Below are 59,951 nucleotides of genomic sequence, written 5' to 3'. Positions count from 1 at the left end.
TTCAGTTAGTGCTAAATACGGCTGCTAGAATCCTGACTAGAACCAAAAAAATGTATCATATTACTCCAGTGCTAGCCTCCCTACATTAGCTTCCTGTTAAGGCAAGGGCTGATTTCAAGGTTTTACTGCTAAACTACAAAGCATTACATGGGCTTGCTCCTACCCATCTTTCTGATTTGGTCCTGCCGTACATACCTACACGTACGCTACGGTCACAAGACGCAGGCCTCCTAATTGTCCCTAGAATTCCTAAGCAAACAGCTGGAGGCAGGGCCTTCTCCTATAGAGCTCCATTTTTATGGAATGGTCTGCCTACCCATGTGAGAGACGCCGACTCGGTCTCAACCTTTAAGTCTTTACTGAAGACTCATCTCTTCAGTAGGTCCTATGATTGAGTGTAGTCTGGCCCAGGAGTGAAGGTGAACGGAAAGGCTCTGGAGCAACAAACCGCCCTTGCTGTCTCTGCCTGGCCGGTTCCCCTCTCTCCACTGGGATTCTCTGCCTCTAACCCTATTACAGGGGCTGAGTCACTCGCTTATTGGTGTTCTTCCATGCCGTCCCTAGGAGGGGTGCTTCATTTGAGTGGGTTGAGTCACTAACCTGGTCTTCCTGTCTGGGTTGGCGCCCCCCCCTTGGGTTGTGCCGTGGCGGAGATCTTTGTGGGCTATACTCGGCCTTGTCTCAGGATGGTAAGTTGGTGGTTGAAGATATCCCTCTAGTGGTGTGGAGGCTGTGCTTTGGCAAAGTGGGTGGGGTTATATCCTGCCTGTTTGGCCCTGTCCGGGGGCATCATCGGATGGGGCCACAGTGTCTCCTGACCCCTCCTGTCTCAGCCTCCAGTATTTATGCTGCAGTAGTTTTGTGTCGGGGGGCTAGGGTCAGTTTGTTGTATCTGGAGTATTTCTCCAGTCTTATCCGGTGTCCTGTGTGAATTTAAGTATGCTCTCTCTAATTCTCTCTCGGAGGACCTGAGCCCTAGGACCATGCCTCAGGACTACCTGGCATGATGACTCCTTGCTGTCCCCAGACCACCTGGCAACGCTGCTGCTCCAGTTTCAACTGTTCTGCCTGCGGCTATGGAACAATGACCTGTTCACCAGACGTGCTACCTGTCCCAGACCTACTGGTTTCAACTCTCTAGAGACAGCAGGAGCGGTAGAGATACTCTCAATGATCGGCTATGAAAAGCCAACTGACATTTACTCTTGAGGTGCTGACTTGTTGCACCCTCGACAACTACTGTGATTATTATTATTTGACCATGCTGGTCATTTATGAACATTTGAACATCTTGCCCATGTTCTGTTATAATCTCCACCCGGCACAGCCAGAAGAGGACTGGCCACCCCTCGTAGCCTGGTTCCTCTCTAGGTTTCTTCCTAGGTTTTGGCCTTTCTAGGGAGTTTTTCATAGCCACCGTGCTTCTACACCTGCATTGCTTGCTGTTTGGGGGTTTAGACTGGGTTTCTGTACAGCACTTTGAGATATCAGCTGATGTAAGAAGGGCTCTATAAATACAGTTGGTTTGATTTGAAGGCACAGCTGATGGAATTAGGTCTACGGACCAGTCGTGGTGGTACGGCGGGGCGCCATATCGACGAATTGACCGGGCCAGATGGCGAAAGAGGTATTGTAGTTGTGGGAATTTTGTTTGCTAGCCGGGAGATGCGCCTGGCTCAGTGCTAGCTTCAGGGCTGGGTCACTCAGTTGAAGATAGCTAGCTAGCTGTGATGGTCAATAGTCAGCAGGAATCTGGCGTTGTAGTGGAGAAAAAAAGTCAGAGGCTGGCAGGTATTATCCAGGCTAAAAAAAACTAGCAGTGGCTAACAATGACTAAATGGCTAGTAACTTAGCTAATTAGCTGGCCACCTTCTGATGAAAGTTTTGGCTATAGGGTCTAAAAGAATAGTGGATCCGTGTCACATTGAGTGAGGCGGGTTACCGGAAGGTATATTTAATTTAAAAATGGAAAAAGATTGAAAAATAAATTGGAATATATACAAAAAATATGAAAAATACAAAAAGTAAACGAGAAGACAACAAACCACGTCTGCACTGCTACGCCATCTTGGATTATTAACTGGTAAAACAACCTGACTAATCGCCTCGCTCAGAAAACAACTACCATGAGACACCCACTTTCTCATCAGGACATCCTCTTGGAGAAAATAGCCATGGGTGACATCTCCCAACTGTTCCACAGGCACAATTTGGTCACGCAACTCTTCTAATGTGGGGTCAGTCCGTTGCGCAATGATTAGATCGGAGCGGGATACAGATAATGGGATAACAGGGAAAGTAGTGACAGACGACTTTGTGGTATTCTCGTTAGCCGCCGCAGTGACCAGGTCGCCATGGCTCATAGAACGCGTCACTGCACACGCAGAGAACACCTCAGGGGAACTCTGCGCACTCATCAGGAATCCCTACAAATGACGGCTTAGTGGAAACCACTAGAGATGGAAACACGACAGGCCATACACGCTCACCAGCCAAGTTATTCCCAAGGATAACATCGATACCCTCAATAGGCAACGAAGGACGCACCCCCACAACAACCTCACCTTTCACCAGTCCACAATCCAACATCAATTTATGCAATGGAACTGACAGTGTTCAAACCTGTTCCCCTAATTAGAACACTATTCCCCAAATCAGTCTCAGCAGAGAAGGGTAACAGACTCCAACACAAACGATTCAGAGGCACCTGTGTCTCAGGATCTTCACTGGCACTAGGTTCTTACTTCCTAACAGACACAAAACCCTCCGTAATGAAAGGTAAATAGTCTGGGTCAATATGGACTTTCACATGCCCCTGGGCATGAGAAAATGTGTCTGGAGTGAACTGATGTGGAACAGGCACAGCTAACACCGTAGGCTTAGATTCAACGTAAGCACACGTACTGAATTTACCCCTAGCCCTGAGAACCGGACATTCGTTTTTCCAATGACCTGAACCTTGACAGTAGTGACACTTTTGACCAAAGTCAGCTTTACCACGGGAGTCAGGCTCAACCCTAGTTGAATAAAACTCTTCCCGTGAACCAAAGTAACTCGGTGAACGAGGCCCAAATCTCCCCGAACGCCCCCACTCACTCCGAATACGGGGCTCTGCAAAGACACTTGTGAGTCAAAACATACTCGTCCGCCAAAACCGCAGCTTCAGCGACAGTCTTTACTTCTCGTTCGTTAATGTACATGGCTATACGATCTGGGATTGTGTCCTTAAATTGCCCTAACATAATCAGATGACACAGCCATTGGAAAGTCATAACTGCAGAGGCGAAACACCAGCGATTAAACTGTGAAGATAATTCTCGTGCAAACTCAACATGAGTCTGCTTATCATCCCTTTTTAAAGTTCTAAATCGTTGGCGGTAAGCCTCAGGAACCAATTCGTAAATCTGTAACAGCCGTTTTAACCTTATCATAACTGACACTGTCGGCTACACTAAGAGCTGAATATGCTTCCTGCGCTTTACCAGTCAGCGCACACTGCAACATTAAAGTGCGGTCAGAATCAGGCCAACTCCTAGCGTCAGCAACACGCTCAAACAACGAAAATAATGTCTCAGGGTCCTTTTCCTTAAACTGAGGCAACAACCGTAAGTTCCCAACAATATCAAATGTGTCCGGGGCACGACCCCTAGGTAAATCTGGGTCACCTTCCCAGAGCAAACTCTCCCCTGAGAGCTTTCTTTCCCTAACCAACTCTAGCTGCTCTTGTTGCAGCTTGATTTTAGCACGCTCCAAATCCTGTTTAAATGCCAATTCCTTTTCATACTTTACACGATCATGCTCTAGCTGTAACATAAGTCGTTCTTTCGGCTTTTCAAAAAGAAGACTACTAGGACTAACCGATGGAGCGGCCATTGTAACGTTACGGGGAGACGGCGAGTCCTCAGCAGAGGCTGCCCCAGTGGTAACTTAAAGAATACCACTTTCCATCAGATTGGCCTTCAATATCAACCTAATATAATTTGACGTTTATCACGAATTTCAACCTTGTAGTGATCAGCGACATTCAACAGCTGTTTTTTAGTACATAATTCTAACAGTTCCTCCGATGGAAAGCGAATGAACTTGTCTAAGATGCCATATTCACAAGAAAATACAAAAACAAAATCTCGCTCTTCCCCTCTGCTGAGCACACCAGACCACAACCAGAGAAATGACAACCACACTGGGCACCACAGAAGAGAAATTAGATATATGGAGCTTCCCCAAAATCTACAGTAACTCAACCCTAGTCTTCATGCGGATTTGCAGTGGGTAATCACGCACTGTAGCCCGCTGGCAAGGAAATAAACCACCCAGCACGCTGGCAGATTCCCCCAAGCCACAGATGTGCCCCGGAGACAACTGCTCAGTCCACAGACACCACACAAAAATAACAAAATAACCATGCCCAACGTATTCCTATGTGAAACACGTCGCTAAGCCTAACAGAGTAAAAAAGACTATAGCTCCAGGTAGCTAGTGTCACTACCCTACCCAAATCTCCCACTGAGGAACACAGCCAATTGTACTCACCTCCTCAGACCGATGTCCCAACAGCAAGTAGAGCAAGAGTCTCCAGACTGGGCAGGGGCCTGGAAACTAACCAACGTACTTTCTCCAACGCAGCACACAACGAACTATCCACCGCAGTGGCAAGTTTACCAACCAAAACAAACAAAGGCAACCAGTACTGGGCACCAAACATTACAACTCAAACAAGTTATAACAAAAGATGCAAACAAAGCACCTACAGAGTTTAACGTTAACTCCATGTTTTCTCCCAAACACAACACACATACTAGTAAGCCAAATGACACTAGTATTAGTCCTTCAAAATGAAACAAAGTGCTAGTGTAACCGATGTGAGATGGCTAGTTAGTTAGCGGTGGTGCGCGCTAATAGCGTTTCAATCAGTGACGTCACTCGCTCTGAGACTTGAAGTAGGGTTTCCCCTTGCGTTGCAAGGGCCGTGGCTTTTGTGGCGCGATGGGTAACGATGCTTCGTGGGGTGTCAGTTGTTGTGTGCAAGGGTCCCTGGTTCGAGCCCAGGTTGGGGCGAAGAAAGGGACGGAACCTACACTGTTACACTATACGCCAAAATGTCTAGGAACCAACCTTATGATCCTGGACTAGCCCCCACTTAATACGAACTGGCTCAAAGCCCGTAACAAAAAGGGAGACGACGTGGAGATAAGGAATAACAAAATACATTTATTAACTAAAGTAAAGTAAACTAAATACAATTAGCAATGGTGTGTGTGTGTGTGTGTGTGTGTGTAGTCAGTAATCAGTAGTGTAACTGAGTGGTTGCGTGCATACATGTGATAATGAGGGGTGTTGAAAGGTGCCAACGCAAACAAACAAAAACAGCCACAAAAATGCCACAACCAAAATCTATCAGTCTGCATTGAGAGTATCCTCAATGAACGGGGAAGAGGTGCATTTATCCTGGGACACACCCGAGCCCAGGCGTGTCCCATTTCGCTGGCGACCCTCCCGGCTCCGCCCACCGACATCCTATTAAGGAAAACAAGAGCAAAGAGAAAACATTTGGCAGACAGAGTGGGAGGGTCATCACATTTCCTTGTTTAAAAATGTATGTATACTCACATGTATACAATGACTATCCTGCCGATCCTTGACTTCGGCGATGTAATTTACAAAATAGCCTCCAACACTCCTCAGCAAACTGGATGTAGTCTATCACAGTGCCATCCGTTTTGTCACAAAAGCCCCATATACTACCCACCACTGCGACCTGCATGCTCTCGTTGGCTGGCCCTCGTTACTTATTCGTCGCCAAACTCACTGGCTCCAGGTCATCTATAAGTCTTTGCTAGGTAAAGCCCCGTCTTATCTCAGCTCACTGGTCACCATAGCAACACCCACCCCATAGCACGCGCTCCAGCAGGTATATTTCACTGGTCATCCCCAAAGCCAACACTTCCTTTGGCCGACTTTCCTTCCAGTTCTCTGCTGCCAATGACTGGAACGAATTGCAAAAATCACTGAAGCTGGAGACTTATATCTCCCTCTAACTTTAAGCATCTGCTGTCAGAGAAGCTTACTGTACCTGTACAGATCACTGTACCTGTACACAGTGTCACGTCCTGACCAGCAGAGGGTGTAGTTGTGTAGTATTTTGGTCAGGAAGTGGCAGAAGATGTCTGTATGTTTGTTCTGGGTTGTATGTTTCTATGTTGGTCTGTGTGGCTCCCGATCAGGGACAGCTGGTTATTGTTGTTTCTGATTGGGAGTCATATATTAGGTGTGTGTTTTTCACTTGGGTTTGTGGGTTGTTGTGCTATCACTGCTATTATTTTGTATGTATAGCCTGTCGTGAGTCGTTCTTGTTTATTGTTTTCTGTGTTTGCGTTATTCTTGATCATTAAAGATGAGTATCCACATCCCGCTTGCATTTTGGTCTCATGTTGACGACAAACGTTACAGAACAACCCACCAAAACAAGACCAAGCAGCGGAAGAAGGAGAAGAGGAACGCTGAGTATATGGACTATGCTGAGAAAATGGATTTTGACATGGACAATCGCGAGAAGTGGACTTGGGAACAGATTCTGGCCAGAGAGGGCCCGTGGAAGAAGGCTGGGGAGGACCGAGAACGCTACCGGGGTACACGACTGGCGAGGAAGCCGGAGAGGCACCCCCAAGAATGTTTTTTTGGGGGGCACACGGGTAGTTTGGCTAGGCCAAGGAAGAGCCATAAGCCAGCTACCCGTGAGTATATGGAGGAGCGTATGGAGTGGAGGGCGCCGTGTTTTGCTGAGGTGCGCACTATCTCGCCCATACGCACGCACAGTCTGCTGCGCGCTATTCCAGCCCCTCGCAGATGCTGTGCTAGAGTGGGCATCCAGCCTGGTAGGAGGATGCCTGCGCAGCGCGTCTGGTCGCCGGTACGCCTCCTAGGACCAGGCTACCCTACTCCCGCTCTACGTACGGCAACCATCAGGCCCCTGCACAGCCCAGTTCGCCCTGTACCAGCATCCCGCTCGTACAGGGCTGCTAGTTCCATCCAGCCAGGACGGGTTGTGCAGGCGGTGCGGTCAAGGCCACCTGTGCGCCTCCATGGCCCAGTCTTTCCGGTTCCCGCCTTGAGTGCTAACCCGGAAGTGAGTACCTCCAGTCTGGCACGACCAGTACCAGCAACCAGGACCAAGCTTCCCATTAGTCAGCCTAGTCCTATTCAGCCTGTTCCCACTCCTCGCACTAGTCCTGGGGTGCGTGTATCCAGCCTGGTACCTCCTCTACCAGCCCCATGCATCCAGTGTGCAGTCCAGAGTATCCGGCACCAGTGTCTAGTCCAGAGTATCCGGCACCAGTGTCTAGTCCGGAACCGAGGGAGTCTGCCTGCGACCCGGAACCGAGGGAGTCTGCCTGCGACCCGGAACCGAGGGAGTCTGCCTGCGACCCGGAACCGAGGGAGTCTGCCTGCGACCCGGAACCGAGGGAGTCTGTTTACGATCCAGAATTGAATATAATTAACTATGAACTAAATGAGTCTGCCTACAGCATTGACTGGAAGTAGTATGCCTACGACCTGGAACTGAAAGTCTGCCCACGATCCAAAACGGAGTGAGTCTGTCTACGACCTGGAACCCAATGAGTCTGCCTACAGTCTGGAGGGCAGTAGGCCGGAACCGTTATTCTTGATCATTAAAGATGAGTATCCACATCCCGCTTGCATTTTGGTCTCATGTTGACGACAAACGTTACACACAGCCAATCTGTAAATAGCACACCCAACTACCTCATCCCCATATTGTTATTTATGTTTTTGCTCTTTTGCACCCCAGTATATCTAGTTGCACATCATCATCTGCACATCTATCACTCCAGTGTAAATGCTACATTGTAATTATTTCGCCTCTATGGCCTATTTATTGCCTTACCTCCCTAATCTTCTACATTTGTACACACTGTACATAGATATTTCTATTGTATTATTGACTGTACGTGTGTTTGTAACTCTTGTTGTTTTTGTCGCACTGCTTTGCTTTATCTTGGCCAGGTCGCAGTTGTAAATGAGAACTTGTTCTCAACTGCCCTACCTGGTTAAATAAAGGTGAAATAAATACAAATAAATAAATGTATGAACATAATACTTATAAAAAACATATTTGAACACAATAACCATCACTGTAAACTATAGTTCTAAAGGATTATTGAGCCATGTATCCAACATGAGTTTTAATCATATCACAAAGGCCCTTCATTTCACCCTCAGTATGCAGTGCAAACTCTTAAATCATTCCAGATTGAGTGAGAATAACTTCAACCATGCTCACGATGAGATCCACAATAACTTGATGAAAAACCGACAACAGAATATACATTAATTGATGTCAGTTAATTGATGAGACTAAAGCCATCTGGAAACTGATGAACATGGCTTTGTGTTATCCGATAATAAATGCTGTGAACATAGAACTCCATAGAAAATCCACGTTGTTCCTAAATATGTATGGGAATAGGTCAAGTGGAAAGAAGTTAAATCAAACAAAATGTATTGTCCCTTTAGTAACAACATACTGTACTGATACAAATTATTTAGCAGATATTCATGTTTTATTTCCCTTTTTTTCACAGAAGTAGTGTGCCATTATGATGGAAATCCTACCTGTGTCTTCTAAAAAAATAAAATATATTATGTTCCTTACATCCACGTAGCATGTCTGTGAAGGACCACTATGAGTGGTTTTTACAGACACAGCCTTGGCTCATCACTGTGTCCTTCCTTCTGGTTGTTGTAGAGTGGCCAGTGCTGTGTATTCATGGATGCCAAAGGAAAACCAGGCTTCCCCAAATATCTGACCAATAAAAAAATAGCAATTATAAAATATTTTATCTTTCGTCTCTCTGTGTTTTCATACATTTCCGTCAATTCACAAGTGTCTGAATCTCACCGGAAAAAGCATCCAAGCGAGGGAAACAGCGCCCCTGTCTCAGTATGTGTAGCCCATGTATCTGATGCTGTCTGCACCAAAAGAGTATAACGTGTTGCCGCCATAGCATTTGATTGATTGATGCCAGCAACATTTGGCCTCCCTTGATAAAAGAATAAATAATAATTAGCCAATCAGCTTGAGCTGAGCTCAACTGTGGGTTGTCCTGGTGCAGCAATTGTGTAATGTATGACAAAGCCATAGAGCGTTTTTGCCAACATGAAAGTGATAAGAGAATTATCTAATAAAGGTAAATGAACCAATAAACCATGATGTATTATTAGTCATACAGCATTGTTAATGAATAATCAATGTAATGATCAATGTAGTGATCGATTGGTCTGATTAGTTCCAGAAAGTCCAGGAACCACTGGAGAGGGAAAGAAATGTGTGTTTGCAATTAGTATAGAGAGCAGGGGACAGATGGTAAAGGGAGTAAAACTTCAAAGGGTTCCTAACCTTGAGGGAAAGGAACAGGCTGAGCTAGGTAGTGATAAAGTGTGGGAATGGGGGATGCAGGTCACCAACAGTTTGTGTGTAAATGCATGTGCGTAAGTAAGCAAGAACTATATAATGACTGTTTTGTTATCCTGACCTCAGAACGTTCTCATGAATAAAGCTACAGAAACCTTTTGCAGAAAGCTGAGTCCTTGCCTAATTATTTAACCCATTGTCTTACAAACCTTGGGCATTAGTCAAGGCGAATTGATTATTATCATCAAGATATAAAATTCCTTTAACAATTGGTCCTTCAAGCCGGATCTCAAAAACTGCCGCTGTCGTTCCAAAGAGACACCGAAACCGTGCACGGGCGGATGAAAAATCCGTAAATCAAAGACCTGGCCCTTTCTGTGGGTTCTTTAGAGGTGGTGACGAGATTTAGCGAACATTGAAAAACTCAGCTGCAAATAACAAGGTTAGTAAGCTTTATTCATACTTTTGGGGAATAGCACCTGTATGATTACATTAAATAAGGAGTGAGTGATACACCTGTGTGTCTGCATTACATGATGAAATGAGTGAAGCACTTATAGGTCAGCATTACATGATGAAATGAGGAATACACCTGTATGTCTGCATTGCATGATGGAATAAGGGACACAATTGGGTGTTGGCATTAAATGAGGAAAAATTGATGTGAGTGAAAGGCAAAAGCGATTGTTGTGAGTGAAAGGCAAAAGCGATTGATGTGAGTGAAAGGCAAAAGCGATTGATGTGAGTGAAAGGCAAAAGCGATTGATGAGAGTGAAAGGCAAAAGCGATTGATGCGAGAGTGAAAGGCGGGAGCAAGTAGAGGATTTTAATGTACTCTGGGTGTTAGACGCTGAAATTGGTGAATGTTATAGCTGGTGACCTGGCTTCAGAAGTTCGTGTGGAGAAAACGGTTTTAAAGGGAATCAAGTATTCTGCTCGAATGGAAGGCAGGAATTAGTTGTAAATTCAAAACGACGAATTCGAAAACGAAACAGGGTCCGAAACGACCCTGGGCAACTGTGGCCACTGCATAAAACTAAACTAAGGCTTATGGTGAGACCTGATAAATATAGTTATTTAGGTCTGATATCTATGGGAGAAGTGAGACCTAATATGGCGGAGTGAGAAACAGATATTATTGTCAAGAGTTACATGAAGCAACAGATAAATAGGCTGTTAACTAGGGCTTTACGACCCCTGGAAAATAGTTTATAGTTGCATACGTATGCGACCTAATGTCCGATCAATATCCCCTCTATAGATAAAGTTTCGAGAGAGATAGAGTAACTATGCTGGGATGAGTGATTGCGTGTGAGGAGAATTCTGTCAACAATCGCGAGAAAAAGACAGGCAGTAAAACCTAAAAATAAAACGGGTTGCAGTGTTTGTCTATGAGTGAGATAAAGACAGGATGTTAGGATAGATACGTATGATCATTCTAGCAGAATAACTCTATTGTGAGAAGGAAAATTAACCTGTTAGGGCTAGGGGGCAGTATTTACACGGCCGGATAAAAAATGTACCCACTTTAATCTGGTTACTACTCCTACCCAGTAACTAGAATATGCATATACTTATTAGATATGGATAGAAAACACCCTAAAGTTTCTAAAACTGTTTGAATGGTGTCTGTGAGTATAACAGAACTCATATGGCAGGCAAAAACCTGAGAGATTCCTTTACAGGAAGTGGCCTGTCTGACCATTTATTGGCTTAATTTGACATCTCTTTCCAAAACAAAGGATCTCTGCGGTAACGTGACACTTCCCACGGCTCCCATAGGCTCTCAGAGCCCGGGAAAAAGCTGAATGTCGTCATTCCAGCCCCAGGCTGAAACACATTATCGCCTTTGTCAAGTGGCCGATCAGGGGACAGTGGGCTTAGGCGTGTGCACTGGTCGCCCCCGTCTTTCTTTTTTTCCCTCTATTTACCGAAACGCAGATTCCCGGTCGGAATATTATCGCTTTTTACGAGATAAATTGCATAAAAATTGATTTTAAACAGCGGTTGACATGCTTCGAAGTACGGTAATGGAATATTTAGAATTTTTTGTCACGAAATGCGCCATGCTCGTAACCCTGATTTACCATTTCGGATAGTTTCTTGAACGCACGAACAAAACGCCGCTGTTTGGATATAACGATGGATTATTTGGGACCAAACCAACATTTGTTATTGAAGTAGAAGTCCTGGGAGTGCATTCTGACGAAGAACATCAAAGGTAATCAAACTTTTGTAATAGTAAATCTGATTTTGGTGAAGGCTAAACTTGCTGGGTGTCTAAATAGCTAGCCCGTGATGGCTGGGCTATGTACTTAGAATATTGCAAAATGTGCTTTCACCGAAAAGCTATTTTAAAATCGGACATATCGAGTGCATAGAGGAGTTCTGTATCTATAATTCTTAAAATAATTGTTATGCTTTTTGTGAACGTTTATCGTGAGTAATTTAGTAAATTGTTAGTGAATTCGCCGGAAGTTTGCGGGGGGTATGCTAGTTCTGAACGTCACATGCTAATGTAAAAAGCTGGTTTTTGATATAAATATGAACTTGATTGAACAAAACATGCATGTATTGTATAACATAATGTCCTAGGTGTATCATCTGATGAAGATCATCCAAGGTTAGTGCTGCATTTAGCTGTCTTCTGGGTTTTTGTGACATTATATGCTAGCTTGAAAAATGGGTGTCTGATTATTTCTGGCTGGGTACTTTGCTGACATAATCTAATGTTTTGCTTTCGTTGTAAAGCCTTTTTGAAATCGGACAGTGTGGTTAGATTAACGAGAGTCTTGTCTTTAAATAGCTGTAAAATAGTCATATGTTTGAGAAATTGAAGTAATAGCATTTCTAAGGTATTTGAAAATCGCGCCACAGGATTCCACTGGCTGTTACGTAGGTGGGACGATTTGGTGCCACCTAGCCCAGAGAGGTTAATGGGTGTTGATACGCATAGAAAACATATTGCTCAAATCAATAGTCGAAATGGAAAAAAAAGCTGCTTTGTTCTTTTAAGCGTGGGTCATATAGCATACGAATAATTATTATCTATGGAAGAAGTGAGACCTAATATGGCGGAGTGAGAAACAGATATTATTGTCAACAATTACATTAAGCAACAGATAAATAGGCTGTTAACTAGGGCTTTACGACCCCTGGAAAATAGTTTATAGTTGCATACGTATGCGACCTAATGTCTGATCGACAGTCCCCTCTATAGATAAAGTTTCGAGAGAGATAGAGTAACTATGCTGGGATGAGTGATTGCGTGTGAGGAGAATTCTGTCAACAATCGCGAGAAAAAGACAGGCAGTAAAACCTAAAAATAAAACGGGTTGCAGTGTTTGTCTATCAGCGAGATAAAGACAGGTTGTTAGGATAGATACGTATGATCATTCTAGCAGAATAACTCTATATTGTGAGAAGGAAAATTAATGGGTGTTGATACATATAGAAAACATATTGCTCAAATCAACAACAAAAAAAAAACCTGGTTTGTTCTTTTAAGCGTGGGATAGAAGCAATTACGGATAATTATTCCTCAAATTCTAGGTTAATAATAATTATTCTTCAATTCTAACTTAACGACGGTAAATAGCATACACATAAAGATTAACAGCGAGTAGACAGTGATTGTATTTGATCCAGAGTTTTATAAATTAAAGCACATAGAATAAAAGAGTTTAAGGTTCTTACGAATAATCCTTTTAAAATTCTAGATAGGGAGAAGAAGCAGAATAAATACGAGTGTACTTTAACAACATGGGTAGTAAATCCTCTAAGGAGATCCCGGTGTTAACGGGAGATGAACGTTTTATGCTGGGAAAAGATAAGAGGAACATTTTATTTTGGCCCGAAATGGAGGATGGATGTTTAAATGTTAAAAGATTGGAATTAAGGATAAAACAAATACATAGGGTCTGTGGGGATAAGACAGAGAAGCAGCGCACAGAAGGCCTTGACACCGCTCGTGTTTGGCTGGCAGAAGCTAGGAAGAGAGCGGAGGGGGCCAGGGATAAGGGCATTACTAACAATGATTTGGGTAGCCAGGAGCAGACAGAGGACTCCCACGGCTCCCACAGAGACACCATCTAAACCCAAATTATACCCCTCCCTGGCTGACCAGGGATGGCGGGAGAACCCAGATAACGAGGTGGTGGTAGTGAGACGGAGGCAACCACATCAAGTGCCGCCCGTACCGTTACCCCCTCCCCCATATGCTGGTCCTCAGGGAGCCAAGGGAGGTAGAGAGGAAGAGACACAGAAAGGAGAACAGGATTTAGCAAACTCATTGATAAAAGTGGATAGAGACAGTCACTGTAGACAGAAGGGGAAAAACAGGGAGACGCGCTGACAAAGACGGAGAGAAGCGGTGTTTTAATTGCGATAGAACAGGACATTTCGCCAGAGACTGTAAAACACCCTGTGAACATTGTGACCGAGTAGGACACAACTACCGAAATTGTAAACATGAACAATAGCATTGGTGGTTCAGTGGTAGAATTCTTGCCTGCCATGCGGGGGACCTGGGTTTGGTTCCCAGCCCATGGGACTAAAGTTTAATTTAATTATTGTTATGTTATGACTGGAACCATACGGTTGTTAGTGTTTGTTTAAGATAGAAACCAAACGTTTTGATTGCTTGTTTAGTTTAAATGGAAAGACAGAGTCGATAAAGTACGTTGTTTGTGGTCTAAATGGCCTGCTTAAAGGATTTATAGAGAATGGGAGTTGTATTTGAATGACAGAATCAAGGAAAAGGCAGTTACTTAAATCTAATGAATTATAAGGAGCGGAAATTAATAATTGCGACAGAATTGTGGCGATATACATGATATTTTTTTAAACCCTTGGACATTTCATAAGACTATAAGCCAATACCTAGAGAGATTAAAGGACGTGTCCAACGCAAATAGTGGGTTAATAGAACCCCCGGTAGTGGATGGATTTGATGCCCCGTATTATCAGCAATTAAAAATTGCTTTCCTCAGTGGAATGCTTCCCGAGATAAGTTGTGCCATCAAACAGAACCTCGTAGGGTGGGGCCTAGCAGATCTGAGGGAAGTAAGAGAGGCCAGAGAGGGGGTCGAGACAAATACAGAGAGAAGAAGGTCAGGCGCCCACAGCCAGACTCAGAGGAGGGAGGAAGGAAAGGCGTGTTCAATCACATAAACCATTGAGGAAGTTTAAAACTAATGATTGGGGGGAGTACAATGGAATCATAAGTATTATTAGGTTTTGTTTATAGTCAACTTTTGGGTTTTTGAATCAGTGTAGTAGGATGAAACGCTGACCAAGTGGTTATTTTATGGAAAAAGAAGTGCTTAGCTCTCTTTGGGAAAAAAATCCTAGGGACATGATATCTTAAAGGGGTATACACACATGGCATTTTGGAAGTTTTGTTTTCTGAGTTTTAATTAAACACGTGAAATTCTTTTAATAGGGAATGTTCTGGTAACCTGGGATACAAAATGTGAATAAAGTTCTTAGCCTTTATTTGTCTAATGTAGTAAGAAACACGGTTCTGAAAGGGTGGTATGACTTTTGACCCCTCTAGTGGCTTCCCTGTGTGGTCTGATCAGCCACATTGAAAAGCCATTTGGATGGTGAATTTAAGGTCATTGTTGATATTGATTTTAAGGGAATTTGTAGAACTGATAATTATGATGGAGTTAAAGTTCTTAGACACAATTGATAATTTGAACCAATGAGAGGACTAAAAGGGCAAAGCCTTAGACTAAGGGTAGGCTTCCTTAAGTCTATTTTCCTAGAACAATAAGGGTAAAATAATTTTTCTTGGTGGAGTAAATCAGATTAGTCATTTTGATCTGATTATGTTTGAAAATATTTTGACTAGTAGCAGGGGTATTTTTTACATGATCTAGATAAGTTGATTTTCCCTTAGGAAGTCAGCTGGTGTTGAATTCAGTGTAAGAGATTTAACACAACAAGGCTGTGGAATTGATATAATAGTATTACTATATTTTGTTGTGAATAAGTTTAATAATGGTAGACTTATGTCAACAGGACAGGGATATATGACATCTGTAGGTGATCCTGGATTATTGAGGGTATCGAGATAATTAAGTAGATATGCAATATCTAGACAGGTTGATTTTTCTAAAACTCAGGAGTGCAACCAAGGAGACAATGAGACATTTAGTCAATATTTGGAAACAACCCATATTATGAGAAAAAGCTGGAGACAGATAAATAGAAGGGCAGACCTGCACTGCTGAAACCTTGAGGGTTGGGGAGTAGCAGGAAGAAAGGAGGGGGGCCAGCAGGAGTAGATAGGAAGAGAATTTGGTTCACTTAGCTTTAGGATATTAATTCATGGAGAGACTAGCGGCTCCGTTGGCAGGCATGTATTTTAGTTTTGATTTTAAGTTTATGTTTCGTAAATTCGCTAGGAGGAGATATGATCATTTTGTTGAAAGTAATTGTTACCCTAACTAAAAGGGCAATGAAAGCTTAGTTGGTTTCAGGTGTTAGACACTGAACCATTGCCCAGACACTATTCTGCACAGTAGGCCGAAATAGTAACATTGACTAGAACCGGTGAAATAAGAAAGGAGAGAAAAGTTACTATTTACACAGACAAGCACATACACATTTAAAACCATACAAAACAGCACAGATACATCTTAAAGAAGATAAAACACTTGACAGAGAATTGTTACAGAATAGCCGAGGATGAAGGCCCCAGGGAGAATTGGACATGTGGGAAATGAAAGGGGGCATCCTACAAGAGAAGGTCTGACATAAGGATAATTTACTTATCCTACCAAAGACATTGTATGGATACGCAGCAATATTGATACATAGGCTAAGCAATGTATCAAGGGGAGGGAAGTATAGTAGAGTAGTTAGGAAAGAGTGATGGCCTAGAGGATAATTACTTAACAATTTTTTTTGTAGAATATCCATTCCAACATTTGGAATTGGACTTATTGAACTATTCCGAAAGGAGGGGAAGAAGGGGTGTTTAACAATAATAGATAAGTATAGCAAATGGGTAGAAGCGTTCCCAACTTACTTGGTGGACATGATTATGGTAGCTAAAATATTAAGTCAAGATATTATCCCTAGAGTTGGTTTACTAGGAGACATCTTTTTAAATGATGGATGACATTTAAGCTAATCAGGTAAAGCCTATAGAATGCCAGAGTTAGGGAGACTAGAGATACCAGAACAAGTAGACATAGAAGTTGAAGAAATACTAACAGAACTAGTGAGAAGACTGTTTGTTAACCAAACCCGTATGTCCAAGATTTTGTGTCCAACAGGTGAATTACAGGAGAAGGTGATTCACTCAATCCAACCAGGAGACTGGGTGTGGATCCAGTCCCTGAGGAGAAAAGACTGGAAGCAGCCCCGTTGGGAAGGCCCATACCAGGTTCTGTTAACCACTGCCTTTGCCATTAGAAAAGCTGAGAGAGTCACTTGGGTCCACGTTATCCACTGCAAGGAGGTATGTACACATATGAGCACTGCTGATCACACACAGAGTTAGGAGAAGAACCGAGTACCAACAGGGTCCGGGGGTTACCTCTTTAACGAAGATTCCCTATCCCGACCGTTCATCACTGTGTGTGCTCCTAGAGGTGTGAGTATGGGGTGGTACCTAGCAGATCGACTAAGGGCAGGAGAGGGTTGGTGGTTTTGGGAAGAGTAGAGACTCTGAGCTGCATCATAGTCTAATCTTTCTGATACATTCAGATCCACCACCTTCTGGTACTAATCATAAGATACCGTTGTCATTGAGAAGAAGTAAAAGATGAACTATATAATACACTGATGAGTGACATGCAGAATAAGGAATCAAAGAAGATCAAGATGTAGAATTTAAGGTAAACATTAAACAATTTCCTGGGGAAGCAGACAACTGTACAGGAATTGGGTTGCCAGATTGAAGTACTCAGCCAACCCACCTCGGTTCACCTTAACTCCTGATGAGTACCAGTGTTATAGATACAAGAATGGCACCGAGAACTTAGATAATTTTAATGGCTGAAAGGTAATCATTAATGTGACTGACTTAGGTTTGAAAGCACAGGAGAAAATGTTTAACCTCATAGCACCTATAACTGATGTAGGGTGGGCTAGTACCAGGACGCATACGGCAGAAATTACCACAAAGGGTGGTTAGGAACTTGCCCCCTGGGGTTATTGGTCCAACCAGTTCGAGTTAGTCATCAGAGGCCAGTTATAGGTGGCTAAAGTAGGCACAGGAGGAGTTTTGACCAGGATGGGAGTAGCTTTGTCTAGATGGATGCTATTGGCATCCTCAGGGAAGTTCCAGATGAATACAAAGCTATGAATCAAATATGTGAAGGCTTTAACACTACATTATTTTGGTGGTTGACAATAAATAGAAATGTGGATTGGATTAATGACATCTTTTATAATCAACAGAGATTCATGAATGAAACCGGGGATGCAGTAAAGAGGTTCTCTGACCAATTATCCGCCACCTCCCTCATGACCTGGTAAAATAGACTGACTCTCAATATATTATTGGCAGAAGAGGGCGGTGTAGGTAGAATGATTAGGTTAATTGCTGTACGTACATTCCTGATAACACAGCTCATGACTGGGAAATGGAAAAGTGTTGTAAGAACTGTATTATGGGCTGCTTTCACCTGTATGAGTGTGGATGTTGTCTCGTCCCATGTGTAAGAGGTTTAATCACCAGGACTCTCGAGAGATCGATGACGCAGCAGTTGGTGAGATATGGACCGATTCCGAGCTCCGATCGGATGGCGAATGCAGGCCTCCAGGCCAGGAAGATGGCTCCGTTTCTTTTGATCATGAGATGCCAATGTTTGATGAAACAATTTTCAACGTTTAGATGACTGTTCCTTTAATGAAAATGATGATGAAAATCCTGAATCGAAGTGTCATAATTGGAAATAGGCACGGGACAGTCATTGATGAGTATAGAATATACATGTATTGGCCTTGTTAAATTCTTGTATCACAATTGTGTTTACTTATAGCGTGTGATTATGTGTGATTACATATAATGTGTGATTATTTGTGTTTCCATATAGCGTGTGATTATTTGTGTTTCCATATAGCGTGTGATTATTTGTGTTTCCATATAGTGTGTGATTATTTGTGTTTCCATATTGCGTGTGATTATTTGTGTTTCCATATAGCGTGTGATTATTTGTGTTTCCATATAGCGTGTGATTATTTGTGTTTCCATATAGCATGTGATTAGTAGGGTTCTCATATAGCATTTGATCATCATGGTGAATTATTTAATCATTTAAGAGTGGAATTGATAAGAGAATTATCTAATAAAGGTAAATGAATCAATAAAGCATGATCTATTAGTCATACAGCATTGTTAATGAATAATCAATGTAATGATCAATGTAGTGATCGATTGGTCTGATTAGTTCCAGAAAGTCCAGGAACCACTGGAGAGGGAAAGAAATGTGTGTTTGCAATTAGTATAGAGAGCAGGGGACAGATGGTAAAGGGAGTAAAACTTCAAAGGGTTCCTAACCTTGAGGGAAAGGAACAGGCTGAGCTAGGTAGTGATAAAGTGTGGGAATGGGGGATGCAGGTCACCAACAGTTTGTGTGTAAATGCATGTGCGTAAGTAAGCAAGAACTATATAATGACTGTTTTGTTATCCTGACCTCAGAACGTTCTCATGAATAAAGCTACAGAAACCTTTTGCAGAAAGCTGAGTCCTTGCCTAATTATTTAACCCATTGTCTTACAAACCTTGGGCATTAGTCAAGGCGAATTGATTATTATTATCAAGAAATAAAATTCCTTTAACAGAAAGAGAGGAGGATGGTATTGGCATTCAACTAGTCAACATTTTTTGTTTTACTTTGCCGTGCGCACACTCACAGAGACAGAAATCAGTACCATGGACAGCCACATGATATTTTGCAATATTGATTGGACTAAATTGTTTTTGGTATCTCTAAGTTTGTTTTGGGCCTCCCGAGTGGCGCAGTGGTCTAAGGCGTCACTACAGACACGGGTTCAATCCCAGGCTGTGTTGCAGCTGGGCCGCGACCAGGAGACCCATGAGGCGGTGCACAAATGGCCAGTATCGTCCAGGTTAGGGGAGGGTTTGGCCGGCCGGGATGTCCTTTTTCCATTGCGTTCTAGTGACTCCTTGTGGCAGGCTGGACACATGCACGCTGACTTCGGTTGCCAACTGTACGGTGTTTCCTCCGACACATTGGTGTGGCTGGCTTCCGGGTTAAGCGAGCAGTGTGTCAAGAAGCAGCGCGGCTTTCAGGAAAGTACCTGTGTAATTGCGCACCCAGCTCACTCAGGTGCTTCGCTATATCACATTTGACATTGTCCGTAAGCTTGAGTTCATTTGCACACAAATAAATCATACAATGATTGAAAGACCTGTGTGTTGTCCTTGTTAATGCAGACAGAGAAGAGCTCCAACTTATTAATCATAGCCTCAATTTTGTCCCGCACATTGAATATAGTTGCGGAGAGTCTCTGTAATCCTAGATTCAGATCATTTAGGTGAGAAAAAACATCACCCAGATAGGCCAGTCGTGTGAGAAACTCGTCATCATGCAAGCGGTCCGACAAGTGAAAATGATGGTCAGTAAAGAACACTTTAAGCTCGTCTCTCAATTAAAAAAAAAAAAACGTGTCAATTCTTTGCTCCTTGATAACCAGCGCACTTCTGTATGTTGTAAAAGCGTTACATGGTCGCTGCCCATATCATTGCATAATGCAGAAAATACACGGGAGTTCAGAGGCCTTGCTTTAACAAAGTGAACGATTTTCACTGTAGTGTCCAAAACGTCTTTCAAGCTGTCAGGCATTCCCTTGGCAGCAAGAGCCTCTCGGTGGATGCTGCAGTGTACCCAAGTGGCGTCAGGAGCAACAGCTTGCATGCGCGTTACCACACCACTATGTATCCCTGTCATGGCTTTTGTGCCATCAGTACAGATACCAACACATCTTGACCACCAAAGTCCATTTGCTGTCACAAAGCTGTCCAGTACTTTAAAAATATCCTCTCCTGTTGTCCTGGTTTCCAGTGGTTTGCAGAAGAGGATGTCTTCCTTAATTGACCCACCATAAACGTAATGGACATATACCAGGAGCTGTGCCAGGCCCGCCACGACTGTTGACTCATCCAGCTGTAACACAAAGAATTCACTAGCTTGTATGCGAAGCAGTAATTGTTTCAAAACATCTGTTCTTCCTTCAGCCATATACACGGCAGAAGGAAGAATTAAGTCGTCCACAATAGTATGGGGTTTGCCTGTCCTAGCACTCGGTAGCTCACCATATAAGACGCTTCTAGCCCCTTATTTTTAATGGTATCTGTTGCTTTTATACATGTCTTACTACTCGAAAGTCATCTTAATTCTTGCTCAAAAAACTCCCGTAGCTTATTTTTCAAATTGGCATGTTTCACTTGTAAATGTCTGTGCAAAAGTGAAGGTTTCATCGAGTTGTGAGAAAGTACATTTGAACATATAACACACTGTGGCTGAGGAAAGGCACTACTCCCAGTATAAGCGAACCCCAAATCAATGTAGTTCTCATCATATTTGCGCCTCTTCGATGGTCCAACGTCCCTGTCTGTTGCTTTCCCGGGTAAGGGGGCAGTAGCTCTTCGGCTGCATCAGATTCACAACTGTCAGTGTTCATGCTAGATGGGCTAGCAACAAATGTAGAATTACTGCTGCTAGCATTGGATTTGCTCGTAGAAGCAGAACAACTTGTGTCGTGTGCAGGTGTAGTACTGCTGTTACGATGCAGGATGCGGGCCTTACTTTTTTTAGCCATTCATCAATTTTCGATCAAATGGAATGAGCAGCAGCTACGTTTGGCTACAAGTGGACCGTTAGTGGAATTCCCACGAGAGAGTAACGGTTCATGTGATTGGATGTTAATTATTTGACTAGGCTACCTGTATTTGACATTGTGTTGTTATTTCGCTGAACACTAGATGGTTTCATTTTATTTTTGGCAGTGAAACGAGGCTACTCATGTGAGAAAAAAACATCACCCAAATGTATAGCCCCGTTGGAAAATCTAAATAGACTGTTTGAAAATGTGAATCACGGCATTGCGCCCCAGTTTGGGAATAGCCGTTGTAGTGGATCGTTGCTTCTCCCTGCAAAGACGAGAGAAATGCATGGAAGAGATAAGACAGACAGTAACTCAAAGACCACCTAAATATAATGAAAAACCATGATGCAAATCCACATCGACACTTCCTCCAGGGGTCATATTACTCAAACTTAAATATATAGCCTATGGGGTTTCTCCAGGCAATACAGTATTGATAGATCTACCTAACCTGACATTGGCTCCCTTCCCTGGTTCGTCCGGGGACTCGAGTGACAGGCAGGTCATAGTCAACCAGGTATTGCCAAACAATCCATGAGTACAAAGTGTGTCTGCAATTAATTTCAACGGAAAATCATGAAGGACAAGACTGCACAATATAGCAGTATTTAAGCCAAACAAAGGTGCTTCGGCAAGTGTAGAAACATAAGAATTACAGATCCTCTGATAAAACTGCACAAAGTTTGCAAGTAATATCAATAAATACCACTGTGACAATTTCAACTCAGTGGACATAGCATGCAAATAAATGAAAGAGTCAGCGAAGCCTAAGGGCAACAATGGCACATTATAATCCTTTAATATAGACAGTGGAGCATGTCTCTAATCCTAAACACAGACCATGGTGGCGTAGTCATTGAACTCACATAGCTTTCTGTGTCGTCACAATGGATTCTAAAAACAACATTGCCACTCCACACTGGTGACGTGAGGGCCCAAACTCCTGGCTATTGTCCTGTTCTCACTAGCTCTGAGGTGTCCTTCTTGTTCAACATCTAATTGTGACAGCAGCCCTTTTCAGACTGACTGGTCATTTACTGCCAAAAAATACAGAATCCAGGATAAAATACTGTGGCTTTGGACTTTCTATTTTTATCTACTGGTAAGTGTTAATCTTGTCAGTGTTGGTATATGGTTTGGGTTGTGTGGCTATCAAAAAAATATCTAGAGAAAATACACTAACTGGTTTGTAGCATTTTGTAGTATCAAACCAAAATGTATTGACAAGTTGATTCCAAGCCCTGTTAATGTACCTGGCCAGCCTGAATCATCTTTGCCACCTCCACCTTTGTCTTGCCCTTCACAGATTTGCAGTTCACTCCTGTGATCTCGTCGCCAGCCGCCAGAGTCCCCTCCAGAGCAGCAGGGGTGTTGTCAAAGACCTGACAGAGATCCCAGTTACAGGTAAAGAATATATCCAATAATGACAAAAAACTAAGCCAAAAGAGCTCAGAGCCTTAAAACAAACTGCTTTAAGAAAGTTCAAGAAAAAGTTGTATACAATGCATCTATAATCTAATGTTTCTGATTTTGTTAACACTCTGGATACATAGCTTCTGAACCAAACACAACCGCTCTAATGGACTGAGGTACAGGTACATAATACCTGTACAATGTAAAGACAGGGACAGTACTGCGCCCCTCCCCTGATGCATCCTTCTTCAGGGATATAGTCCCAGGGACTGTAGGGATCCCCCTGTTGAAGAATAATTGGAGATTCTTTCAATAAATTGTCTGTCTAGTGTCTACAATATGATTTGGGAAAGCAAGCGCTGTCAAAGCCAATTAGATGAGATGTACAGTGCAATTGGAAAGTAGTCAGACCCCTTCACTTTTTTACCTTCATCAATCTGCACACAATACCCCCATAATGGCAAAGCAGAAACAGGTTATTAGAAATTTTGGCAAATGTATAATAACCCCCCCCCCCCCACCTGAAAATATTACATTTACATAAGTATTCAGACCTTTTACTCAGTACTTTGATGAAGCACCTTTAGCAGTGATTACAGCCTCAAGTCTTCTTGGGTATGACGCTACTAGCTTGGCACACCTGTATTTGGGGAGTTTCTCCCATTCTAGTCTGTAGATCCCCTCAAGCTCTATCAGGTTGGATGGGGAGTGTCGCTGCACAGCTATTTTTAGGTCTCTCCAGAGATGTTTGATCAGGTTCAAGTCCGGGCTCTGGCTGGGCCACTCAAGGACATTCAGAGACTTGTCCCGCAGCCACTCCTGCGTTGTCTTGGCTGTGTGCTTTGGGTCATTTTTGTCAATGTGAACCTTTGCTCGAGTCGGTGGTCCTGAGCGCTCTAGAGCAGGTTTTCATCAAGGACCTCTCTGTACTTTGCTCCGTTCATCTTTCCCTTGATCCTGACTAGTCTCCCAGTCCCTGCTACTGAACAACATCCCCAAAGCATGATGCTGACACCACCATGCTTCACCGTAGGGATGGTATTGGCCAGGTGATGAGCGGTGCCTGGTTCCCCCCAGATGTGATGCTTGGCATTCAGGCCAAGGTGTTCAATATTGGTTTCATCAGACTAGAGAATCTTGTTTCTCATGGTCAGAGTCCTTTAGGTGCCTTTTGGCAAACTCCAAGTGGACTGTCATGTGCCTTTTACTGGAGGAATGGCTTCAGTCAAGCCACTCTAGCATAAAAGCCTGATTGGTGAAGTGCTGCAGAGATGGTTGTCCTTCTGGAAGGTTCTCCCATCTCCACAGAGGAACTCTGGAGCTCTGTCAGAGTGACCGTCGGGTTCTTGGTCAGTTTGGCCAGGCAGCCAGCTCTAGGAAGAGTCTTGGTGGTTCCAAACTTCTTCCATATAAGCATGATGGAGGCTACTGTTCTTGGGGACCTTCAATGCTGCAGAATATTTATGGTACCCTTCCCCAGATCTCTGTCTTGACACAATCCTGTCTCAAAGCTCTACGGACAATTCCTTCAACCTCATGGCTTGGTTTTTGCTCAGCCATGCACTGTCAACTGTGGGACCTTATATAGACAAGTGTGTGCCTTTCCAAATTATGTCAATTGGATTTACCACAGGTAGACAATCAAGTTGTAGAAACATCTCAAGGATGATCACTGGAAACAAGATGTATCTGATCTCAATTTCGAGTCTCATGGCAAAGGGTCTGAATACTTGTAAATAAGGTATTTCTGTTTTGTTTTTTTATAAATACATTTGCAAACATTTCTAAAAACCTGTTTTCACTTTTTTTTACATGTAGAACATGAAAAGGATGCAAATCATATTTACTTACAGTTTGTCCTCATCCAACTCATAGTCCATGTCTGTGAACATTCCAGGACTGTTTATCCTATATAATCTGGCTAAGAGGAAAACAAGAATGGAATTGATTAATCTTAGTCAAGCAGTAGCTATGTCTATAAAGACATAAAAAAATAAGTTAACTAGTTACCTCACACAAAATTCCATCACTGGTTAAGGTTGCCAATGCTGACACAGTAACTGAACATGTGGGCAACAAATAACTTGAAAGCTTTCCTTTATTTGCTGGAAATAAATGGGAATTCACTAGCTGCTGTCAGTTAATGATGAAGCCAACACAGCTGGTAGATAGCTGAGCCTAGCTTGAACCAGTACCTGGGCTTTAGTTGACGATGAATATGACGAGATCCTCGTCTCCTCAAGCACAGCTAGTCGGTCCTGGTTCAAGTCTAGCTAGGCTTTTATTTAACCAGGCAAGTCAGTTAAGAACAAGTTCTTATTTACAATGACGGCCTACCCTGTCCAAACCCTAACCCGGACAACGCTGGGACAATTGTACGCCGCCCTATGGGACTCCCAATCACAGCCAGTTGTGATACAGCCTGGAATCGAACCAGGGTCTGTAGTGATGCCTCTAGCACTGCGATGCAGTGCCTTGGTCCACTGCGCCACTCGGGAGGTTATGTTGTCGCAAAAGTCAAACGTACTTTTGTAAAGAAAGCAACAACAAAAAAACTGGCAAGCTACCTCCCTAAATAATGGTTAGCTTACTTGCTAGCTAGGCTACCTAATGTTGGCAGCTGTCAGCAGTAGGTGTATTGCAAATGATAAAAAAAGAAAGGTGGCCACTGGCCAGCTATTTACCTCCGACACAGTTGATGACACGCGCGTTGTTATCATAACACAAACGTTTATCTCATGCCCCTGGGGAATGTTTCTTTAAATGTACATTTTATTTTAGATTATTTTGTATTTCTTCGGACCACTTCACGGGTTATTTATCTGTCAAAAAGAAGATTCTGTTTACATGTCTCGTCACTTCCGGGAATTTGGCGGAAACTGTCATTGATTCTTTTTCCCTTCTCCCCATAGAGATGGTCAGCGCTATCCTGGACCTTGGGACGTCCCACCCTTACCTTAACCCCTATATATGCCTGCAGTCATATATCTTAGTGATGTCACTGCCAACGTCATTACCTTCTACTCATGAGACCAAACCCATGCCTACACAGCTACATAAACAAGAGTTTCAGAGGTACATTTAAAAAATAAATAAATACACAAGTCAGAAAGAACAAATTCTTATTTACAATGACGGCCTACCCCAGCCAAACCCGGCCCAATTGTGCGCCGCCCTATGGGACTCCCAATCACAGCCGGATGTGATGCAGTGACGCCTCTTGCACTGAGATGCAGTGTCTTAGACCACTGTGCCACTCGGGAGCTGCATTTAATTGTTTTTGTGTTTATATCACACAGAGGGACCCATAATATTAATTTATGCATAAAAAATAAATAAACTACCAGTTTCACAAATTATTGTTCAAAAGAGGAGGACAGACCAGAGAATGGTTTTGTTTTGGTATACTGTATGTGTGAAATCAATTCATGTTAGACAGACATGTATTATATGTATTATATATCCAGGTTCCAGATCGACCTGGGCTGTGATGAAGATGACCTGGCACTGCACTTTAACCCACGCTTCAATGATGACACTGATGGTACTGTGCTCGTGTGCAACTCAAAGATTGCCGGCTGCTGGGGTGATGAGAAGAGAGTGATCCACAATCTCCTCCAAAGGAGTTCTACATTCAAGGTGTGAAAATGGAGGTTGAAAATATGGAGGGAGGGGGGTTTGGTCCTGACTAGACAAATGGAGAATCTTGGGCATAGTGTTTCAGGTGTTCAATATAACAGAAACAATTAGGGCCTATATCCATGTAATCTACCACTAGTATTGTTTTAAGGAAACTAACGCTAATACACTGCACAGTGCTTAGTCCAGCTTGTTCGTTGCAATTGGCCATGTGGGTGTAAGGGTGAATGTGCTGCAACACTAATGATGTAAACAAACGGGGTTTCTCCCTCTCAAGATTGTGCTGAAGCTGATGGGCGACATGTTTGAAGTGGAGATGCCTGATGGACAGGAGATCTAGTTCCCCAATCGTGAAGGCCTAGACGTCATTACCTACATTCGTATCAAAGGAGACCTCAAACTTACTTCTTTCAAAATCTACTAGTCCCCAATATATGAGGGGTGATTTAGTTAGATCAATGGGTTAGGACAGGAGCAATGACATTTATCAAATCATTGTTGTAATATATGTATTAGTGAACTGTTGGACATATTAAATATGTATCTGGGTTGACCACAGTCTATCATTGTTTATCTTTTTTTTCCCCATAGTACGGTATATTTCTTGCAATAATATTCACAATCGCATGTACACTAAACACAAGGGTAATATGAGGATGAGGTAATGGTACTATTTGTCAATCATTTTGATTCCTTTACTACTACTACTACAAAAAGTGTTGCACCCACATCTTGGCCAGGTGAAATATTGGAGTCAATATTGAATTATACTGGTGAGAAAGAGCAAACAATATGTCATAATTTCGGAGCGTTTATTGAGTATTTGCTTACGGTAATACAATACAATAGTACAAGGATTTATCACTTGACAGGAAATGTGATAAATTGTTCACACTCAAAACATCTGCATATACATTTTTGATCCCAAAATGAGGCCAATAACTAGGCTTTTTCCTGTTAGTCTATCAGATTGAGTTAAATGATTGAATCAAAATAAGACGTGTAATAGGCCTAGCTGATTAGAATAATAAAAGCGGTGATTTATTGTACATTGCTCAAGGGCACATTGCCAAGAGGTTTTTCAGTTTCTGACTATGTTCATGTTTACAATGTCAACATGTTTACAATATCATGCTTGTGCCATCATGTCTGTATGTTTTTACTATTTGAGCTCCCCTTAGATTTTCTTTAAGCTTTCAATAGCTTGCTGTTTTGTGAACTTCCTCCAGTCATCTGGAATTTCACCTCTGCCCTGGAATTTTTTGTCATAATACCTTTCCAGATCTTCTTGAAATCGACAAACAAACCACTTCCAGTACGGAAGTTCAGAGAGGTCTGGTGTGATGCTCCAAACAGCAAATCTTGGGCCAGCTTTTCTGTATTCTTTGAAAAGATATATATCCTCTGATTCATGGGAGGGGTAAAACCGGCCATTACTTGTTACTGAAGTTGTACAAAAATCTATACAAAATTCTACTGTGTTTCTGAAGTGGTATCCATTGATTCCTTTAGGGCGATGAAAAGGGACATAGTGATCATTTGGTTTGTGCCCCTCCATGGTGTTTGTACAGATGGCTTTACAGAAGGGACACTGTACCCAGCAGCAATCACAAAAATGTTTGATCAGAATCTCATCTGGCCTCTCCCTGAACTGCTTCATGTCCAGGAGTGACACGTTGCTGAGGCTTCTGTTGATCTCCATGATTCTGTTGGCAAGACCTTCCCTTACCTCTTCTTCGAGGAAGTCAAAGTCGGTTATGTCACAGAAATCACTGAAATGCTTTTCAGCAAATTTCAGCTCATCTTTTAGAGCACTGGAAAACTCTCTAAGCCACATGTTGGTGTCTCCATTCTTGTTTTTGACCGTCTTTGTTGCTGTATGCACTGCATGGCTCACACGCTGCTCTTTAACTGTTATGTTCCCTTCAATCAAGGCAAGGACTTTGGACCTTTCTGTGAGCATATATTTCTCTACATCCTCTCTAATACATTTCTCAAAGTGTTCCCTTGGGTTGTGAATGTAGGTCATGAACTTGTCAAAGTTCTCCTTCTCCGCCAGTGATATCAGGATGTGTTTCTCCATGTTAGACCTGTTTCCACTGAATGGTGGGTGACTTAATCGCATTTCTCCAGCCAAGTCAATGGCCGTCTGGTCATAGACCGCCTGTACAATCGATTCTTTCAGTGTGTTGCAAATTAACTCACCAAGCACAGCTGCAGATGAGGAACCTTTGCAGTATCTCTTGAAAATCTTGTCGTACTGTGGCCTCTTCTGCTCCAGGTAAGTAAGGGCATCATTGTTGCTTCTGAATTTGCTATGGGAATCTGCTAACTTACTTCCTGCAAGCTCACACACATGAAGTGAAAGATCAATCGTAAACTCCTTTTTGAATGCATATTTTCTTGTCTTCGATTCAAATTCCTTCACGCTTTCTTTGACATGAGTTGCTATTTCTTGCATGTAACTGTCATTGTATCCCATCTTTTCTATGGGCTTTGTCTCGATTATCTTCTGGCTTTGTTTGACAACATCATTGGTGAATGCTCTTATCAATTCCTGATCTGTGTATGTTAGAATGTTGCTTGGACCAATGTGGTCAATTGTCTTGTTCTCTGGAGACTTAAACCCCCAAAAACTCTTAAAAGCACCCCACACATAATTTTTCTGCAATTGGTCATTGTTTGGCTTCCTTTGAGCATTTTTTGAGTGCTGATCGTCGTTAAAAAGATCTTGGTGCTTGGATACAATTGCATAGTTCGAATAACTCCCCAAGGTACAAATCTTATGGTACATTCCGCAACTTTTCCGATCATGAACAAGAGACGATTCATTACCGATCTCTCCAAGGATACAAGTCACATCATCCAATATGTTTATGTCCATAATGGAAGGTGTATCATTGGTCAACTCAGCAACCCACACTCCCCAAAGAGTATTGAATTCATTCTCAAGTTGTTTTTCATCCTTTGCCTTGTCCTTCAGTTTTGAGGCAAGTTCTTTGCTCTTTTGGAAGAGCTTGTTTTCATACTGTGTCTTCTTGTCATCCAGCTTTTTGCGCGCATCCCTCTGCTGAATAACCTCCTCTAACTTTCTTTTTGCTCCCTTCACAAGTTCATCATAAAGCTCACAAATTTTGGTTTGAAATCTCCCTCGCCACTGAATCAGCATTTCTTTATCTCTGTGTTCATCAAAGTACTTTTCCATTGATTTGTCCACTTCTTCACGAGTCTTTCTCATTTCTTCAACAAGGTAATGTCTCTCAACCCTGTGAAGTTTTCCATTTTCGATTCGATTGTGCAGTTGATTTTCAATGCTTAGCATGGCACTCCTGAGAGCCCAGATCCATTTTCCATACTGAATCTCAAGTTTTCTGTAAACTGCAATTTCTAGTGTGTTTTTGAAGCTGAACACAAAGTTTTCATTCAGCAGTGCATTCCAAAGGTCTTGGATACTGCTTTTGAACTGTGATAATGTCATGCCAAAAGACTTTGATGTTTTAGAGAGGATTGTTTTCCTTAGCTCCTGGACATTCTCACTGTAGCATGGGTTTGGTGGGGCCATGGGTGGGCTGCCCTCCCACAGCTGGGAAAAGTATTTCACATCTCTTTGTATGTCAAATGCAATGACATCGCTGAAACACTCTGCATTACTGTCCTCTTCTTTGGCAGCTAACTGGGTCATCTCGTCTAGTTTGTCCTGTAAGCGCCTCTTTCCCTCCATGTTTTTCTCTCCAGCCATGATGTCTCCAACATTCTGGTGCACAAACACACAACTTGGAGACAAATTAACTTTCTTCATCCTCATGAAGGCCTGAACAGCTATCTGAATGATGTCTTGCATCTCAGCAGGATTCTCTCCAAATATGTTGATCATGGTCATGTTTCCAAGGCCAATGACAAATGTTGCAAGTTCATTGTCATGGTGCACTGTTTCCTTTCCTGCCAACTCTAAAGCTCGAAGTCCCTCAGTGTCAACAACAAGAACATAATCAAACCTAAAGTCATCTTTCATCTCCTCGGTCACTTTCACCAGCTGCATGAAAGCACCTCTGGTACACCTTCCAGCACTTACTGCGAATTGCAGTCCAAACATTGCATTCAGCATTGTAGATTTCCCAGTGCTCTGGATTCCCAAAATGGACAAAACAAAGACTTTCTGATGTCCTAGTTTCTTGATAACTTCATCTAAAACCCCATTAATCCACATCAGTGGCACATGAGCTGCGTCACCATCCATTAGTTCCACTGGGTGTCCCGATATCATAAGTTCTGCCGCAAGCTCTGGAAGGTAAGACACGGTCACCTCACTTTCTCTTTTGCTTTGCCTGGCCACAGATGCATGGGCTTCATAGATCTGTCCCATTTCCCTTAGGATGTGTTCAAATCCGAAGGTTGCTGCTTGTAGCTTTCCTGATATTTTTCCAGCTCCATTCGTCTCATTTTCAGTTGCTCTGATTTATCATGCTTCTTTTTCAAAGCCAGGACCTCGGACCACTTTTCATCATATTTGTGATGAAGGTCTGAGAGCTCATCCGAGGACAGGTCATCCAGTAGTATCCCTACCCACTTGAGGAAATATGATTTTTCTTTTTCTCCCAGAGATCGTAGACTTGTGATAAACATCTGCATGAGTTCAGTAAAGGCAACTTTATGTTGATGGTGTCGAATTTGCATCATTTCATGTTGTATTTTACTTCTTTCCATCTCTAGATTCCCTTGGAGACGATAAAGGTCTTTATTTCTTTGACACCAATCATGCCACAGCCTTCCTTGACATGGAAGAAATTTTTCTTTGATCTTGGACAGTTCCATTTCCTTAAGCAGATCCGTTATCTGCAGAGCATTAGTCTTCCCTACTTGGCAATCTTCATCATCCTCATCTACCCTAAACCCTGAGTACTCTGCCATGTCCTCAAGTTTGAAGGAGCAACATGGTCTTGACAAATTATTTCTAATGATCCTTTTTAGTTCCTCAGACACATCTGACTGATTTCTGTCTCTCAAACCCATTTTGTACTTTCCCTTTTTAATTTCAGTTGCAACAGAATCCTCTTCAGTGAGCAGACATATCAGAGGTTTAGAAGACTTGAACAGCTCCTGCACGATTGCCATACTTTTGTCGCCTTTTCCAAGACTTGGTAAAAGGATAACATTGACTGAGGCTTTTTCAATCAGTCTGTCACGCTGAATTTCTTTCGCAATTGCGTCACCATGGAGATTACAGAATGCAACACAGTCAGTGAAAATATCATTGGGCTTCCCAGCAGGACAATACCATGCAATCTCTACCACCCCATCCATTAGGAGGCAGGTTTTACTGCTTCCTGGACAGTGTCTGTGGAAGAATGTGCTGTGACGTTGGTTGATCAAGTTGCTCATCAGCTGAGATTTTGATGAGGACACAGAACCAAGCCTAAAGAATGACACCATTGGTGTTTCTGCCTTGTAAATAGGCATACTTTGGGTGGTGAGCATATTAGAGTCATTAGTGGACTTCCAGGTTTTTCTGATTTGTCGAAATGTCCACAAAGGGCATTCAATCTCTTCGGTGAAGGGGTTTGGCACAAGCAAAGGCAAGGCATACTGACACAAGGACAGCTTTGTAACCATGAACTGCCGAAGGAAACTGTCTGAACAGTGAAACACTGCCATCTGGACGTCCATTGGGTGAACATGCGTGTTCCTCTTTATATCACCAGAGACTGTGTTCTTGTTGAAAAGGGCATCAAAGGCACTTTCTTCTGTTTCTGCATTATCATTTCTGTTGTCATTTGTGTCATGCATCTCACTATTCTCATCTCTTACAGGAATGTACCTGGCTCTGTAGTCCAGCATCAACAACCTTTGTAGGAAAGTATGAGCAAGTTTGTTCTCTGTTTGGGGTTCGTGTTGATGTTGAGCAGAAGAGCCAATGTTCAGGAAGTCTGCAGTTGTCAACTTATCTTGATATTTATCTTGAAGGTGAAGTCTACACATGAGCTCTTCTACTTTTGCTAGTTGTATCTTTTCTGGGATGTTTTTTTCAATTAAACTCCTGTCGATTTCCTCAAGTATCTTTTCTTCTCCCTTTAACGTTAACCAAACACATTTTAATAGCTTAGTAAGTCAAAACATCTGCCGTACTATCAACACACATACTTAAGAGTGACGCAGAGTGATATTTAAGAGATACAGTCTCCAGTGAAAGTCTACACACCCCTTGCAGTCTAACATTTTGCAGCCTTAAAATGTTATCTAAAAAGGGATTAAATTCGATTTTTTTCCCCTACCGATCTACACAATCTACTCCACATTTTCAAAGTGAAAGAAAAATTAAAGAATAGTGTCAATTTATTACAAATAAAAAAACAAAGATGTCTTGATTGCGTATGTCTTCACACCCCTGAGTAATAATTGGTGGAAGCACTTTTGGAAGGCATTACAACCTTTTACCTGGGCTTTGGTACTTTCATATTTCTTCCTGACAAACTCCCCAGTCCCTGCTGGTGACGAGCATACCCATAACAGGATGCTGCCACCAAAATAGTTGAAAATACAGGAGGGTTTCACTCTGTGTTGAATTGGATTTGACCCAAGCCTGTAGATTTTAATCTAGGCCAAAAGGTTATTTTATTTTCCGTATTGTCTTGCATGATTACTTAACAGCCTTGGATGATTTGGAGTGGATTTTTTAATCACAGGATTCCTCCTTTTCACTTTGTCATACAGGTCAGTAATGTGGAGTGGATGCAATGTTGTCGATCCTATGTATTTCCTCAGTATTGTGGTGGTAGCATTATTTTATGGGCATGGTTGTTACCGGCAGGGACTGGGGAGAATTGTATTTTTCAGCAAGACAATTACACAAATGGGAATGCCAAAGACACCAGAATGTATTTCCGATAGTTGTTCAGTGTTCCCGAATGGTCCAGTCTCAGTCCTGACTTAAATCTGCTTGAAAATCAGACACAAGGTTTGAATATTGCTATCAATGATTCCCAACCAAAATTACTGAGCCTGAGCAATATTGTTGTGCAAAGTTGGTAGAATCTTATTCAAAATGATTAACAGCTGCCAAAGATGCTTCCACCATGTGTGAAGACATCTGCAATCAAGACATCTTGTTTTTTTGTTTTTTTTTCATTCATTTGGAAAGTGTTCAATAATTTTTCTTTCACTTTGAAAATGTGGAGTAGGTTCTGTACATAAGTAGGAAAAATAGAATTTTAAGGCAGCAAAATGCAAAGACTGTACAAGGGTTGTGTAGAATTTCCCAAGGAACTGTATTTGAGCTTACCAGAGCTTGTTTAAGGATATTTCAAATGTACCTTTTCTTTGTTTGCAACACCATCTTCAGGCAAGTTACCTGGAACTGTAAGTAAGAGGGACAGGAAAAAGTAAAGTGTATATTAGACACGTACAGTATGATGAGCAGAAGTGTTTTCCTAATTTCTCAATCTTTGTGTCATTGATCACTTTTTTACAGGACATGAAAGTTACCATTGTCAACCAAGCTTTTCTAACAACACATAGGGGGAAATCCTCTATCTTCACATGTGAATCTGTTTACACACTTATCCCACTGTTGTCAATACCTAGTCTCGGAAATCCGAGACCTAGAGCAACAGCAGATTGCCCTAAAATCACAAGTTGGGGTGGGCGGGGCTTAAAATGTGAGCACAAATTGTGATCTTGAAAAATAATTGCCTCATATATATGACAGAGGCGGACACAATGTGGACGCAGATAGCTAGGCTAATTATAGCCCCAGCCAGTCAGTGGGTGAAAAATTGTAAGTTACATTGCCTTCAGAAAGTATTTATACCCCTTGACTTTTTCCACATTTTGTTGTGTTACAAGGTGGGATTAAAATGGATTTGTCATTTTTTTGTCAACGATCTAAACAGTACTCTAATGTCAAAGTGGAAGGAAAATTCTAACATTTGTAAAAAAAAAAAAAATACAGTACCAGTCAAAAGTTTGGACAAACTTACTTCATCATGGGGTGGCAAGGTAGCCTAGTGGTTAGCGCATTGGGCTAGTAACCGAAAGGTTGCAAGTTCGAATCCCCGAGCTGACAAGGTACAAACCTGTCGTTCTACCCCTGAACAAGGCAGTTAACCCACTGTTCCTAGGCCGTCATTGAAAATAAGAATTTGTTCTTAACTGACTTGCCTGATAAAAAATTCAAGGGTTTTTCTTTATTTTTACTATTTTCTACATTGTAGAATAGTGAAGACATCAAAACTATGAAATAACACATATGGAATCATGTAGTAACCAGAAAAGTGTTAAACAAATCAAAATATGTTTTATATTTGAGAGATTCTTCAAAGTAGCCACCCTTTGCCTTGATGACAGCTTTGCACACTCTTGGCATTCTCTCAACCAGCTTCATGAGGTAGTCACCTGGAATGCATTTCAATTAACAGGTGTGCCTTGTTAAGTTAATTTGTGGAATTTCTTTCCTTCTTAATGTGTTTGAGCCAATCAGTTGTGTTGTGACAAGGTAGGGGTGATATACAGAAGATAGCCCTATTTGGTAAAAGACCAAGAGCATATTATGGCAAGAACAGCTCTAATAAGCAAAGAGAAACGACAGTCCATCATTACTTTAAGACATGAAGGTCAGTCAATCTGGAACATTTCAAGAACTTTGAAGGTTTCTTCAAGTGCAGTCCAAATACCATCAAGCGCTATGATGAAACTGGCTCTCATGAGGTCCCCCACAGGAAAGGAAGACCCAGAGTTATCTCTGCTGCAGAGAATACGTTCATTAGAGTTATCAGCCTCAGAAATTGCAGCCCAAATAAATGCTTCACAGAGTTCAAGTAACAATAATAAGAAGAGACTTGCTTAGGTCAAGAAACACGAGCAACGGACATTAGACTGGTGGAAATCTGTCCTTTGGTCCAAATGTGAGATTTTTGGTTCCAACCGCCGTGTCTTTGTGAGACGCAGAGTAGGTGAACGGATGTTCTCCGCATGTGTAGTTCAAACCGTGAAGCATAGAGGAGGAGGTGTGATGATGTGGGGGTGCTTCGCTGGTGACATTGTCAGTGATTTATTTAGAATTCAAGGCACACTTAACCAGCATGGCTAACACAGCATTCTGCTGCGGTACACCATCCCATCTGGTTTGTGCTTAGTGGGACTATCATTTGTTTTCAACAGGACAGTGACCCAACACACCTCCAGGCTGTGTAAGAGCTATTTGAACAAGGAGAGTGATTGAGTGCTGCATCAGATGACCTGTCCTCCACAATCACCTGACCTCAACCCAATTGAGATGGTTTGGGATGAGTTGGAACGCAGACTGAAGGAAAAGCAGCCAACAAGTGCTCAGCATATGTAGGAACTCCATCAAGACTGTTGGAAAAGCCTTTCTCATTAAGCTGGTTGAGAGAGTGCCAAGAGCGTGCAAAGCTGTCATCAAGGCAAAGTGTGGCTACTTTGAAGAATCTCAAATATAAAATATATTTTGATTTGTTTAACACTTTTTTGGTTCCTACATAATTCCACATGTGTTATTTCATAGTTTTGATATCTTCACTATTATTCTACAATGTAGAAAATAGTAAAAATAAAGAAAAACCCTTGAATGAGTAGGTGTGTTCAAACTTTTGATTGGTACTGTATATAAAAATGAAACACTAATATATCTTGATTACATAAATATTCAACCCCCTGAGTCGATACATGTTAGAAACACCTTTGGCAGCGATTACAGCTGTGAGTCATTCTGGGTAAATCTAAGAACTGTACACACCTGGATTGTAAAATATTTTTACATTATACTTTTTTAAATTCTTAACGCTCTGTCAAGTTGGCTGTTGATCATAGCTAGACAGACATTTTCAAGTCTTGCCATAGATTTTCAAGCCGATTTAAATCAAATCTGTAACTAGACCACTCGGGAACATTCAATGTTGTCTTGGTAAGCAACTTCAGTGTATATTTGGCCTTGTGTTTTAAGTTATTTTCCTGTTGAAAGGAGAATTTGTCTCTCAGAGTCTGTTGGAAAGCAGACTGAACCAGGTTTTCCTCTAGGATTTTGCGTGTGCTTAGCTCAATTCTGTTTCTTTTTATCCCGACACACTCCCTAGTCCTTACCGATGACAAGTATACCCATAACATCATGCAGCCACTACCATGCTTGAAAATATGAAGAGTGGTGCTCAGTGACGTGTGGGCTTTTCCCCAAACATAACGCTTTGTATTCAGGACATAAAGTTAATTTCTTTGACACATTTTTTGCAGTTTTACTTTAGTGCCTTATTGCAAACAGGATGCATGTTTGGAATATTTGTATTCTCTACAGGCTTCATTTAGGTTAGTATTGTGTAGTAACTACAATGTTGTTGATCCATCCTCTGTTTTCTTCTATTACAGCCATTAAACTCATTGGCCTCATGGTGAAATCCCTGAGTGATTTCCTTCCTCTCTGGCAACTAGGTGTATTGATACACCATCCAAAGTGTAATTACTAACTTCACCATGCTCAAAGGGATATTCAATGTCTGCTTTGCGAGGCATTGGAAAATCTCCCTGGTCTTTGTGGTTGAATCTGTGCTTGAAATTCATTGCTCGACTAAGGGACTTTACAGATAATTGTATGTGTGCAGTACAGAGATGGGGTAGTCATTCAAAAATCATGTTAAACACTATTATTGCACACAGAGTGAGTCCATGCAAGTTATTATGTAACTTGTTAAGGACATTTTTACTCCTGAACTTATTTAGACTTGCCATAACAAAGGGGTTGAATACTTAGTGACTGAACATTTCTAAAAACATAATTACACTTTGACATTATGGGGTATTGTGTGTAGGCCAGTGACACACAATTTCAATTTAATCCATTTTAAATTCAGGCTGTAACACAACAAAATTTCAAGTGGTGTGATTAACTTTCTGAAGGCACTGTAATGTTAGCTGTCAAACTACTCACTTGCGAGTTACAGATTGAAAACATTTTCTGTGATCTCAATCTATCTAGCTACCAATTTTGTGTCTGGTGGGGATGTTTACACCAGGGCAACAAAAATGATGCATCTCTTGCATTAAACTAATACAAAAAGATGTAATTGTCTCGGAACAGGAGTGGAGAAATATTATTTCTTTCTTTCAGCATCTCCTGAGAAAATGCAAATGTTATCTTTGACACTGTTGTACAAGCAGACAGTATTTCGACCACATAAAATGTGCATCCAAGACCAACTGAAGTCTTATCATAAATGGGTTTCATCCTTTTCTCAGCTTAAAACCTGTCAACTGATGACATTTGGATATTTTGCACAGGACCTATCTTTCCACAGTTTTGGAGTTATTGCGTTTTCTCCCCGGTCCCTAAATGAAATGGACAATTTTACCGGTGTTAACTAGATACTGTAGATTACAAATGCATTCATTCTATCTCTGTAAGACATTATTCCGGTGAGCACTACTTTATTTAATCTTCTGGAGCAGCAAGTTATGACAGAAGAGAAGCTGCAACTTGTTGACAAACAAATGGCCTATCAAATGTCTACATTTTTTTATATGGCCTACCAAATGTCAGAAATTATGAGAATCAGCTAAATAAATGATTATGAAATGATTATGGTGGATCAAACCTACTTTTTGAAGTGATTTGTTTGACAATCGGGTGAAAACATCACACAACACCCATGATATGTGAAACTGAGCCTGCACAGACCGTGAAAAATAACAGTAAACGGGATAAGATGTTAACATGTGTCACGATTCCCACCGACGGTGGCGCCCCCTCCTGCTCGGGTGGCGCTCGGCGGTCGTCGTCACCGGCCTATTAGCTGCCACCGATTCCCTTTTGCTTTTCCCTTTTTTTATTTTGTGACACCTGTGGTCAATTAGCCATTAGAGGGGCTATTTAGTTTAGCTGGCCCGCTCCTGTTTGTGAGGGATTAATGATTGTTTCTTGTGTGACGGCTTGTGTTCATGTCGACGTTGTTGTACGCCGCATGTATTTTCTCCCCTGTGTGTGAGAACATTTGTTTTTTGTGAGTGTATATTAAAAACACCACTACCCTGTGTTCGCTGCTTCCTGCGCCTCATTCCTCCTCCACAATTACCAAGCCTTAACAGAATCCCGCACCACGATAGAAGGCATGGAATCAGCGGGAGCAGCGGCCACTCCTCTGCCCTCGATGGAGGAACGCGTACTCCACCACACGACAGTCCTCCATCGCATCGGATCGGCAATGGACCAGATGATGGACAGATGGGAGAGAAGTGGTATCCTCTCTCCACCTCCACCTCCCCCGATACAGCCATCTTCGCCTCCCATGACGTCTGGCTCTGGCGCGCTTCGTCTGGCGCTCCCGAGGGAGTACGATGGGGCGGCGGCTGGGTGCCAGGGGTTTTTGCTCCAGCTTGAGCTGTACCTGGCCACCGTCAGACCTGCTCCCACGGGGGAGGAGAGCGTGAGTGCCCTCGTTTCCTGCCTGACGGGCAGAGCTCTGGAGTGGGCTAATGCGGTCTGGAACGGTCCAGACTCGGCGAGGGACCACTACCCGGAGTTCACACGCCGCTTTCGGGCCGTGTTCGACCACCCTCCGGAAGGAAGAGCGGCGGGTGAACGGCTGTTCCACCTCAGGCAGGAGACGAGGAGTGCCCAGGACTTCGCGCTGGACTTCAGGACCTTGGCTGCTGGGGCGGGGTGGAACGACAGGGCCCTCATAGACCACTACCGCTGCAGTCTCCGGGCGGACGTCCGCAGGGGAGCTGGCCTGTCGGGACACAGCTCTGTCCCTGGACGAACTGATAGATATGTCCATACGACTGGACAACTTGCTGGCTGCCCGCGGGCGTTCGGAGAGGGTCCTGCCCGTTCCACCCCCGTGCACCCCCGCCCCTACCCCTATGGAGGTAGGGGGGCCGTGCCAAGGGGCACCGGAGGAGGTGGCTCCTCCTGCACCAGCTGTGGTCGGAGAGGACACACGGCCGACCGGTGCCGGAGGAGCCAGTCTGGGAGTCGAGATGGTAGGCAGAACACTTCTCGGTTACCTCAGGTGAGTCAGCACCAGATTCACCCAGAACCCCCTGTTGGTCATGTGTTTTTACCTGTTTTGTTTACTAAATTTTTTTCCCTCTTCCCAGCATAGGGCGCTAGTCGATTCAGGCGCAGCTGGGAATTTTATGGACCGTGGACTTGCCATTAAGCTGGGCATTCCGCGGGTGCCGATAGATTCCCCTTTCCCGTGCACTCCCTAGATAGCCGACCATTAGGGTCAGGGCTAGTCAGGGAGTCTACGGTGCCACTGGACATGGTAACGCTGGGGAATCATAAGGAACGCATTCGTTTTTTCCTTATTGACTCGCCTGCGTTTCCGGTGGTGCTGGGGGTCCCCTGGCTGGCTGGTCACAATCCCCGTATTTCGTGGAAACAGGGGGTTCTCCAGGGGTGGTCAGAGGAGTGTTCAGGTAGGTGTCTAGGAGTTTCCATAGGTGCCACGTCGGTGGAGAGTCCAGACCAGGTGTCCACCGTGCGCATTCCCCCGAATACGCCGATTTGGCGATCGCTTTTTGTAAAAAGAGGGCGACTAAATTACCACCTCATCGACAGGGGGATTGTGCGATAGATCTCCAGGTTAACGCTGCGCTTCCCAGGAGTCACGTGTACCCCTTGTCACAGGAGGAGACGGCGGCTATGGAGACATATGTCACGGAATCCCTGGGACAGGGGTACATTCGGCCCTCCATCTCACCCGCTTCCTCGAGTTTCTTTTTGTGAAGAAAAAGGAGGGAGGTCTGCGTCCGTGCATTGATTACCGAGGTCTAAACGCTATTACGGTGGGGTTTAGTTACCCACTACCTCTCATCGCTACGGCGGTGGAATCATTTCACGGAGCGCAGTTCTTCACAAAACTGGATCTCAGGAGCGCGTATAACCTGGTGCGTATCAAGAAGGGAGACGAGTGGAAAACCGCCTTTAGTACCACATCGGGCCATTATGAGTACCTCGTCATGCCGTATGGGTTGAAAAATGCTCCAGCCGTCTTTCAATCCTTTGTTGACGAGATTCTCAGGGACCTGCACGGGCAGGGCGTGATTGTATATATCGATGACATTCTGATATATTCCGCCACCCGCTCCGCGCATGTGTCCCTGGTGCGCAAGGTGCTTGGTAGACTGCTGAAGCATGACCTATACGTTAAGGCTGAGAAGTGTGAGTTTTCCAAACGAGCCGTCTCCTTTCTGGGTTATCGCATTTCCACCACGGGGGTGGTGATGGAGTGTGACCGCATTAAGGCCGTGCGTAATTGGCCGACTCCAACCACGGTGAAGGAGGTGCAGCGGTTTTTAGGCTTTGCCAATTACTACCGGAGGTTTATCCGGGGTTTTGGCCAGGTAGCGGCTCCCATTACCTCACTGCTGAAGGGGGGGCCGGTGCGTTTGCGATGGTCGACGGAGGCGGACGGAGCCTTCAAGAAATTGAAGACGCTGTTCACCGACGCACCCGTGTTGGCGCACCCGGACCCGTCTTTAGCGTTCGTAGTGGAGGTGGACGCATCCGAGGCTGGGGTGGGTGCCGTGCTATCACAGCGCTCGGGTGCGCCATTGAAACTCCGCCCCTGCGCTTTCTTTTCGAAGAAGCTCAGTTCGGCGGAGCGTAAGTACGATGTGGGGGACAGGGAGTTGCTAGCAGTGGTTAAAGCTTTGAGGGTGTGGCGGCACTGGCTTGAGGGGGCTAAACACCCCTTTCTCATCTGGACCGACCACCGAAACCTGGAGTACATCCGGGCAGCGAGGAGACTGAATCCACGTCAGGCGAGGTGGGCCATGTTCTTCGCCCGGTTTAGGTTTACCATCTCCTATAGACCGGGTTCCCTAAATACTAAGGCCGACGCGCTGTCCCGTCTCTATGACACGGAGGACCGGCCCATCGATCCAACTCCCATCATTCCAGCGTCTAGGCTGGTGGCACCTGTGGTATGGGAGGTGGACGCGGACATCGAGCGGGCATTGGTGTTGGAACCTGCGCCTGCGCAGGTGCCCGTGGGGCGCATGTATGTGCCGCTCGGTGTTCGTGATCGTTTGATTCGGTGGGCGCACACGCTACCTACTGCGGGTCATCCTGGTGAGGCGAGGACAGTGGGGAGTCTAAGGGGGAAGTACTGGTGGCCCACCTTAGCTAAGGACGTGAGGTCCTATGTCTCTTCCTGTTCGGTGTGTGCCCAGAGTAAGGCTCCTAGGCATCTACCAAGAGGGAAGTTACAGCCCCTCCCCGTTCCACAACGACCATGGTCGCACCTGTCCATTGACTTCCTGACAGATCTTCCCCCCCTCTCAGGGGAACACGGCGATTCTGGTGGTTGTGGATCGGTTCTCTAAGTCCTGCCGTCTCCTCCCATTGCCCGGTCTCCCTACGGCCCTGCAGACTGCGGAGGCCCTATTTACCCACGTCTTCCGGCACTACGGGGTGCCGGAGGACATTGTCTCTGATCGAGGTTCCCAGTTCACATCCAGGGTCTGGAGAGCGTTTATGGAGCGGCTGGGGGTCTCGGTCAGTTTGACCTCCGGTTATCACCCCGAGAGCAATGGGCAGGCGGAGAGGGTGAACCAGGAGGTGGGCAGGTTCCTGAGGTCGTATTGCCAGGACCGGCCAGGGGAGTGGGCGAGGTATATTCCCTGGGCTGAGTTAGCCCAGAACTCACTTCGCCACTCCTCTACTAACATATCACCCTTTCAGTGTGTGTTAGGTTACCAGCCGGTCCTGGCACCATGGCACCGGAGTCAGACCGAGGCTCCTGCGGTGGAGGACTGGGTCCAGCACTCCAAGGAGACCTGGAGAGCCGTCCAGGACTCACTAAAGGAGGCCAGTGCGCGGCAGAAGAGGAGTGCTGACCGCCACCGCAGTGAGGCGCCCGTGTTCGCACCGGGAGACAGGGTCTGGCTCTCGACCCGAAACCTGCCCCTCCACGTGCCCTGCCGGAAGCTGGGGCCGCAGTGTGTGGGGCCCTTCAAAGTCCTGAGGAGGATAAACGAGGTGTGTTATCGGTTGCAACTCCCTTCCTATTACCGTATTAACCCCTCGTTTCATGTGTCTCTCCTCAGGCCGGTGGTAGCTGGTCCCCTTCACGAAGATGAGGTGCCGGAGGTCCCTCCGCCCCCTCTGGACATCGGGGGGTCCCCGGCGTACAGCGTACGGGCCATTCTGGACTCGCGACGCCGGGCGAGGGGCCTACAGTACCTCGTGGACTGGGAGGGGTACGGCCCGGAGGAGAGGTGCTGGGTGCCGGCGGCGGACGTCCTGGACCCATCTATGTTGAGGGAGTTCCACCACCTCCGTCCGGATCGCCCTGCCCCTCGCCCTCCAGGTCGACCTCGAGGCCGGTGTCGGCGCGCGTCAGGAGGGGGGTACTGTCACGATTCCCACCGACGGTGGCGCCCCCTCCTGCTCGGGTGGCGCTCGGCGGTCGTCGTCACCGGCCTATTAGCTGCCACCGATTCCCTTTTGCTTTTCCCTTTTTTTATTTTGTGACACCTGTGGTCAATTAGCCATTAGAGGGGCTATTTAGTTTAGCTGGCCCGCTCCTGTTTGTGAGGGATTAATGATTGTTTCTTGTGTGACGGCTTGTGTTCATGTCGACGTTGTTGTACGCCGCATGTATTTTCTCCCCTGTGTGTGGGAACATTTGTTTTTTGTGAGTGTATATTAAAAACACCACTACCCTGTGTTCGCTGCTTCCTGCGCCTCATTCCTCCTCCACAATTACCAAGCCTTAACAACATGCCACAGTATTCCGTCTAAGATTAGCATATCCCAGGTATCTTATCCAGGTTTCTCATAACCGGGATACAAGTTTTTTGGGGTTATTGTAAACGGGATATGATGTTTATATGCTTCAACTCAAAAACAGAATACTTAAGTATTCCGAATAATAATGGGATATTGGTGTGCACTAAACTGCTATGGTGAAAGCCCTTCTGAAGAAAAGTAATCTAGATTCTTCAGCTTTTAGCCATTTTTGGCTAATCTCCAACCTTCCATTCTTAAGCAAAATTCTGGAGAAATTGGTGTTCAAACAGATATTATTTTTTAAGTGCCAACAGCATTTAAAAAAAATCCAATCTGGTTATCGTGCCCAGCACAGAGACAGTCTTCGTTAAGGTAGTAAATGATTATAGAGCCAACACAGAGACAGCCTTAGTTAAGGTAGTAAATGATTATAGAGCCAACACAGATGCCAAACAGCTCTCTGTCCTTGTACTCTTAGATTTAGGTGCTGCATTCGACACTGTTGACCATGATGTCCTTCTGGACACACAGAATTGGTTTTAGACCTATTTAACCGGTCGAGAGTTTTTTGCAACCCTTGGTGAACATAACTCAGAGAAAATACATATCACATGTGGCGTTCCACAAATTTCGATTTTGGGTCCGGTACTGTTCAGTTTATATATGTTACCCCTTGGCAGCGTTATCAGAAAGCACAGCATTGATTTTCACTGCTACGCAGACGATACACAACTTTACATTTCTGTGTCACCAGAGGATTTTAGATCCACTGAAAAATGATTAGACTGTATTAGTGTTTTAAATACTTGATTGGCTCATAACTTCCTCCAGTTAAAGACCAAGGTTCTTATTGTTGGACCCAAAGCACAGAGAGGGAATCTAGCCGCACATTTGAATTCACAGGCAATAAAGATAAAACACCAGGTAAAAAACCTTGGTGTTATTTTCAATTCTGGACTACATTTTGAGTCACACATTAGGAATGTGACCAAAATAGCTTTTTACCACCTGAGGAACATTGCCAAGGTGCGGCCGTTTCTCTCTCAGGCTGATACAGAGAGACTCATCCATGCTTTTTTACAAGCAGGCTTGACTACTGTAATGCTCTCCTGTCTGGTCAACCCAAGAAAGCCATTGGTCAACTACAAAACATACAGAATGCTGCAGCATGGGTACTGACCAAGACCAGACAGAGAGCACTCATTACACCGGTTTTAAGGTCTCTGCACTGGCTGCCTGTGAGTTTAAGGATTCATTTTAAGATTCTTCTCTTGGTTTTTAAATCAATCCACGATAGTTCACCCCAATACATGTCAGACATGCTTTTAAGTTATGTACCCAGTAGGTCCCTCAGGTCCTCTGGCAGTGGCCTTTCAACTATCCCAAAGCCTAGGACCAAGAGGCATGGAGAGGCAGCCTTTAGTTATTATGCCCCCAGCCTCTGGAATAGCCTGTCAGAGAACATGAGGGGGGCTGAAACTGTGAACATATTTAAAATAGATCTTAACATCTTTTTAGCTTTGCTTTTCCTTCGGGTGCTTTTTAGTTGTTCAGTTAGTGTCATTCTTTTGTTTTTTATCTTATGCTTGTTGTGTAGTAAATATTTCAGCTTTTATTTTCAACGTTTTTTTATTCGTTTTTTTCCTGTAAAGCACATTGCGTTTCATTCCATTTATGAAATGTGCTGTTTAAAGCTTGATTTCATTTGATTTGCATGTAAACGTGGTCAATGACAATCCCCAAATGTCATTACACTTTTTGGTGTTTTGTAACAGATGTCTCTTTCCATTCATCAAATGGTGTGAGTGCACAGTGCACTGTTTGGAACTGGAATTATTTTGGAGTGGATGAACATGTGCAGGTAGCTGACTTTTTGAAGTTATTTGTTTGACAATAAGATGAAAACATCCTAACTGGATGTGTTCATGCCAAATTAAAAGGTAATAAAACATGTTTTACCCTTAAATGACATGTACTTACTATTAGGCCAATAAAAAAGCAGGCCCACTCAAGCGGGTGCACACATAGGAGGTCTATTGAAAAAAATAGACCCCCCCCCTCGAATGTCACGGTATAATTCGCACTCTGCCTATCTTAATATGCAAGATATAGACCGGAAAACAGTTTTTGGGTATCGTCAACGATCGGGGTAAGTGTGTGTAGACGGAGCCACATGTCAAGATGGGGAAAATCCTCCTACAGGACTTACCTGATGCAGTTTTCTCCTCGCTTTGTGATCGGTCACCCCAATCTGTTTTCAGTTGCCGTTTCCTGATCTCTTCATCATACATTTCTCCTGTGTAGCAGCATAGATCATTTTCAGACACCATGAGGTCTATCTGTTCAAGTAATGTTGAAATCTCGGTTGGATCATTCATACTCTTTTTGCAGGTGAGATACCTATTTCCACACATTTCTATGAGATCCATCAGATCATTGTTGTCCTTTAGATCACCCAACCCAAAGTCTTGGTCATTCTTGTGGGTGAAGACGATTATTGTAAAGGCAAGGGCTCGCTCTCCAAGCATTCTTTCCAGCCACCCCACTCCCATTTTGAATTCATCAATATGCTGACCCAATGGTAGAAGTAAGAGGACAGCATTGATACCCTGCTTATGCACAAGTGGACCTATGTGATTCTCCTGGGTAAGTTCAGAACTCTGCAAGCCCAGCATGTTGATGACAGAGACACAACGACCGGACAAATCATACATCCTGGGTGCTATCTGTGAGAGTTCTGCTGCTGGTAGATCATCTTGACCAAGAAGGAGATTTCCAGATTCAATCTCCATAGAATCAGTGCCACCAATCAATGCAATTGTCAGAACAGGTGTCACTGAAAAATAATTATAAGAACAATTAAATGTACATACTGTAAGTTAGTAGCTGTAAATCACGTACAATGCTATGACATGATGGTTGACTAAAACAATCTCACCTGTCTTACTTCTAATTGTAAGTTGCTCTGGATAAGAGCATCTACTAAATTACTAAAATGTAAATTTCTTACTACTTTGTGCGAAATTAGAAGACGTTGTGATTTCTTTCTTTTCTTCATCAGTCTTGGTTGTCTTGTTATCCTGTTGGTCGCTGTGTTGACTCTTAATGTCTGTGATGTCAAAGGCCTCAGCCTCCAACTGTAGAAATAGTTGCAGTGCTTTAACACAAGCTCTAACTACTGAGAGATGTTGGTCCAAATTGCCAAGTATTCTTGAAAGAGGCTTAACCTAACTTGTACAGGAAATGTAATATCACTTATACTGAACATTTCAATGACCCCCCAATTGTTTAACAATAGCATAAACACTGCTGTTGAACTATTTCTTACAGATTTTTTGCTCACTGTGCCAACATTATCCATGTTGATTGAAATGTGGGGGTCAGTAAAGTGATCCAGATGAACCATGGTATCTTGATCTTGATGAGCCGAAGGAATTGTGCAAGTGGGTATTAAACTTTCATCACAAGGATCCACCAAATCATCACTTTCGTTTTCAATGTCTGTTAGGTATAGACAGAGACAGGAGAGTTGTTTTTTGTTAGGACACTTCAAGATTTAATATTCACTTGGCTCTATTTTAACAAATCTAACACAATATTAAATCTTAGTGCAACCACGCAGTGCTGTCAAGTTGTGGGTGTGTCAGAAATATTTCAGTTATTTTTACAGCGGGAATAATGGGCGCAATAGCTGGCGGTGGCGCAAAAGGGCAGGGTTTGGATGAATAAATAAGTTGTAGGTGTGACAAGAGCTTGACCACTCACAGGCCAATCAACATTCTTCATGGCGTTATACTGCATGCGGTTGTCTCAAATTGTGTAGATTATTAACAGTCTTTGCATTATAATCAACTCCAATTCGTCTGGAAGGAACGCAATATTGTGGATTGATACAATTATTAAATAGCATTCAGTAACGAATAATAGCAACAATAAAATGCATCCAGTTTTGCTAAATATGTTATTTTCAATCCACATTGTTCTAGTTGGCTTCAACATGTAGGTCTATATGTCTTTACACATCACAGTCGCACTTCTCCAGAAATAAAAAGGCTCTTATTAATTGTATTTCATGTGCGAGGCACGTTCTCAATAGGCAAGATCATTTTGCCATTGATATGGGACTGAATAATTAAAATAAGTTTGAAGTGGGGATGGAAAAGGGGGATGGATATTTGAACACGCAAAATGAAGTATGTAGGTGGGTCGTTCCACAAAAAGTGCCATAATGATTTGACATTTTAAGTAGAAATTGTGCACTAATATTGCATTTTATAAGCCGTTTATATTAAATGAAGTGCCCTTTCATATAGACCACATGGAGAATTCAATAAATCTGATTTTTTGAAATGTTAATAGAGATTTGCTAAAGTGCCAAAATTCAGCATTTTACATGTCCCTCCGTGCACCCTCTGTGACTTCTAAGATTTTAATCCACTTAATCCCAACATTTCTCAAAGTTTTCATTGTAAAGCCCTAGCTATTTGTTGCTTTGACAAAGTCATTTCTGAATATTATTATTTATTTCATGTGATTAGTGATTAATTTACGTCCCTGTTACGGGAACTGAACTCTCATTTTAATATGGTGAAATTGTTCCTTTTTAAATATACCTTTTTTCAAATATAAATCCTAGTGTAAAAGCAGGTGAATTGGTCCTACTCTTTTTGGAAATGTTCTGGTGTTTTGTGGTCAAACAGAGCATGTCGAGCATAACTTTACCCATTGATAGACAGGCTAGAAATGTTTTAACAAAAAAATATATATTAAGTTTACATTCAATTGCCACCCCCTGTTGCACACAACAAGCTTCCATTCTCCCTGTCACAAGGGGATAACCTCTTGAGATGGAAAACCTAGTTTTTTCATTAAGTTGAACATGTTGATCATGTTATGACAATGTTAAAACTGAATTGAATTGGTGGAGCGGCCCAGGTACAGTATGTGAATTGTGAATTATACAAAAGCATGCGGGCAAAAACCTCCAAAATATTTCAAGGCACTCTGATGAGTAGACACGTTTAAAACCTCTTATTGATAGGCTGCTTGGCTTATGCATGGCCAGGATAAAAAAAATATGCACCGACTCAGAAGAACCAGACTTCGTTGTAGTAGGATAGCCTATTGATGGCTTGATTTTGAATTAAATGAAACATAAAACAAGAAATTGTACAGGAAAATAACTTAAACGTTTCTAAATACTAGGGTCACCGGCATCATCGCATCTCTCGATCCATGATGGGCATATGGACACATGTCCATGGAGGGGGTTTTACACACATCCAAAATAATAACAGGAACTGGCTAAAAGAATGTCTAATACATAGATAAAAAGGGAACGTTCGCTCACTGTTTTGCTGCTCACAAACATGGTTTAATAAAGCTTTGGTGATTAAGATGTACAAAAAATATAATCTTTACATGGGCATTGCGCCATGGCCACCGCGGACAAAATCCATGCTGTAATCATCTGCGTTTGCAAAAAGAGCTGATTTTAGTGGTTCTCAAAAGTCCCCACCTGCGCTTCTTGAAATTGGCACTTTGGCGCACATTTTAAGGACACACCTCAGATATTGCCACCCCTCCCCCCAGTGCAAACGAGCTGATGTTAGACAGGTAAATTGCCAGACCTGGTGCAAGAGATGGAAAATGCCAGAGCGACAGTTTTTACAAGCCAAAATTACTAACTAACGTGTGTTTGACAATAACCGCCTTGGCACCAGCTGAAAATAGTGCCAACAGAATCAACGTTACCAATCAATGCAATTATCAGTTGTGTCGCAAAAATATAGTGCATAATAACAAGAGCAATTGAGAGAAGTGAGTATCTCTAAATCAAAGTTATACTGTGAGAATTAAATGATGGTTGACTAAAACGCTCTCACCTATCTTACTGCTTTGTGGGAAATTAGAAGAAATTGTTGTGATGTCTGTCTTTCCTTCATCAGTCTTAGTTGTCTTGTCATCCTGTTGGTCGCTGTGTTGACTCTCAATGTCTGTGATGTCAAGGGCCTCAGGCTCCAACTGTAGAAATAGTTGCTGTGGATGTATCATGGGAGTATCAAAATACATATCTGGATTACATCATTTGAGTACAAACATTTATACAAGTATTTTGTTAAAGTTACTGTGTAAATTAAAAGGTAGTGATCAGATTACATTTACTTCAGACCCAAGGTTTGAAAAAAATGGGAACGCCCTTGTCATGCAAATTCTGCATAGGTCTGCGCAAATATTAATAACATATTGAAAAGATGAGTCAGTTATTTCAGAAGCTAGCAGATTCATTAACTACCAACAACAGCTGCAAATCCCAATGAAACTACATCATGTTTTGATGTTCACTTTCCTTGCTTTGTCTAACACTATCATGAATCTAGAAAATAGGTTTTGTGGGTCAGCGTGCAGTATATATTTAGTTTCATAGCACAAACGTTTGCTAGCAAGTTTCTCACAGTCTTTAGCTGTGGCCTGCCAGGGCAAGTCCAGGAGGGATGCCTAGCAGTGACCTAGCAGTGACCCCACTTCCCAATTTCAGAACACTATCTTCACTGTCCTAGATGAGTATTTAGGTTCTGGTCAAATCACCACAAAATAACACGACTTTTGGGCTATTTTGCTGAAATTACACAAGAATGTTACAAAACCTCCAGGGCGTCCGTCCTATTGTAGCGGCTTTGATGCAGTAACGGTCCCTTTATCAACTTTTTATTTTTTTTATTAGACCACTGGCAGAACAGCTCCCCTCCTTTGTAAAGGACACCAGCAGTATGGTCTCAGAACAGCTCCCCTCCTTTGTAAAGGACACCAGCAGTATGATCTCTATTATTGAATCTCTTGATTCTCTCCCTGTGAATACTTTGTTACTTTTGATGTTGAGTCGTTATACACGAATATTCCACACGAGGGCGGTATTGAAGCCATGAAACATTTTCTTCTGCAACGTGACCCTAACCTTCCAGGGCATGCGTTCTAACATTTACTGAAATAGTACACACACGTTTAGAAACTATTTCATGTTTCTAAATGATTTCTTTATTCAGACGAAGGGTACTGCTATGGGATCACCTATGGCTCCTAACTATGTTAATTTGTATGTGAAACAGTACTCAATACTCTCAAAAAATATGTATTGCCTAACATTATTATATGGAAACGGTTCATTTATGATATTTTTGTTCTATGGAGGGGTGATGCAAAACAGCTCCAGGCATTCCAGGCTTTTCTTAACTCTTGTTCTGAGCACCTGAGATTTACTATGCAATCTGTCACTCGTCAAATCCGTTTCCTTGATCTTCTGGTTGTGTGAGTGTAACAGTGTAGGTTCCGTCCCTCTCTTCGCCCCAACCTGGGCTCGAACCAGGGACCCTTGCACACATCAACAACTGACACCCACGACGCATCGTTACCCATCGCGCCACAAAAGCCACGGCCCTTGCAACGCAAGGGGAACAACCACTTCAGGTCTCAGAGCGAGTGACGTCACTGATTGAAATGCTATTAGCGCGGACCACCGCTAACTAACTAGCCATTTCACATCGGTTACATGAGGATAATGTTCTATACACTGATATATACAGGAAACCTACTGATCGTAACGGTTTGTTGAGGGCTGATAGCTGTCACCAGCTTCCCTTGAAAAACAGTTTTCCCTACAGGCAATTCTGTCGAATCAAAATCATTTGCAAACAAATAATCAGATTTCGACAGAAATATGGCTGAGATGCAAAGAAAATTCAAGGACAGCGGGTACAAAAATGGTCAGATTAAAAATGAATTTAAAAAAAAGAAGCATTCTTACTACCTGCTATTCAAAGTGCTCTGAACAAATTAAGGGGAATTGTTCACAAACTTTGGCACACTAAGATCGGTAATGTGTTTTTCGGACATATTCTCGCGGGGCAGAAATCTCAGAGCACAATTGTTAAACTCTGATTTACCACCCCAAAACAACGCCTCTACTGGATGGAAACTACAAGTGTAATGGCTGCGCTCGCTGCAACACAGTCTCACAATCAATTCGTGCATATATGCACATAATGTATTTCAGCAAATTTAGTGCGTTTTTGTGTGTTTTTGTGTGGCTTAATTCGTGCGAAAAGACACTAATTTAACCAGTAGGCTACACACAAGCCTTTGCAACAACCATATAGACGCGATAGTTTATATTTCATTTTTGTTCTTCTTAATGGCTAATTCAACGTTATGAATATACATAAATGTTGTCTTTGTTTAACCCTGTTTTAAAACGTGTCGTTTTATGCCTATATGCACTGTTTTAGACTTTCTGAACCTAATTTTTGCGAAAAGACGCACATTTACGTGCGACTTAATTCGTGGGAAAATTTGTTTTATTAATGCCAATGCTGTTTTCTGTGCTTGATTTCGCTTAATACTTTGGATACTGGTGCACTTGTAATCAGAAGGCATTGAAAGAAATGTATTTAATCTTCCACTCCACTCTTCCGATACATTTATTTGCTCCAGACAAGATGATATTCAACAGGTAGGCATTTTGAAACCGTTCAGAGATTACTCCAAGTAATGGCACTCTTTGGGATCTTTGCCAGGGAACATTTAAATACATTATCAATGGCAAATACTGTTTTCTATGCTTGATTTCACTTAATATTTTTGGGTGTTGTGCTCATTGCAGTCAGAAAACATGTTGGCCGATCAAAACCCTTGCGGGTGATGTTGCTTTCTCTCCCCAAGTCGTACAAGAAAATAACGGAAAACTGACCCAAGATCAGTACTGTACTGCAACTTCAACCCAATGTAATGCGGAGCGCGTTCCAGCACGTCAACACAATCGGCTGCAGGGGAGGTTACTTTCTGTGTTGTTCAATTTATATAAGAATATCAAATTAAATGAATCTAAGAAAAGCTTTTCCAGGCAGTTTGAATGTATATTCTTATTCTGTGCAGATTCTGTGTAATTTGTCCTACAACACAAATGCGTATCATGACTTCAACAAAAAAGGCAACTTGGAACGTACCCGATCCTCCCATGCGATCATTCTCTTTCCCGGTAAGTTAAGTATGCAAATAAACCGCAGCTAGAACTTAACTACGTGTTTTATGTTTTTATTATGCTTTAAACAGAAGGCGCTGTGAATTATTGGCCTGCTCTGATATATGTGATAGTTGGCTTCTAAACGAGTTGGAAAAAGTGGATTTGGTGTCAGATGGTATCCGTTTAGTGTCAGAATGATATCTAATTGACTGATGGACAATGACCTGCTAAGTGACTTTGTTACATTTGCAATATGTTTGAACAGGGATGTACCATCACCAAAATGGCATTTTGAAATCAACACTAAAAATGGCATCATCATAGTCTCTAGGCCGTGCCGAGTTCAACGAGACGCCCCGCTTGACCGTAGCTTGCTCTGAGAGCAGCAACCGTGAAAAAAAGTAGGCCCAAAATGAAGCCTGGCCCTAAGTTTCAAGTGCTTTTGGGTGACAGCGAGAGAACCGTTAGGGTTAGAAGGACAATTCGACCACAGGAATGTTCCTGAGGTCCTCCCGATCTGTGCAAGCCTAACCTTGACCGTGTGGCATTAGCATTTAATAGTAAAAACATGTTTTTTTTAATCTCACAGATTACAATGACATGTCTCCCATAGGAATACATTGTCCCAAATTCAACCTGAAGCCTATGTGGGTTATGAATGCCTTATGAACCTGTCTTCGATGACATACCATCAGGCCACTATGAGGTCTACCTGTGTCGATTCTAAGCTTCCTGGAGCAACCAGAAGTGGTTAAATTCACCCTAAAGCTGTTTTGATATAACCACGCTGGAGATTGTGAAAATCACTCAATTCAACCCTGTGTAAATCAGTCAATTATTAACATAAAGTCTTTAAATTCAGGATTATGTAAGAGCATACCCCAATAAGAACATGTGTTTACTTATAGCTTCCTGTGCCAACCGGAAGTTGTTAAAAACACCCTAAAGGTGTTTCTATATAACCAATCTGCAGATTGTGAAAAAAAATGGTTTGAAAGTTAATAAGATAAAGTTGCAGCTGTCTTTGATATGCTCAAAATGAACTCACTGCTATCTTGAAATCTAGAGAAAGTGTTTTAAATAAGCATCCTATCATTTGAAATTAGTTGAAAGGCTAAGTGACTCACCTCCTGAGAGGAAGTTAACAGCCTATCAACATTCAGTTTTATTAGAGGGGGTGGGTGTGCCCCCTGTTGGCTGAACCCGGATGGGAACTGTAAATGCACTGTAAATCAGTCATTTATCCCAACAGATGTCAAAGAAAAAACTCTCACTCACACACACACACACACACACACACACACACACACACACACACACACACACACACACACACACACAGGCACACACTCACAGCAAGGATGGAGTGACAAAGTGCGGTGCTTAAAGACACACAGAGCCTGCAATGACATTACCATTATCTCTAGGCTATGCTGAGTTCAACAAGACGCCCCGCTTGATCGTAGCTCGCTCGGTCTAAGCGCAGCGACCGTGAGAAAAAGTAGGCCCAAAATTAAGCCTGGCTCTAAATTTCAAGTGCTTTTGGGTGACAGCGAGAGAACCGTTAGGGTTAGAAGCACAATTCGACCTCAGGTATGTTCCCGAGGTCCTCCCGATCTGTGCAAGCCTAACCTTGACCATGTGGCATTAACCCTTAGCAGTGAAAAGAAGGTGTTAACATCAAACAGTTTGCAATGACTTTTCTCCCCATAGGAATACATTGCCTATTCCCCTAAATTCAACCTGAAGCCTATGTGGGTTATGAACCTGTCTTTGATGACTATCCATCAGGCCACTATGAGGTCTACCTGTGTCGATTCTAAGCTTCCTGGAGCAACCGGAAGTTGTTAAAAACACACTAAAGGTGTTTTGATATAACCAGCCTGCAGATTGTGAAAAGCACTGCATTCAACCCTGTGTGGATAAGTCAATTCTTAACATAGAGACTTTAAACTCAGGATTATGTAAGAGCATACCCCAATCAGTATATGTGTAAACTTATAGCTTCCTGTGCCAACCGGAAGTGCCTTAAATATGGGTCACAGGGGCTGTTTCGAAGGGTTAAAAAATTCAGATCATTTAAAAACTTCATATGTGTGACTAGGTAACCCTCATGAACTGTAAATCAGTCATTTATCCCATCAGATTTGCAAGAAAAAATAATACACACACACACAGCAATGATGGAGAAACACAGTGTGGGGCCTAGAGACACACAGTGCCCGCAATAGTTACTTTTGTTCAAACTGTCAAAGAACCGTCAGAGCTCTGAAACTTTAGAAACCTGTTCTAGAGCTCAAGTCGATAGTGCACGGTAAGTTATGTGGCTCTAGATGGTTCTCAGACCGAGAAACAGCCTCGTACATTTGCAATATTTTCAATTCATTTTAACATCACGAAAATGGCGACATTTAGAAATGTCCCACAGCCGCAAGACTAGGTGCATTGAAACCGCCTCGGCCCATAGAGACGGACCCCAACGTTTCTGTCCGATAGCTCATTCAAGGACCCCGTAGCAACGCCCCAAAAAAAGTGGATTTTCAGCACCAATTAAGGTTGTTGCTCGGGCACCGAATGACCTATCGAGCCGAAACTCGGGATTCGGGGTCACCTCACATAGGGTTACACATAATGTCAGAGCTGGACCCGCAGCTAGAACGTAACTACGTGTTTTATGTTTTTTTATGGTTTAACCTGTCTGAGAACGTGGGACGCTTGCGTCCCACCCTAGTCAACAGCCAGTGGAATCGCGTCGCGCGAAATACAAATACCTCATAAATGCTATAACTTCAATTTCTCAAACATATGACTATTTTACACCATTTTATAGATACACCTCTCCTGAATCGAACCACGTTGTCCAATTTCAAAAAGGCTTTACAGCAAAAGCAAAACATTAGATTATGTTAGGAGAGTATCCTGCCAAAAAAAATCACACTGCCATTTTCAAAGCAACTAGCATGCATCACAAATACCCAAAACACAGCTAAATGCAGCACTAACCTTTGACAATCTTCATCAGATGACACTCCTAGGACATCATGTTACACAATACATTTATTTTTTGTTCAATAAAGTTCATATTTATATATAAAAACAGCATTTTACATCGGCGCGTGACGTTCAGAAAATATTTTCCCTCAATGAATCAGCGCTACAATTTACAAAATTACTATTCGAAAACATTGTTAAAATGTAATATTGTCATTCAAAGAATTATAGATTAACATCTCGTGAATGCAACCGCATTGCCAGATTTAAAAATAACTTTACTGGGAAATCACACTTTGCAATAAACGACGTGGTATGCTCAGACAAATAGGCTAGGCGATACATGTTAGCGCCATCTTGGAACCATCTAAAATCAAATATACTATTGTAAATATTCCCTTAGCTTTGATTATCTTCATCAGAAGGCACTTCCAGGAATCCCAGGTCCACAACAAATGTAGTTTTGTTCGAAAAGGTTAATAATTTATGTCCCAATAGTTCCTTCTTGTTAGCGCGTTCCGAAGGCTACTCATAATGTACGAGGCGCGCTGGACTTGTCGTCACGAATGTGCAAAAAAAATATATTTACGTTCGTTCAAACATGTCAAACGTTGTATAACATAAATCTTTAGGGCCTTTTTCAACCAGCGCTTCAATAATAGTCAAGGCAGACGATTGCATTGTCTTACTAAACATTTTGGAACAAAAGGGTTCCCATGGACGGGAAAGCGTGTTTACGTTCAAAGACGAAAGAAAATAAAACATGGGGTCGACTCGTGCACGAGCCTCAGTCTGATGGTACTCTGACCGGCCACTATCCAAACGCGCTAATGTTTTTCAGCCAGAGGCTGGAATTACACCATTCAGCTTTTTCCCGGGTTCTGAGAGCCTATGGGAGCCGTAGGAAGTGTCACGTTACAGCAAAGATCCTCAGTTTTCAATAAACAGAGCCAAGAAGAACAAGAACTTGTCAGACAGGCCACTTCATGTAAGGAATCTTCTCAGGTTTTTGCCTGCCATATGAGTTCTGTTATACTCACAGACACCATTCAAACAGTTTTAGAAACTTTAGGGTGTTTTCTATCCAAAGCCAATAATTATATGCATATTCTAGTTACTGGGCAGGAGTAGTAACCAGATTAAATCGGGTACGTTTTTTATCCGGCCGTGCAAATACTGCCCCCTATCCCCAACAGGTTAACACAGCGAGCCATGGAGAGGAACCACAGTCACTTCCCGGCCATCCCGAGTTCATCGGGCCAGTTGATTATGCATTTCTGCAGTATTTTTGAACATGCCAAATTCGTGATGCTAAATGCCCATTGAAACATATTGCAAATGTAACGCGTCTTTGCAATATGATTCAACAGTGAAAAAACATCACCAAATGTACATGATGAAATCAACACAATGAGCAATGGAGAGGTTCCACAGTCACTTCCCGGCCATCCCGAGTTCATCGGGCCAGTCAATGTGCCCCAGGTGATTGGAATGGGTTATCAGAAGCACATTTTAAAAATGGTTTCTAATGCCTTTAGGGGGGAGCAATGGGTCTAAGGTTGGGTAGGGAGCACCCCCCCACCCGTGCCCATCCAATAGGGGGCGCCCTTGGTCATTTTGGACATTTTTCAAAAAATAATTTAAAAACAACAGAGTCCCACTTCTCCCTCATCATACATGACAAATAGACCATCTAGGTTGATTCATGGCTTAACATGGGGCTATATATCATTTGGGCAGTATAAATGCCATTTGGACATGGTTCACTGACTTTTGGGTTTGGAAGCCGACTTCCTATGATCGTACATGGCAAATGGACAAAACATCCTGATTTGGCAAATTCAATACTTTCATATTGTTTTTGGAAATTTCTTATGGAATTTACTGTAATTATAAATGTCTTCTTATGTGATCCTAGAAAGCTTGCATGTTCAAGATGGCATGCGAAGGTCGCAGATCTATGGAGATCTTCTCAATTGCTCTGATGTTAAAGTCTGGTCTCATAGACTAGACGTAACATAGTAAACGTAAATCCGGGACACGGCAGAATTTTGAACAGCATGTACTTTTAATGCAATCTTAACCACAATTTAGGTTATTTGGTTTTGCTATTAGATGCAGCACAGTGATAACACATTCTGTTGTTCTATAAACAAAATATCAGATATTGTTTTCCCATTGGAACATTGTTTTGCTTTTAAATGGTTGGAAGCGCAGTGATGACCCATTTAGGTGACAACTAAACCAAAAATCTGACATTGTTTTCCATTGGAATTTAGTTGTGCTTTTAGAGGAGTGAAAGCATAGTGATAACACATTGGGAAATCAACAAATATTTGGCTGTCTTTTTGAGTGGGTGATTATAGGTTGTAATTACATTTTACATAGATAGCAGACACTCTTATCCAGAGCAACAATTAAGGTTAAGTGCCTTGCTCAAGGGCACATCGACAGATTTATCATCTAGTCGGCTCAGAGATTCAAACCAGCAAGCTTTCGGTTACTGGCCCAATGCTCTAAACTGCTAGGTTACCCTGTTGTCCCCTGTCATTGATTAACGTCTAAGCCAAATATTTCCCAATTGTCCACATTGAAATGATGTGCCCAGTAGAATGCTTGTCTCTTTGTCTCTGTTTTAATGATAATTTTCCTGATTTATTTGAGAGTCAATTCCTGACACTCTCTGTCTTGCTGTTCCCAACATGATGTTCCTCAGTTACTCACATGTTCTTCTGCTTGACATGTACACTCAGACGACGGATCCAGTGCGTCTTCACTCTTTGTCTCCATTTCCTTATTTTCTCCAGTCTCCATTATTAGCTGCTAATAGTCACTGCAAAAAAAATTAAGAAAAATCAATCAGTTGTATATTATTATATTCACTTCAGTTACCTTACATCAAAACAAAACCTTTGTTAGTATTTTACTATATAAAGCAGCACTTACTTGAAAACAGTTTGGTTAATAGTAAATAATACAATTCTACTGTATCAGCAGATTTAGTAGAATTTACACATTCTGTTCATGTAATCTAAGGACACTGACGAAAGAACAATACGACTATTACAAAAAAGAAGAAAGAAAATAAAGAAATAAATGAATAATGCTAAGAATAATGTGTGTGTAGAGTGTGTGTGTGTGTGTGTGTATCTCTTCACAGTCTGCGTTGTTCCCTGAGATGTTGTTTAATCTGTTTTGTTATATTTTATTGCTTGCCTGAGTTACCTGAGGTGGAAGAGAATTTCATGTAGTCATTGCTCTATAGAGTACCAGTGTCAGTGCAGTACATGTTGAGTGTCCTTCCCTATAGGTGTGCTGAAAGTCATTTGTTAAATTATTCACAGAGAAATATCATTGTATCTGGTCAAACACAATCTTTTCTATAAGTTTGCTAGAACTGGCAGCAAGCTGATTGGGCGGCTGTTAGAGCCAGCAAAGGGAGCGTTAACATTTTTGGGTAGCGGAATTACTTTAGCTTCCCTCCAGGTCTGTGGACAAACACTTTTCAAGATACATCACAAAGTACCATTGGGTTTTGTAATTGGTTTGCTTGAACATTGACATTAGCTCCATAATAGATAACATGATTGGTTTAAATAGAACAATTATGTGAATCTTTACAGTGTCAAATTTGAGCTTGACTTTATGTCATTTGGTATGACATATTTACAAACACACAAATAAACATAACAAATAAAACAAATATATATATATATATAAAGGAAAGGATTCGTTTTTTTTTAAGTCTGTTTCGCCACATCTATGTAAATTCATCTTTACATTAGAATGTTTTGTTTTTATGCAACCCTGTTAATTATTATACACTACATGGTCCCTGTTGTCATTATTTACCTGATAGTACACAATCTAATTGGTTTTGATTAAATGTTTTATTTTAAAGTGTTTGATTTTATACTACTTACACTGTATTATACTACTTACACTGCCATACTACAGTTACCATGAGGTGCAACATAAACAAACATAAATTATAAAGGTTACTTACAGTTTGCAAAGTGATATCCATTTGTTGTTTGTTCATAATGTAGACTGAAGTGAACCTTTTATCCACAGGGTTTTTATAAGGCCTTCAGTATCTTTCAAAGCCTAATTTCCTGGAAATCACATGACAATGTGTAAATGAAACTTAAGACATTTGAGATGGCAATACAGTTTGGTTAGCAATCAGTACACTGTAACTAATACTGTTTATCGCAAGGCAAACATTTATATAAGACATTCATAAAATTATATATTTTACATGAATGTAAATTAAAAATGAAGTGCAAAGTTCCCAAAATCCTTTATTGGAGTGGTGGGGAAACAAAACTCATTTGTGTAATGCAGTATAAATTTGACCTCATTTAAAAGTTATATAGACCTTTGAGAATGCATACCCCCACCCTATCACATGATGAAGACAGAGTTTTTTCTCAGTGACTAGCCTTTATAAAGCAAGTTTACAAGGATAATGAGTTTTGTTTGCTCCGAGAAACTGCATAGCATTGTGTGTGGCTGTGGTGGGTAGATGTAAAAGTGCATTTGTGTTTATATATGTGCTTGTCTGTGAATGCTATTGTGGAATGTCATCTTACCGGCACCAAGATAACCTCAGGTGTGTGTGTGCAGGAAGTAGTTGACAGAGAGTGGGGAAGAGATGCAGTGTCTCTGCATCTCTGCCCAGTCCTATACAACAGGTGCCATGGAGTCCTCATTCTTAGTCATTGGGATCTCAGACAGTGGAATTTGAGTGTTTAGCTTCTACATCTGAATGAAGGGACAATATAGTATTGCGTTCTTTGTATGTCTAATGTAGTTTTTAGGACAAACTATGATGTTAATCTAGA

At 42.5% G+C, this 59,951-nt stretch overlaps 2 protein-coding genes across 12 annotated transcripts; one reads left to right on the top strand and one right to left on the bottom strand.

Moving 5' to 3' along the window:
• Positions 1-6,353: 6,353 nt before the first annotated feature.
• Positions 6,354-59,416, bottom strand: LOC106607151 (interferon-induced very large GTPase 1). Of its 11 annotated transcripts, XM_045720443.1 has the most exons (11): positions 59,111-59,416; positions 57,829-57,937; positions 48,983-49,136; positions 46,426-46,598; positions 46,108-46,234; positions 45,307-45,933; positions 24,569-24,638; positions 22,911-23,000; positions 22,558-22,686; positions 8,921-9,062; positions 6,354-8,824 (listed from the first exon to the last, which is right to left on the bottom strand). In XM_045720443.1, exons 2-9 carry the CDS (start codon positions 57,916-57,918, stop codon positions 22,620-22,622), a joined length of 1,398 nt encoding a protein of 465 aa, XP_045576399.1. In that variant the 5' UTR covers positions 57,919-57,937; positions 59,111-59,416; the 3' UTR covers positions 6,354-8,824; positions 8,921-9,062; positions 22,558-22,619. The 11 variants fall into 11 exon arrangements, with proteins under 11 accessions (XP_045576399.1, XP_045576398.1, XP_045576397.1 ...); XM_045720442.1 differs by having other exon boundaries at positions 6,354-9,062; XM_045720441.1 differs by having other exon boundaries at positions 6,354-9,062; positions 22,558-23,000.
• On the top strand, positions 22,103-26,899 carry LOC106607152 (galectin-2-like). The gene is made up of 5 exons (XM_045720446.1): positions 22,103-22,406; positions 22,611-22,708; positions 25,630-25,792; positions 26,185-26,356; positions 26,634-26,899. Exons 3-5 carry the CDS (start codon positions 25,632-25,634, stop codon positions 26,694-26,696), a joined length of 396 nt encoding a protein of 131 aa, XP_045576402.1. The 5' UTR covers positions 22,103-22,406; positions 22,611-22,708; positions 25,630-25,631; the 3' UTR covers positions 26,697-26,899.
• Positions 59,417-59,951: the final 535 nt, after the last annotated feature.

Source organism: Salmo salar, chromosome ssa06, assembly GCF_905237065.1.
Source record: "Salmo salar chromosome ssa06, Ssal_v3.1, whole genome shotgun sequence".
NCBI classification, from domain to species: domain Eukaryota; kingdom Metazoa; phylum Chordata; class Actinopteri; order Salmoniformes; family Salmonidae; genus Salmo; species Salmo salar.
This window is presented reverse-complemented; position numbering and strand designations above follow the sequence as displayed.

Excerpts from the sequence above, each read along its gene's own strand:
- LOC106607152 (XM_045720446.1), top strand. The coding sequence starts at position 25,632 with ATGGTCAGCGCTATCCTGGACCTTGGGACGTCCCACCCTTACCTTAAC. Across the intron at positions 25,793-26,184 it reads CATAAACAAGAGTTTCAGAG|GTTCCAGATCGACCTGGGCT; the intron begins GTACATTTAAAA and ends TTATATATCCAG. Across the intron at positions 26,357-26,633 it reads AAAGGAGTTCTACATTCAAG|ATTGTGCTGAAGCTGATGGG; the intron begins GTGTGAAAATGG and ends CTCCCTCTCAAG.
- LOC106607151 (XM_045720436.1), bottom strand. The coding sequence starts at position 30,719 with ATGGGACAGATCTATGAAGCCCATGCATCTGTGGCCAGGCAAAGCAAA.